We start from the raw sequence: 71823 nt of genomic DNA, 5'->3' as shown, positions 1-71823 counted from the left end.
GGATCTTCACTTAAGCCACTGACATACGATGAAATTCTTACTTACAGACCATATTTTGGTACAAAACACAAACACTGTCAATAATGCACGAACACAGGAATTTAGTTTTCACAGGCAATTTGTTTTTAATGGCCATCTTGGAGCATGAAAAAGCACTCCAGCCTTTCCCAATTTCACTTTTTCTATATGTTACAAACTAAAGTGCTCTCTGCTGGTTAACAGTGGGTAAAACAATGCTTAAACAATCAAAATAACATCCTATCCTTAATGCACGTACAAAGCAAACCTCCTCTTTTCAAGATTATTTTTTACTCTGTGTGCATCCCCCTGGACAACACATTGTTTTCTGAATTAAGTCCAAATAGGTAGAGTTCACATACAATTAACTGTGTGTCCTTCAAAATAAGTTCAGGCTTGGATCCATTACACTGGCTAGCTAAAAGAAAGCCTCTCATTTGTGGCATGCTTAGCTAACTGTATGCATAGAAAGCATTTTTGTATTAAATTAAAATTAAATTAAAATGTTATACTTCTTAAATTAAAATGTTATAAACAGTCATACTTCTTCAGGAATAAAAAAAGGGAAAAAGGCCTCTTCCCAGAGCAACTTGTTGGCTGTCAGATGCTGACACACTCAAACCATTCAATGGAGGAAGCTCCCACTGAACTTTGGTTATTCCAATGGGTACCTCCAAGTCCAGCCCACGAGATGGAAACTGTTTTTTAGGTTTTAGGACACATCACATCCTGTCCCTAACTCAGGTAGCACTGAAGATATTGAATTTTAAGTGCTCTACTTCAGAACTGCTTTAATTTTTCATGTTTTCTCTCTCATTTTAACAAAAAATGAGTAATCTCCCAAGCACTGGTATATTTAGAACATGCAGGAAAAATCTAGATAAGCAATAGAAGAATTTTATAGTCACAAGATGCTCAGAGAGGTAGGAAAAGCTCTCACACTCCTCTCCTCCCATATTGCTCAGCTAACCATAGCAACCCTGCTGAAAAGAAATGTAATGAATCTCTCTTCTACCACTTGAAATAATCATTCATCTGTCAACATTTAGACACTTTTATGAGGTCTTGTTTTTCATTTACTCCTTACCTCAAAAAATTTGTCAAGCTCTTATACTCCAGGTAAGGAGGCAAAAGAGGCAGCTAAGTACTAGATATAACAGTACTCAATAGAAATACAAAACAGATTTCTTAGGAAAGGCTTTTAGGATAGAAAAAAAAGCAAGAATAAATTACTTTTCCTTCTTCAAATCATGCCTTTCAACTTTATTCCTCTGCAGACCCACAATTTAACTTTGATAGTAAAACTACTATCAAGCGACTGCTGACATCAGTCCATCTCTAAAGTATACTATGGAAATTATTCAGATTAACCTTCTCCCATCCCCAGGCTTTTAGCATGCTCAGTGTAGCTCTGCATTTAAATGCCTAAGGCAACTGAAGTGGAAGGAGAAAAGCCAAACAAGACTGCCTAGATAAATAAAGATTTTCAAACACCCAAGAAAAGTCTCTTATGCACATTAAAGTGTGTCACAAGCAGAAAACCTAAACTTAAAAAAGCTATATATTTTTAAGAAACAACAGAAAACAAGGAAAATTGAAAATTGAAAATTTAGAAATTAGCTGAAAGAAAAAAGCAAACAAAACTAAGAGCAAACACCAGGGCAGAGCTCCTTAAAATATGCTAAGGAAGCATTGGCATTCAGAAAGAACATATGCTTAAAGACACTGCAGTAATGCAATGATCAAAGCAGCAGTTCAATAAATTACAAATTACAGCTATCTACTGCCTAGGTAGCCCTTGCTCACAGAAGCATTTTCATCTTTCCAGCACTCCCAACATCTACTTCTTTGTGGAGGTGCACATACTTTGGTGTATTTTGTATATGATTTGATAAGCTACAGCAAAGGAACAACATGTGGAAATCTAACCCGAAGCAACTGCACAGCTCCTTGGAAAAGTGAAGTTAATGCTACTGTGCTTTGAAATCTTTTGGTTACTGATGAGAACCCGCACACTGCTCGCTGGCACTTGCTGCTTAATCCCAGCAGTGTCTACAAGTGAACTTTCCCAACCTCCTCAATACATATCAGTTCTAGGCAGTTCTATTTTTAAATCAAAATAACTCGCATAAGAGGACAAGAGGATGGGCCAAGTTCTGTCTATCAGTACAGTTCTATTTATAAGTCAGAGTGACTTGCATGTGAGAAGCGAGGGGGACACAACTTGTTTTTGGGAACCTGTTTTGTAACCATGCAATGGGTTTTAAAAAGAACAGCTATGGCAGCTCCTTGCCTTACCAACACAACATCCGAATCCAAACAGCCAAGCAATTCCAAAGCCTGACTACAGGACTAAGAGCACGGAGAAAGCAGGCCAGCCAAAAAGCCAGCTTGCTCCTAATAAGTGTAGAAACCCACAAGCTTAAGTTAACAAAAACTTGTGGCATTCAGCATTAACTGCAGGATCACTTTGCAGATGGACTGCTTAGTACTTCCTCGAGCAATATCCTACACTGTAAGCAGCCAAAACTCAAGGTTAAACCATTACCTAGACAGGAATAGAATTTGTGCTGAGAGTATGGAAGGCAAATTAACTTTGCTCCTCTTTCTCTTACAAAATTAAAACCAAAAGTCAATGTACAATGTCTACTTTCCTTTCAAATATGAAAGGAAGTACTTTGAGAAAATATTAAAAGCTAAGGAAAACGTTTCGAGCTCAGTCTTGATTCCTTTTCACCATAATTTGAGCAAAATGGCAGTTTAAGAAAATTAGAATTTAAATATTGGCATTATTGACTTAATTACCTTACACTGGACATCTAACCCAGCCTATTTGGGAATCTGCTCGTGTTGGCAAAGGTGCACACGTGAAGGAGTCCATTATCCCATGCCAACATAAAAACAACCCAAACCCCACTTATCTTCGGGTGAAGATAATAAGAATAGTGTGGTGGTTACCACAGGGCAACCATGCCCAGTTGCTGGCACACTCCGCTATAGACTCAGCTACCAAGCTAAAGATTTTCTTGGCCTAAAATTCCACACTGTAGGTTAGAGTTGCCCCACTATCTCCTTCCTCCCTCTAAGTGGAAGTCCTGGAACAATATTCCAGAGTAGAAGCAGAAATCAACTAAAGAAGTAAGAGCCCTCTGACCAAACTCTCAATGAAGAGAGCTGCACTCTCCTGTGCTAGCAGGAAAGAAGTTACCTCAACTCCTTCAGGAGGACAGATACCTATATTAGATAAAAGATTTTTTTCTCACCTTAAAAAAGCTAACTGAGAATTTAATATAAACAATGGCAAAACAACTCAGGTTAACAAGTTAAAATTAACTTTTGTATTAAGTCCAGGGATGAACATGAGATGCTAACATGAATCAAAACCAAGCTGTCTTGTCTTCACAATTACTTTAACATATGTTAGCTAACTGAATTTAGGAGCCTCGAGGACAAACATATCCCTTGAGGACAGGACTGAAGGGAGTCTGGGAGTGAAGCCCAGAGTGGCTGGGAAGTTACTCTCAGGGAAAAAGCAAGCTAAGAGATTAAATTCCTTCCCTCACTCCCTTCAGGGGGTAAATTAGCTTGCCTTAAAACATCCTTCAGTAGCTGAAGTTTGCAGGAACTCCAGTCCATTAACAAGGGAATACCAAACCAAAAATTAGGTAAGGAATAAGGAATCACATCACAGAACTCCTACAAAATTTGTTAGCATGAACTTATTTCTCTGCTGACTGCATTTGGAAACACAGTTACACAAAGGGAACATACTTTATATCCAAGCCCTATAAATTCTTATTTACCAGCTGAGATACTTAATGAAAGATTCCGGTTTTTACTCCTGTAGTGTTTTGCAAAACCTTTTTTTTCCTCCCCGTTTTTTTAGAAGTGTTCTTCTAAGTGTAAGCCTAGAAAAACAGACCATTTTGCTGAGCTAAGATAGGAAGTTTCATACTAAGCACACATACTGCTGTCAGGAAAATCTTGCAGAGGAAGGATGGGAGTGAGAGCAGCCCATTTTGGACAAACCTCCACAGCACCACAGTGTGGGGCAGAGAAGCCCCACCCCACCAAGCAGTACTCCAGAATGGTATTTCAATGTCCCTTTCCTTCAGCACCTTGGCAGGATTTGGAAGCTGGCCTGCCAGCACAGGGTACTTCCCAGCATGCAGCATCTCCCCGTGTTTACATTTAGGATGAAGAGGACACCACCCAGGGCTGGTTTCCACAGGCTGCATGGCAGCTCCATGGCCCGGGGCAGGTGTGTGTCACCTCGCTCCGGTGCCACCAGGCCGGCTGGCCAGGGCTCCTGCCATCAAAGGGCTTCACCAGGGTGTTCAGCAGACAGCAGTGCCTCCCAACAGCTCATCTGTGGGCAGAGTCTCCCAAATCCAGCCTGACAGCAACCCCATTAAGACAAGTATGTAGGGCAATGGAAGGTGGACACAGAGCAGATCCACACGCAGGTGTAGGGCAGCCTCTGCTCCCCAGGCCAGCACTTACTGTGACAAGCACCGTGAATAGGACAGGAGCTTCACAAGCCAGGGAAGTGGTATAAGCCTTCATGGAAGATTATTCACAAATTCACTGAACTAGTAAGTGCTGAACAACCCAAATTTAGCTTTGATTCTAAGGCCCCAGGCTGCAAGATTTTTTTTAAGCAGACGCTCCTCTGAATTTCACTGATGAAATCACAGCAGCAAGAAAGGCTGTTCTTTTAAACGTGGGGGAAAAAGTTATGGTGGAGCAACTCCGCTTTGGGAGCACATTTGCAGCATAACAACACAGTAAGGTATCTAGCAGCTTTTTGCCTAACCAGCGGGAAAAATGTCCTTTCTGATATTTTGGTTAGGTGACAATTTTCTTCATTTCTTACCTTTTAATTTAAACCATAATATCACAAGTATCTCCTGTAAACACCAATTTAAAACTGCAAGAGAAGCACTAAGTCACAGCACTAAATGAAAACTGCTTAACATTAAATCCTGACGTTTCCACTGAAGGATAAAACAAAAATGACTTCTAGCTTCGTGACTATTATGGCCCAAGAGTTCCTTAAGTGTGCATCTGCCCAAGTGCCTTTTAAAGACAAGACCCCCAAATTTGATACCCCAGCCTACACTGTTAACAGTTACTGCAATATTTTCTATAAAAATCTGTTTAAATTTGCACATAGACCACTATACTACAATATAGTCCTGAGGTAAATAACCTTATATAAGCTAGCAAATTAGAATTTTTGCCCTCCAGAGATGAAACTTTCCTTGCATGTTTCAGTTACTTTGCATTCTGACAAAAACATTACCAAGAAAAAAATACTTGGGGGCAAGGGAGGAAAAGAGAGGCGTTGATTGCACTCCTGCCTCTCATACAGTACCTTTCTCCTGCTCCATGTTTTAGGAAGGAAAAGGTACCCAAAAATTAGGCTGTTTTCATGAAAAACAAATTACAGGTTTGGGGGTTTTGTTTGTTGTTGGGATTTTTTTTAACATCTCCAACAACAAAAGCAGTAGTTTTTTTGGCCCAGCTAAAAAACATACAAAAATAGGTGAAATGATAGCCATAATTATTTCACAGAGCACCAGATGATGGGGCCATATCCTATTTACATTCAAGGCTGTATGCTGGCCATGATTCGATTTCTCGTATTAGAAGATGCATGGATGGGAATAAACTCACAGATAATGGAGAGACAAGAGAGACTAAACTGGAGGGGGTGTGTAAGAGGTCAAACAGCAAAATGCATTAAATCTCATCACTCAGTAATATAAAGAGAGACACATTATTATATTTACTTTCTCCCTCACCCTGTGCCTATAATTTGTGGTGTCCCAGAGAATTTCAGCATCTCATAGCAACAAATGGTTTTTGCTTTGGTGCAATTTTTTCTTTTTAAATCTCATAGTAGGAGTTAAAGTAGTTTGAAGTTTCATCTCTTCCCAACATGAAAATAAGTAAGATTTTTCTTGATAAAAAACAACAATCAATTCGTCAGTCATTTCAGGCTGCCCTGGGTCAGTGCCTATCAATGAAAAATATATACTTTAAATTGAAATTATGAAGTTAATTTACACACAGCTCAAAAGAACAACTTCCATCTATCAAGATCTGTCAAATATTTGCTTCAACAGACCTGAATCAAAATTAAGAGTTCCTTCCTACAGTCTGTTAATCTATAACATTATAATAATGTATGGCTTTGTGCCTAACACACATTACAAAGATTTAAAACAAACACCATCAGTAAATTCAAATTTTCTATGTCTATAGAACTTCCAAGAATCTTTTCAAATCTGGAACTACACAAAAGATTCTCTGTTAAAATGTACAACTAAAAAAGACCCGGACAAGCACCACCTAAAACTGCTTTTCCTTTAAGGTCAGACTAAGGAATAAGGTCCACCAAAAAAATCAGTGAACGGGGTGGGGGGCAGGTGTACATGACTCTATCCTTGTCTGGTTTCTGCAATAGCAAATCAAATTGGTCATAAACAATACACATTTTCCATCTTAGAAAGAAAAATCATCTTCCCCAACTCTTAAGTGGTTTTGCCCATGATGGCAATTGGCAAGTGATCTCCCTGCCTTTACCTCTATCCACAAACTTTTCCCTCTTAGTTCCTATTATTCCTCCTATTGAGGGGGAGCGGTGAGAGAGGGGCTGGGTTGGCATCTGGGGAACACCAGCCAAGGACAATCACTGCTGTCTGGAGCCCCTGCACAGGATGCTGCAGTATTATGCTCTGTAGAATGGAGCATGAGGTAGGTCTGACATTCCGAAATCTTCACCAGGAGGATTAAATGGCTTTGTAAATCAGGAAATCCTAAGGAAACAGAACACATTTTTTATAAAAATTGTATTTGGATGGATCCAAAAAAATGAAAGGAAAAATGTCAGTGAAAAATGGCTATAACCAACATGTTCTCATCCCCAACATATTTTTCTATTCCTCTTATTAGCTGGAAGGCGAGTGGGAGAAAGAAGCCTCTACTTGAGCAGCTGAAATGTTAAGATGCACACTTTGTTGCTCCGGCATATCCATCTTACACATGCAAGAGCAATCCTCAGTGTGCACTTAAGGCCTGGAGTTTCACATCTGCAACTTTCACAGTGGCACTGCAGAACTGCCTAAGTGAATGAAAGCAGCAGGAAAAGGGGAAGAGCTTTGCCTGCCTGAGACCAGGAAAGCTGCAGCACAGAACACAACAGGCCTGCAATGATTCCCGCCGTGCTCGTGGCGCAGCTGTGACAGCAGCCACACAACTTGAAAGGGACGCCGAGTGTGGTAGTGCTGCCAGGCTGATGGAAATGAGAAGTTTGTGTGCTGCACTTTTAATGTACAACCTCGCCCTCTCCCAGAAGCACTCACTTTCATTACTCCAATAAATAGATAAAGAGCTGAAGAGCCATGCAAGAACAAACTGTGCAGCATGACGCTGCAGAAGGCAGTCCCTGCAGAAAAAGGGCCCTCCTCTCATGATCCACACAAAACAAATAACCCTTATTGCTGCTGAACAGCTCTTTGTAATAATTCAGGCTCATTTTCACTTCAGATTAATCTATACTGTTACAAACATGAAAAATATAGTAACCCTATAATGTAGTAACCCTATAGTAACCTAAAATCTATAAATGAGCACCACGGGATTCAAAGAACCTTGGAAATTATGCCAGAGAATTAAAATACAAATGAAAGCATGTTCCCTGAATCCAAAAGTCCAGTAGTTAGATCTCTCCAAGAGGCTGGGATGAGGAGGATGAGGTTTATTTAAAAAGCACCCTTCAAGATACTGTATTATTTAAGTGGCAGCAATCAAAACTCACAAATAATATTGATGCATGAAACCTCAGTGCTGGGACTCCAGACTCTCCACAGACTCTGAAAAGATTCCAACACTCCTTTTAGGAAATACCTGAAAGGATACAGTACCTTAGCCAAAATTTGAGATAAGAAAAGATCATTATACCAGACCTTACGATCCTACTGCCAACTTACTGTCCTATTAACGGATAATAACCTCCAGTTTCAACGGGTTTTCAGGGTTAAAGAAAACTTGGCTATTTCTGCTACAAACACCAGGTAACCAGACACTTAGTGGATATAGAAAAGTTTGCACCCCCCAAGGCATAAACATGTTAAAGGAAACCCCTTCCAGTCAGGAATTTAAACTTAAAAACTGTTTATTTTCTCAAATACCAATCCACTGCTACAATCTTATTCAACCAGCCTTCTTCCCTAGGGCTATAAAGTGTATATTACTTTCCTGAACAAAACATTACCACAAATACTCTTCAGTGCTCACCAATTATCTAATGGACATAAAGCTCCCTTGGGAATTTTCTGCACTCCCATGAGGAGTCCCAGCCATTGTGCTGGTCTAAGTATCTGCTGGAAGAACAGATGCTTTTTTCCAAGGCTTTTGCAGAAAAAAAAGGAGAAGTTAACATAAGGACAACATGCATCATCTAAGCCCTTCAATGTGCCAGAGGAAGTCAAGGGTCTGCTGAAGAAGTGTCTGACAGCAATAGCACAGCAGCCTCCGGCTCCCACTGAATTTAAAGAAACTTACTGGAGAGGTAAACAAGGAGCTGAAAAGCTCTTTCCTTCTCCTCAGATTGGGATCCTTATCTTGCTCCACCTCTCCAAGGGCTTTCCAGCATCTTATTTCTGTATGGAGAGCTGCTAAGCATCATTACCTGCACCTCCTCAGGCACACCAAACGAGATTCATACACAGAATATTCAGAAATATCAACTCCTCTGGCCTCCTAAGAGCATTTTACCATCAAATTTAGTGTCATTTTCCATGGCAAATAAAAGTCACAATGTTGTCTGGAGCACATGAGAGTATAATTTGCTGCTTTCTAGTCAAAACTGTTAAAAAACTGTAATTCACAGGTGGAAGTAATCCATATGATGGCAGAAGTGAAAACGCTGGCATTGGTTTCAACACCAGCAACATAGATTGAGTTTGAAAAACCAAAACAGTTAAACTATAAACCTTTAGGGCTGCCCAATCTTTCCTTATTAATTCAAGCTAGATTACTCACTTCCCACTACTATTACAAGTGGCCTCCTTCTCTTATGACTTTTAGGCTCACAAGTTGATATTTGCTCAACTTTCAGCTTCTTGTGTAACCTCCTCAAAACAAACACTGCTTTTCTAAAGCTTTCAATCTGAGAAATTAGCATGAAGTTTTTTTAAGCTCAAAACTGGTGAATTATTACAACCATGAAAGCATCTTAGAAAAAAGAAACCTCTTTACATTCATCAACAAACTGAAACTGCCATAGAGCATTAATGGAGGCCTACTGATAGAATTTTTACTATAACAACTATGAACTGAGTTCTCAATTTCATTTCCCTATTATTCTCATTTCTGTTCAGTGCTTTGAACTTCACTGTCATTAATCTGGAAGCTCTCAAGAGAAGCAGACCCTTGACAGTAAACCTGGTCTTAAAAAAAAGGAAAAAAAAGGAATGTAAAAAAATTCAGTTAAATGTTTGGTTTCAATATCTATTTCTGTTCTAAGCAGGAGGAACAACAGAAAGAAAAGACTGAAAGCACTGACATTGACCTTAAAACAATTTGCTTTAATATTACTTTTCACTTAGCTCACTAGTTAAGCCCTAACAATGCAGTCGATCATTACCAGAAGGAAAAATATTCCCACTTTCTGGATATTTTGCTGTGCCACATGAACCAGCATTCCTGTTTGAAGGACCTTTTCAACCCTCTGTTTTTTTCCTCAGGACAAAACCTTACACATTGTCCACATGGCATTTCCACATTGTTTATACAGCCACACTTGCAGGATTTCCTTGCTGCAAAGAAGGACCTCGAGTGCCTCCAACACCAAAACTAACATGTTCTGATAACAGGAGGCAATACCAGGAACAGCTTCCCATAAGTTGCATCAGTAAGGTTCATATTTCACCTATCTGCATGTGGCCTTGTGCTTCAGAGAAATTCCAGCTCCTATTTATATAATTTTGTTGCCAGAAAAGCAGTTTAACTTACACTGAAAGTCCAAATGACCATTAGCTAGAAATGTTATACTTAAGATGCCCATTTTCAAAATCTTTACAAAATCACTAAGTGATCTGACCAACCCCATCTGATTCTAAAACTCCAGGAGCGGTCATAAATGCTTCAGGGCTACATCATTATTATTAACATGAGTAGAGAAAAAAGTGAAGGTTTTTAGCATATGCAGTGTATGCAACACCTTTTAAGCCCTGAAACAGTTCAAATTTACATAACTATTTCATTTCAAGCTGCAAGAATTTGCTGGCAAAAAACTGTTTCAAGTTGTCAGTATTTTTAATTAATTCAAAATGGACAGCATTGATCACTTTTTATAACAGCTTATCAGATGATTGATTACTTCTAATCCGGCTGAATACAGAGGAATTTCTCTAGAAATACAGCCCCATCTTTCCCTTTGTCTGAGTACCCAATTACATTATATGCATAAAGGAGAGTTGCCTTTATGCACAGAGATTTTCCTAGTCCCATACAGGGATCCATTCTGTTTCTGACATTCCTGTTCCCAGCCAGCTCAGCCCCTTCTGCAGCTGGACCTTCTTGCCCTCCATGGCAGATCATTTCTTGGTCACAAACTACGACTGCAGAGCAGTTACTACTTGAATTTCCTTTTCACAGGCTCCAAAGCTTTGGGTTCATCCTCTATTAAACCCCTCTGGGACCATATCTTTTCAATTTCTCATACTCTGGATTAGCAGTAATCTTCCTCCTCACCTTTGTCTCAAGGGATAATAGGAAGGAATGAAATCCTTTCACGAGTCTGACCTGACTGAAAAAAAAAATCTCAGTAAAAGTTACAGTTTCTCTCTGTTTTGACAGAAGACTTCCCTGTCTCCCACTCCGAGGAAGCCAGGCAGTTCTGCTACTGGCAGGATGTGAGAATTTAGGGTAGTTTCTATTCATAAGAAGTACAAAGTCATCTGCATGTCTAAAGTGGACTGCCCCAAAGTGACTGGCACCCCTGAATCTTCAGGCAAACTTCACTAGTTCTCTTTCCTCCTTTTGGGTGATCTCTTGATGTTGCTAAGGACAAGGTTTGTTAGAGGGCAGGGCTTTCCCTGTCCCTGGGGGTTGTTTCTGTGAGCAGCCACTGCTTGGAGTGAGGTTTCACTTACTACCTCTCTTCCAACAGGTGCTGCCCAGATGGAGCAAAGTGATCACATAATGGAAGTTTGGAGGCCAGCCTAGCAGCTTTGCCACCTTCTGCTGGGGCATCACTCTGCCCTGTTACTTCAGAAGCCAGGAAAGTATGCTGGAATATAAACCTCCTGCCCAGCACTTTGCATATAAAATTGCTGCATTAGGAAATTAAAAAAACCTGTCTTGTAATTAGAGGAGAAAAATTCAAAATGGTGATCTGTTTGAGAGAAAGGCAGAAAGTGCTAACAACTGTTACTGGGTTGGGGTTTTATCCCTCCTGAAAAAAACCAAATCAATAAAGGAATACAGAAAGTAACAACTAGAAAACACTTATTTTCAAAAGGCCAAATAAGTTAAAAAAACCCCCAAGCCATAGGTCACTGATACTAGGAGAAACTAAATGGGTAGGATTCTGCTGATTGCTGATGTTATGGATGGCCACTACCACAACATTTCTGTGGTACTTAATTACCAAGGGGCTTTGCCATTTTTTTTCCTATTTACTACATGACTGTCTGATTGCATGGAGTAAGACAAACCAGATTTAACTAAAACTTGAAAGAACAGCCTGTCTTGCTGAGAACCATTAATGGGATTTATGTATTTATGAAAATGTTCTGAAAGGAATAGTGTACATTAAGTTCCCAGCTAAAGCAATATTCAACTGTCAGAAATAGCTGTGCGAGCTCACTGGTTTATACTCCTGAATATTGAAAAAAAATACCTTCCTTTCCCCCATGGTTAAGAGTTTTCACATTTGCACAGCAGAAAAAACTTAAATTGGAACTCACAATTATGATAATGCTTTTTAAACACACACAATTGTGGAACATTTCCCTGGTTTACCACCTAGCCAATTGCATCTAATTACTCTACCTGTCCCAATTCTCACACGTGATTTACATACAATTTTGTGAAATTTTTAAGTAAGTTGTCCTTTTTACATCACATGAGGCTCAGATATTTCAAACTAAATCCTTAACATTGCCTCTACCTACCAATCAGTACATCTTTTGTCTTCTGATTGCAGTGCTCCAAGTAGAACTTTGCACTTTATAAAATAAATGTTTATTTTACAACTGAAAATCTTGGTTGTAGCTTTTAAGTACAGGAATATGCAAATACCCTCTGTGTTAATAACAGCCTCCTCTGGGACTTCTAATAAGCATAAGCACAAAAAAGACAAAACCCATTCATTTGCTGTGCAGTTACATTATATTTTTATCTTCATAAAGGAGCTCAAAAGACCTCTGATGCACATCAAGGCTAAGCATGAACACAGCTAAAAAGGCAATATAAAGTGCACACTGCTAGGAGTGGTTTTACTACCAGCTGAAGAACCAATGCTGACACTGAATTTTTCTTCTTTCCACTGGCTGACAATAAAGCTTAATTAATTTTGGAGAAGGGACCATCTATTGCCCAGGCACAGATCCTAGCTATAAAACATTATTATATAGCAAAAGTGTAAAAGATAACTGCTATGTTCTTTAAGTCAGCATATTTTCCTGAAAATTCTTTTGGTGGAGTTGTTGGTTTTTTTTGGGTTTTTTTTTTTTTTTTTTTTTGTGCAGTAACTTCCTGCACAGAGACTCCAAAAGGCTCCTCAGTTATTCTTACATCAACTGCTACAGGCAAGGTTAAAAAAAAAAAAAAAAAAAAACCAACAAAAAAAAAAAAAAAAAACAACAAAAAAAAACTTTTGCACTTCCCAAATTCCAGGGTCTGGCAGTGTCTGGATCAGCAAACACCATATAAAGGTTAACAGTGCTCAATCATTCTACAGGACTCCTGCAAGGCCCATTTGTCCTCCATGGCTTTGCACATACCATGCTGTGCACCACTACCCCAGCATCACCTTATGCCACTGTCTTCCAACTCTCAGCCTCAGAGTTTGGGTTGGTTTTTTCCAGTCCTTACTTCTGGCTGTTTCTATTAACTCAATTTAGCTTTAAACAGAGAGGCCTACAGATGCCAACTCTAATTTCCAAGCCTCTATATCACAGCCTTGACCAGACAGATAACTGGCACAAAAGACTGAAGTGGTGAACTAGATTTCTAAAATGCTGCCATCTGATTCCCATCCCACACAAATATGTAATTTAAGTAATGAAAAAAAAAGGCTTTCGTCTCAAACATCAGCTCTTGAAATAAGTAAAATACTGGAATTTGCATTCAGTCCTGACAAGTTAAAGCTGTAACTGTAAGAAATAACCTTCTGAACAACAATAAGAAGAACATCCTTAATGTCAGGCAAAGAGAAAGGAATTACGTTTTCAAAGACTGTCAGTTTAAAAATACACAATGTAAGGAACGGAAATGGTTTTAGCTCTTTTCACAATTTTGTGAAATCTTCATATATTTTTAAGCTTCACCTTATTTATAAAATGTTTTATATTCCATCTTACTTTCATCACAAGAAAATTGAAACTAGTTTGTTAACATAAACTTCTGTCAGGGAAATTTAAACAAAAATTTATGTCCCTCAGCTATTAAGACATACAGTAACTCACATACTGGAGTAATTTCTACTCTAAGCCTTCAAGGGAACAAGAATAGGAACAGAATATTACAGCAGAACTCAGGACAAACACAGGCCTCGTGCATGGTGAGAGTGTGCGCACAAGACCTGGGAAGAAAAATGGCCATCATTGGTCAGCATAACTTGGAGATTCCCACCATGAGTAGTCACCAGTCAGTTGTCCCCACTGGGCAGTGCTATGAGAGGATAAGCAGAAAGCAAAAGAAGAAATGTCTGCTAAGCAGGAACATTTCTGGCTGTTTGCTGGAAAATCCCACTCTTCCTTCTTCCCCCCTCCCTCAGTACAGGCAATGCAAGGCTCAGTTTCAGGGTGGGTGTGAGCACAACACAACAGGGAAGCAGCAGCACAAGTTCACTACACAGCACTGTAGCAGGTGCAAGGCTAACAGCCAGATTCAGCTTCCTTAATTCAAAAGCTTTGTTGCACAGAATCCAACAATTATACAACCAACCTTGGCAAACAAACAAACAAACCAACAAAACAATCCAAATCCATCAAAAAAACAAAACAAGTTAAAAAAAGGCTTTCCTCTTTCTTCCCTTCTTTCTCATGGGAAGTGGACTACCAGAGCATTCAAAGGGGCTTCCAGTCCCCAAGAAGATTAAAACTAGAGCCATGCTTCTTCCATTACATGCATTAAGCTCAGCAGAAGGCATCTGAGATTGTCAGTTGGAACATGGAAAAGGGATTAAAGGAAAGTAGTGCCAGCTTCAGCCGTTTACTCCTCTACCCTCCAATTCCTCCCCAGTTCACACTGTAAAATTCTTGCCTTATTTACATTTATGACACTTTTAAAATTCTAACAGGGTTGCCAAGAGACTTTTGTACCAGTTCATGTCACAGTGTCAGTGTGAGAGCTGAGTGCAGCTGCTTGGAAGGTTTGGAAGTGATCAAGAATGTTTCTTTTCTACTGAGAAGGTGGCAGCTGCAGGACGAGTCTTCATCCTTCTCAGCTCAACCAGAGTAGCTTGGATGACCACATACAGCAAAATTCAGAGCACTTCTAAACCTTCACACTTGGAACACAAAACAAAAACATAGCATGGAAAACTGGGTCACAGACTTGTCCACTGAAGCTTGTTGCACTGCTTGATACTTTAAACGTGACACACAGTCCAGCAAATCTGAAACTTAAGTAGGAGACAGTTCTGCCAAATGCTTTTATTGAAGAAGAGAAATGCTTCAATACAACAAAAGGCATTTATTCTATTAAGCAATTTCCACACCTTAGGAGAACAAAGGCAGAACTGAAATACGCAGTCAGCATAAGCACCTGAGCAGATGATGCCACAGGCCTGTAAACACCCGACTCCCACAGCCCCAGTGCTCACATTTGCTTCTGTAGATGACAGTGACAACCAGCAGGAACAACTTCTGTCCACTTGCAGTACAAAACCAGAGAAATATACCTTGAAGTCAATCATTCTCTGTGCAGTAAATCATTCTAATCATTCTCTGTCTTGCTTTTAATTTGCCAAGGAACACAGCTAAGATGTTACCCAGGCAAAAGGGAAAAAAACTGCAAACAAACAGATGGGGGGAAAGAAAATGAGAGAAGTAGCTAACACATTCCTGTCCACAACTTCCTGGAATCAGGTTATTTTGTTCACCTTATTCTAACCTAAGAGAAAATGGTGAACACCAGGGCATTACTGGACTAAACCCAAGGGAATAAGGAGGAAGTTTCACATTTGAGAACTATAAACTTCTCACACATTTTTCAGGTGGTATTTTAGAGGGAAAGGGAATAATTATTCAAATGCCAACACTATACCCTACTGATACAGTCATAAGAGTATAACATACCTTTCTTTTTGAAGTTATGAATAGTTGCACACTCAACTGATGAGGACATGGCTGAACACTGAGATATAACGGCACAACTGCTATTTTCTAAGCATGCACATGGAACAAAACTGCTTTCAACCACAGTTTAGCACAGCCCAAATGACTGACAGAGGATCTTTGTTTAAGAATAAGCAAATTCTGTAGCAAGTGGTCTTTAGTCAGGATGGTCCTGTTCCATCAAAGCTGTGTAAACCAGCTCTCCTAAACAATAGTGTCTTCCATGTGGTTCATGTGAAGAGTTGCTGCTTACTTTTTTTATGTTAAGCAACATCTATGATGTGGAACACAACAGCAACAAAGATGAATTAGAAGAGGCTCCAAAACAGTGAGGACAAAAGACTGTAGATAAAGACATTCTCTACAAGTATCAAAAAGATCAGACAACCCCCAAAATTCTACTGTGTAGCATTCCCTGTGTTTTCCAGTGGTAAGATCAGCATTATAGCTGTACACTGAGGTTAAAAACAAAACAAACACTGTTTGTTTAAATATTGAAACCCATGGAATGAACAAAAGTGGGATTTTTGAGGTTTACCTTTGTAGGGTTTCCTGAAGGGTAGAATTTGTAGTATATCTAAAAACAGAGAAATTAGATTGAAGAGAATTAAAACTGGTAGAACAATCTCCATAGCAGTAGAAAACCACAATGCTTAAATGCAAAGATAACATTGGTAGGGTCTGCCATGAGCACTCTGCAACAAAGATCCCAGGAATGCACTCACTACACTTACAGAAAATAGAGTGTGGAGCATCAGCAGCCGAAGTATGCAGGCACAGATACACTGTGCAGCTGACTAACATCACAATGAGTGTTTCACATCCCACTGAATGATGATGTCTTGTTATGTCATCAGGATATTGCATAAACCAGGGCCCTACATGAAAAAAAGTTTTAAAAACTTGCATGTCCTGTAAATCTGTTCATACAGTTATGCTGAGGAGATCCGTGCAGTATCATAGGGCAAAAGTCCCTCAAAAAGGAAAAGAAAAAATAAAGGGTGTGAAATATGAGATGCTAGGCAGAAGGAAATGCCTGCACAGCACCAAAGAGAGCGTGACATCCCTGCAGCTCTGCCAAAACCTACAGAGAGGCAAAGAAACTACAAGATGAAGCCTACAGAGAAAAAAAAAAAAACCACAAGGAAAAAAACCCCACAACAGTAAAGAGACAAGACCCATGGTCTTCAGTACACTCTCCTTTCAAGCATCTCTGAGTTTTGCACTTAAGGTGCCACCCACAGTGCTTGACCAAATGCTTTTCCACAAGAAGAGCAGCCAGAGATATGACTGCATAAACAATTTCTTGGCAGGGGTTGGGAAAGAGGCCAAGCAGGGATCATGGAGTTAGGACACAAGTCCCCAGAATCATTCTTGGATCTCTGCAGAGTTAGGACTATCCAACTGCTCAGTTCTTCAGGTGAAAAAGCTGAAAGCTGAACTTGCCAATCTAATGAAGCACTGGCTTTTTATGGAAGTCCATCTGTTCCAACTCTCCAGCTCAAAATACAAGGAAACGTAAGAAACATAAAAGAACACCAAACGATTCCAGCAAAGAACATTATTCTATTTGCTCTCCTATATCTATTTGAAATACATAGAGATTATTTGATCAGACCAGCTGTTAAGATGAAAAGAGGGTTGGTTTTTTTTTTTAATTTCAGAAGTTATCTGCAGTTTGTAGTTGGGTTTTAGTTGTGTTGGGTTTTTTAAAATAGTATTTATGTATTCCCACAGTATAGCTGCTCACTTTGAGGTGTTTAATTTCCATATCCACTACAAAACACTTAGCCAAGCTTTAAATTGCAGACGAATCTCTGCTTTCATTGTGAATAAAGCTTGAAATGTGGCAAAATTTAGTTGGAATAAGTATGTTCTTTACTGTTACTGATAGGCCAGACTGAATATCAACTGAGCAAAAATACCAACTTTATTATAGAAACAGTCCCACTGAGAGAACACTGCCTAGAACTGCTCATTTTCCACTACTTTTCTACAAGTTACTTAAAACTCCTTTAAGAAACTAAGCTCAATGCTTGCTTTTTGTTTTTGTCACAAAAGGAATGCAGCAATTATTTTGAAATTGTGGGAATTCAGAATGTACTATCAGCACTATCTAGCTAAAGATCAGCTAATTCTCTGTACTCACATGAAAATACAAGCAGCTCAGGGTATTCCCCTTCCCAAATAAATGGTTTTTGTACAATAACCCCAGAAATGAAGAATAAAATATTTTTGCATTATGTCTTGAGTTCTTATCCCACAATTTAATTTGAATACAAAACACTTTACTAATAATCAGCAAAAAAAGAGAAGTCAAAATAGCATTGTTGAACAACTCATTACAATTTTCTCACTACAAAGACAAACCATAAACCCTTTCCGCAATTATTTGGCTCTAATTCTAAACAAACAATAGGTTCTGCCTCTATAAACACTGTTGTGGTTCTAATTTATAAGTTATGCAAAATATTACACAGATCACTCAACAATCCATCCTTAATGTACCTGAAGAGGTCTTTACAATCCCTAGTGAATAATTCATGTTTCCATTTTGCCATTCTCCTACAGCATAAAAGAAGCAGCTTTAATTCAGCTCTAACTTTGAGATCTGAACACCACCAAACACCAGTCAAAAAGCTTAAGGAGAAATTGCTTTACAATGCCAAACTACTTCCCAAATGGAAGAACTAAATAGTCCTAAATATATTTGAAATAAAACAGCATCTGAAGAGATTGGCCATATGCTGAACTGTCACTCTCCCATAGTGAGTGATGAATCAAGCTGGTTGTGTAGCTGGCTGCTTACTACAATACTGTTCATGTCACTCACATATGCTGCTCTGGCAGTTATTACAGTCTTTTGTAAACCAAGCAGCACTTTAGATTTGAGAACAAATTACAGACCAGCTAAAAGCACCAAACTCCTGGCTGATTGCCAAAAAAGTAGAAGGAAAAACTACAAAAGACTAGAAAGGTATAAAGAGAAATTGCAGTACCTTTGCAACCTGCATGATGAAAGGCATGAGAAAAATCCAGGCAGCTAGACACGAGTCCAGTACTCAGTGTTTGCTGGGATCTGTGCAATCTGTGCAGTTTTCTGTCATCTGGGATACTGTAAAGCCTATGGTAAAGAGAATGCACAGAGGGAGGAGAACATTCACCTGCAGCACCTGGGGAAGATACACCAGGAATTTAACCAGCTGGTGAGCACAGGCTTCTCACCAGTGTGAGCACTTGGAGCTTTTTTCCGTGCTTGGCACAGAGGTAAAGGAATCCAGTCCTTATGTTAGTGGCCTAAGAGTCAAAAGACTGCACAGTAAAATATGCAAAGTAATGAAATGCTTATAGTGGATATGTTTGAATCCCTGGACAAGCTTCTGGTTACTCAAGAGTTGCAGTTCAACAAAACCAAGCAAAATCAATCTCTGGAGCATCAGTATCTGAGGAACAAACCATTACAGTGTATCTGTGGCCAAAAGGACAAGAACTCAGCTCTTAGTGATCTAGTGGCCAAAAGGACTAAGAACTTAGCTCTTCACTGTGTTTGTTACATTCCAAAGGAATGTCATTCTCCATATTACCCAGAATTTGCATTAAGAAAAAAGTGTTATTTTGACAACTTTATAATTGAGGTTCCTAGCATTATCACATGGACATCTGTAAAATATCTTCTGATAAATCAGAAGTTGAGGGATTTGGGTTGCAGATTTGTGGTGAGGGGAGAAATGGAATACATCTGCACTTTCTGTAAACATAAAAGCACTTACAAGGTACAAGGAGTCCTCTGAATTACAACATTTTTTATAGACTGGACTCTTCTTGCTCTTGATTCATTTTCTCTTCATTTACTTTTAGGCTACATTGAAGTTTCTGTAAATGACAGAACTACAACACTCTGTTCTTCCTGCAGCTGCTTGTGTGCCTTGTCTAATAGACAAGCAGAGTTTGACAGAGCACAGATGCAGAGATCCTGGCCTCCGTGGAAGCACTGGGCAGCAGATGGTGCAGGTAAGGCACCACAGTACAAGTCCATGCCCATGGTTGCTCTGGTGAGTGGTGCTGTAACACCCAGGCCTAAATACAATGCTAAAGACAGAGATGCACACACAGCTGTGAAAGGTGCTTTGTGAAATACTGATTTTAGGTTGATACTCGTGAACAGGCACCTCTCTAAGCCTGACCTAACACCTTCACTGAGGTCTGTTATACTACTTTTTCAGGTAGTGGAGATAGTATTTTTGAGGAAAGAAACTTAATCAATTTCCATCTCTAAAGAGCTTGACTCCTGGTTAAGCATCCCAGACAAGGTCTACCCTGTTATTTGCTCCATCATCAGAAGGAATTTGAAATATCCAATGTTTCCCATTACATGGAACAGTCACTATGTGCCAGACACTACCAGTTACACTGAAATACCCACAGTCACACAAAAAGCTTTGTGAACCCAATAAAGAGAAGATCAATTTGATAACAGTAAGGCTTCACTTTTTTAAGACACAGACAAGAAAAATATCCAATTTCAACAGCAATTCCAATTAAACAAAATATTTAACTGTACCATTGGTAGAACTCTGTCTAAAACTTTTACTCTAGCTTAAAAAATCCAATCATTTGACTTACTGCTTTTACATTTCAACAGTAATAGAAGTGTAACATTGCTGGGAGAGGTTTTAAAGGTCTCCCGGGCCTTTTCTGTCATATACTCCCTCTCACACCCCTTAGTCTGTTCTGAAATCACATGGGGGCTCAGGTTAGCCCTATTACTCACTGACACACGTAGCCAGAGAAAACAGGCATAGATATATTAGCAATTCTTTCTGAAAATCCTGCACATTCTTCAGAAGATTACTACTTCCCCTCTAAGTTAGCAGCAACGCCTTAAGCTGAGGGATGAATTCTGAGGAGCTCTCTGTCACTCAGAACTGGTACATTTTAAATGTTGAAATGATGTACCTGGTCCTGTTTCAACACAGGCTTTTGTAGCATTTTAATGTCTTGCCAGTTAGTAGCTGGAATCCAGCAAAGGGGATACAAGTGCTATTACTGGTACCTAATGGATATTCTTCTTGAGCTCAATTGCTGATCTACATTTTGAATAAAGGGCTCAATTCCCAGAGGGAACAACCTCCTTTCATTATTGCCCCATGCGTAGACTAAAGGAGAATTCTCGGCAAGTGGCAAGTAGGGGCAGTGTTCATATTTCTGTTTCAAGGTTCCCACGCAGATTGCATTACACAATATTAAGTGAATGCAGGTCACATCCAATACCGTAAGATCTATAGCTGGACATTTTCATATTACAGTCCTTTCTTATTCCTATTTTAAAATGGCTTTTTATTCAGAGCATTCTTCTTGGAATAAAACCCAGATTTAAAGAGTATGTAGTAACAGTAGAAAACTCTCCTTTTTGAGCCGTCCCACCCAAGATGTGCCACTAGCTCCCAGCTGTGTGCTCACAGAGTTTGTGTCTGCCTTGGTCAGCTGCCCCACACAGTGCTGCACTGACACTGCTGTGAGTCACCACAGCATCTGCTACCAGACAGAAATCACATCCTTGCTCAGGTTTCAGGGTTCCCTCAGCAACAAAAGCCACCCTTGCATGATTATACTCTTTATTGATGTAGAGACACCCCCACAATTCAGCTTAGCCCTGCTTTAAAGCAGCACTCCTGCAAGATTACACTCGCTTCCAGTTTATCTCTGCATCCACACCTGCCATAAGAAAGGGTTAAACCCCCGGTGCTGGAAGGCACATCCTGCAGCTCCAGCCTGCAATCAGAGATGCCAAGCCTACCAAGGCTGCCCTTGGCACAGGCAGTCCTGAACACCAGCTTCAAAACATTGCTCCTCTGCCACATGTCTGCAGCTACTGCCACAACTGCAGAATGCAGAGTATTCTCACTCAGCCACCACTGCTAAGCATGCTGCTGCTGCTGGAGACACAGAGCACAGTTAGGAAAATGAGTCACCCGTTTTTGGAATTCTCTCTAGATAACTGCACATAGCTAATGACAGATCCCCTCAACACTTCCCTCTGTGCCCTTTCTGTTCCTCCATATATATGCAGTAGAACACTTCACAAAAGTCAGAGCCTGAAGTCCAAGTCTTTGAAATTCCTTTATGGATTTTTTAATTCCAGTGCAAGCCACACTTTTAATCTCACCCCAGTGAGGACTAAATGAGAACTTGGTTTGTTCAGGCCACACATTCAGGGAACGCAGTCTTCTGTCTGAGGAGTGCTCACCTGGGAAATCACCCAAACCATGTGAAGTGCCCCTAGAGACACCCATATACTTGCCAGGACTTAAGAGTTGTTGACACCTAATTCTAACTTGCATTTTAGTAAGGCTTTTAAAAAATATGATTAATATTTTAAGACTGTTGATGAAGTGGCATTATCATGTAGCAAAAAGGGATTTTCTCTTAAACAAAAATATTATGGAGACAAAGAGCAACTTCTTTCCTAGTACCATAATAATAAGTACATTAAATGCTTCTTCTTTAACATATAACATGACTACAACTTCTAGAATGTTGTATGATTTAACTTGTCTGGGTTGTTTGGCTTGGATTTAATTGCTCAGCCAAAAAAGAAAAATTTCTTTCAAGACTGAAGCTGCTGCCTTTCTTTGCATTAGTAATTCGTACAGAAGTGCTCTGTGCATTAGACAATCTACCTGTTTGCTCAGTTACAGACCTGCAAGCAGGCTCAGCCTCCAGTTGAACATTTCCTTGCAATCTACTGGCATGCAAATTAATAGCTAATCAGAAAGTCCCTAATAAGTATACCAGATATTTAGATTCAGACTTGCTATTTTTAAAAGCTATTGACTTATAGCATTTAGAATGGCGAAAATAAATCAAAGTCATCCTATGCCACACAATTTACTTCCAATATTTTTCAGAAAAGAATAATTAACTTCTACTAAAAATGCACCTGTCAGAGAGTATCAATACTAGGACAGAAAAAATAATGGCAAACGTGAAATTCCATGGGTATCATTGCATAAGGTTTATTTTACCAAATCCCTTCCCCCTCATCCATGCATAATTAATATTTATATTAAAAGAAACAGCTGACATAGCACGTTAACAGACTATGTCTAATGTCATGCAATTAACTCTCTACTCTCATCAACAGGAATATCTATTTAGATATCAGAGGAATAAAGCCCATGGTTCATTCACTGCTGAGGAGAAAGAGGATAAAAAAATGAAAATTAAGAAAAGCCAAACTAAAACCCAGAAAATGGCTTAGCAAGCCAACAAGCCACAGCTGAATGCCAAACCCTCCTGTCAAGGTGCCCTGCTCACACACAACTTTCAGCTGTGTCTGTGACTTACCTAGAGACTTCCAAGTCCAAATCACGGAAGTGACAACTCTGCCACTTCCCTCTCTTCAACAGTAACCTGGACAGACATGCTCTGGACTCTGCTGTCCCCAGGTGGGCCAGGAAGAGACTTACTGATCTCATCTATTATTCCACCAACACTCAGTACACTCACCGTTATATTAAAATTTGACTGATGAGGAAGTGCCACCATTAATCCACTTATCAGTAAGACAGTGGCCCATACTGGAAGTGGATAAACAGTGCATAGGAAGCATTCACACACTGTACCTGCAACAGGTTTTATTTGGCATTCACTTCACAGCTGATTGCTACCAACAAACAACAGGCATCCGCAGCGACAACTAAAGACATCATGAGAGACTATTCAAAAAGTGTAAGTTACGTAACTTAAACTTAACTTTTCATACGAATGCTGAAGGGTTCTATTCCTCCTGGCAGAGAACAGGATCATTCTGTAAGAGCTGCTCATGCTCTGAGCGAGCACTTCAAATCAAATGCATGCGAACCACCTACAGACTAACACTATTTCAAGACTGATTTTTGCTTTCGATATACTTTTTCAGTCGAGCAGAAGAAAACAAAACTCACAATTTGAAGTTAGCAGGCAATAGCTTGGGTTATTTTCAGTTATGCAATGCTTATGTCTCTATGTAAAAGATCACAGACAATAAATTTCCAACTAGCCAAGCATCAGCTCTGCTTGCAAGGTTAGGTTAAGGGCACAAGAATGAACGCTGAAACACAATTCATTCTTGTATCATGTCAGATATTTTGGACTCTCCTTTTCTTTTGCACATTAATTCCAGTGCTTCAGGGAAAGGCCTCCACAGGCACAGCCTGAGCATGCCTCTGGTGTTTCTGACAGAAAACAAAAACTTGCTGAAGCTCTCTTCAGGAAAGCTCTAAACTTGAGCAGTGTTTTCATCTTAAAAACTACAAACATCAAATTTGCAGGCTACAGACAAGTGTCTCTTGGGATTTGTGTTTCTATACCTATGAGGATGACTGAGCAGCTTTATACTCTCCTCCTGTATCCTCCCTCTTCTTAACCTAGCTGGGAATAAAGGATAGAAAGAAACGCACAAATGCCCCACGCCCCCAGTATCAGCAAGGTGCAGAGGTAGAGCAAAATTGTTACAGCAGGTGATGCCAGTTAAAAACTCCCACAACTCCAGTGCAATTCTGGCAATTTATTCCACAGTCTTAATTCCTTCAAAAGTATTCTTTCTAGATTTCCAGAAGTTATTCTTCATTTCTGTAAACTATTTTGCCAGCCACTGTGGGGAGAGGACAAGTGACAGACAGAAAAGAAAATATATAAAAATGAGCTTCCCATCACTTTTTACTGCTCAGTTCTAGATTTTTATATATATATATAATATATATAAAAAGATGCTTAAATGTCTGCTCATGTTAGCACAGCTCTTCATTGTGCAGATTAATCATACTCCATTTCCTGCCTTTTAATATAAATTAGTGTTTTAAAATCTTTTTCCATTTAATAAAACAACAACAAAAAATCTTAGCTGGAATAAAAAAGGACTCCACAAAGGATCAATGGCAATCAGGACAAAAGCACAGCCTGACCTGGTCATTGCAAATGCCCAAATTCATTGATTCAAAGGAGCCATGTGTTTTAACTGTTGCTATGCCCACATACAAATTACAGTGATTAAACAAAGCTAGCAGCTGCTTTTCACAAGAGATTCTCAAGCCACAGCAAACAAAACTTTAAGCTGAAGGTATTTTTTTAAATGGATTAGCACATTTATAAAACAAAAGTACATTCTTTTCTCCTCTCCCAGTGGTTCGTTTATTTTTAACCAAGCACTTAAAGCATTCTGCTCTTAATCAAGTTTGAGGGTACTGTGAGATAGCATTTTCAGGAGTACTCGTGTGATTCAGGCCATGCTGTCTGGCTCAGTTGGAAGCCAAACCCAATTTGAAGAAACACAGGAAATACAAAAAGCCTTAGCCTTCCTGGCTCTCAGCTTTTAGTGCGCTGAAAGACAGCAGTGCTTGAACACAAACTCAGCCATCTGATTATCAATTCACATTTAATTTCATGGTGTTCTCTAACAAGGGTATCAAAAAAAGTCCTTTTCAGTACAGACATTTGAGAAGTGAAGCAGCTTACAGAAGAAGCTCCAAGAAACATCTGAAATTCTAAATGTAGTTAGGAAAGAGGCCAAGGGATCTGTACAGACCCACTTTATCAGCTTAAAGGAAAAAAAAACCAACCAAAAACCAAAAAAAGCCTGATAAAGTGATTTTGAAGGTTTAAATCTTTAAAGAATTTGATTCAACTTAAGAACTTTGTTTAAGTCACCGTTTTTATCTGCTAACCACAACAGAGAAACCATCAGAACCATGACAGAAATAACAGCCTCTAGGGCTGCGGGGGCAAAGAACGAAATCCTCCTAGATGCATCAAGTCCTCCAAGATGTGTCCTCACTTTTCAGGATACTGCATTATCTGGTTTTGATATCTGATTTTTCAAATTGGACAGGTTTCTACATCCCATCCAACTGTGCATTTTTCTATGACTGAAAGCAGAAACTGGAGGGACATCTCCATAACTGTCCCACCTAAAGAGGCTCCACAGGCATATTCCCCTTCCAAACGTATAGCACTTCACATCTTTTAGAGCATTTAAGAGACCCACGGATTTTTCTCCAGCTCCTTGACTGTGTACATTACATAAACTAAAAAATGTACTAATAGAGAACAAAATTTGAGACAAGTAAACAGCCTGTCATTAGCAAGGAACTGACAGATGTTAATTTGTCTATCACTTCTCTAAACAACTCGAACATCAGAACAGATTCTCCATCAGTGGCTAGAGATCCAAAGCTAACCACCTGCAGAGTTGTTCCACAGCAGCAGTACCATCTTGCTCCCTAAACAAACCACAGCAATCTGTGTGCCAGAGGGTAGTTTGCTTTCCCTTCCCAATAAGAAAGAAAAAGAATGTTCAAAGAGCACAGTTCTCAGATGCACTGGGATGCACACAGGAATGTGGTTACTGCTCAAGGTCATTCAAGGCAGGAGCTGCAAGCTTAGATCCAGACACATGCAGGAACATGTGAAAATGTAAACAGTCTCAAACCACAATTTTGTTTTAACCTCTGTAGAGGTCAAGTTATCCCTCGGTGCTGCTTTTTGAAAACAATCCTCCTGCAGCCTGGCACTGTGCTGTGTTATACTGACCCAACAGCCATAGCCTAACATACCAAACACACCTGCAGTAAGAACCACCTCAGGAGAGGATGGCAACGTTATTTGAAACATTAATGCTACCCTGAGATCATCTTAGATTTACCCAAACAGATTTGCTAGCAGATCTGCTCAAGGTACCTAATGGTGGAGGTTGCCATGGGAACACGGTACAACTACACACTTTGCCATGACAACCAGGCCTCCCTGGAATACTAATGAGTGCCCATGGCAACGGGAAGCTAAAGACAAGATGTCTGGAGACCAAATATTTCATGTATCATTTATAACAAAAGCTATAAATATATTTGTACGCTTCCTACGTGAGATTCGACGGGTTTTGGTACCCTGCAAAACACCACATATGGGGCAATATTGCAAAGTGTAAGAATGATGTGGCTGCAGTATAAATGGAAAATCCTATTTCAAGGCAATGCTATGGCTGAAGTTCAGTTCCACAAACAACTACAGAAATATCTGTAGCCAACACGCCCCAAGTGTGCCTCGCCTTGCACATGAACGCAATTGCCAGCCCACGATGGAAGAGTTACCTGCACACAAGGCTTTGTCTGTGCTGTGTCCACCAGAAGGGTGCTCCCTACTCAGTGCAGAATCCTGTACCAAGCATGGACCTGTCTTCCATATGGCAGCTACTGCAATTCGTGTTGTGAAGGCAGCAGAAAGCATTGCCTTGGTATTTCAGAAAAGGCTCATGACAAGAGATCCTTGTCACTTTATAGGAATATTCCAGCAACTCAGTCCATGAGCAGTGTTTTACACTTACTTGTTTACAGAAAAACGATGCACTGCAGCAAGTTACACATCAGAACAAAATGGTATTAAAAGTGATAAAAATCATCAGTTAAGTGACATCTGGTGCCTTTTTTAAGTGCTCTCTCTACAGATGAATTTCAGAACACTTTCTAGATATTTTACACAGATTATCAAAGTCTAAGACATTTTCAGGCATCCTGCCAGCAACCTCCTATCATTTAAAAAAGAGGCGGCACCAGCTGGAAAGCCAGTGCAGCTTGTCCCAAAAGCACTCTATGTGATAAGCCACATCAAGAGACAGCAAAATTTTAGGTCCCAGGGATCACAAGTGCCAGGATTCAGCTCACACCAGCAGTGCAGAAACCAAAGGTAATAAATCCTATCTTAGATTTTTCCTCATGTCTTATTATTTGGTTTTATTAGGTTATACAAGTTTATTAGGTAGTAAGTCTCCTTGCATGAGCTCCACCTCAAAAATACAAAAATCAGGAAAGCATTAGTAAGCCTAAGATTTATCTCCTTCCCTCCCTCAACATCCATGATCTGGGATATGTATTTATTAACCATCTTCCAGGTGTAAATAGATCAACTTCTGCATTTCCTCAGTGAGAGCACGGAGATCAGCAATAAGGGATAAAGAACTGTTCTTTGTGTGAGGTATTTCACAATAGTCCCATGGCTGCAGAGCTGCTCAGGTGCCAGATTCTCACTGCTTTTGACTACAACAACTGATGCTATCCCAGTGGCAAAGCCCCCAACCCCCTGTCCCTTCAGCAGATCTCCTCAAGCCTAGAAGAGGCAGCCCCACACCAGACAGGAACTTCCTGGCCGAGATGAGATACATCAGCTACAGTCCCCCATCTTCTCACCTACTGGTAGAGGCCAGAAGGAACCTCAAGTACCCACACTTGGGAACCCCATGAGTGAGGGCACAAAACAAGATTTGCACCACTGACAGTTTTCTCACAGCTGTAACCCACAGTCATTCTCCAGTTTGCTGCAGGAATGTCAAACTGGGTAACCTGTGAAGATTTCTACCCATGGAAGTGGTGGAATCGTCATCCCAGGAGGTAGTTAAAAGATGTGTAGATGTGGCACTTCGGGACATGGTTCAGTGGTGGACATGATCTTAAGGATCTTTTCCAGGTTAAATTATTCTATGATTCTATGGCTACATCTGAGGCCAAAGTGCTACAGAACAGAAATATCTCAATAGCAGTTCAGCCTAGCACATGAGACTAACCTGGACTAATCACTGGCAAATCCCTCTTCTGCTTCCAAATGCTGCTGGCTTTAGCCACAATGTTCCAAGTACACATACACAAACAAAATGAAACCATCACATTCAGAGTTATCAGACTGGTGCAAGCGCTGGCCATGATCCCATTAAAAGTTTTCAATCAATTGCAATTCAGTGTTAATTGGCATGTTTGGAGAAACCTGAGAAAAAGGTGTGGGATGAAACAGCAACAAAAAATGCAGGCCATGGGCCTTGGCATTAAATTTAAGATCTAGTCACTTTACATAGTACCCAAGGACAAAAAAAACCCCCATATTATCAGGATAAATGAGCACTTTTGTTTCATAAACTTCAGTTGATACAGATTAAGTCACAAACAAAAAGAGAAAAAAGGCAAGCTGCTTTTTTAAGCAGTCTATCACAGAGCAGATGAACACGTTCAGCAAACATAGCCCATAGCGGACCTTCAAGCAACAAAGTTTCCCAAAGAGGAGCAGAACTTGCATTACTTTTCTTATAAAACACATCATTACTCTACAAAATTTGTCTTCTTGAATCTAACCTGTTTGCACAGGATTTATTCCAATTGTTAATGTTCAACTATTTCAATTCCTTTAAATACCACAGAGCCCAGTACACAGCCCAGCTTTTCTTCTGTCAGCACTGAGATCCAGTTTTAACAGGAGCTGACTACAAAGACAGGAAAAGCACATTTGCAATAAATTTCAAGATTACACAACAGCCTATCTAAGCATGCGTGGCAAAGACTACTCTTTTATTCTAACCCTATTTCTCCATTAATATTTTGGGTTGTGGTTTGTTGGTTTGGGTTTTTTTCCCCTCAAGCTGTTATTTTTCACTCTCTCTCTTGCACTCCTTTCTTTGGACTGTTTTGTATTATGTCAGGAGACATGACAGGTAGTTCCGCAGTATCTCCTACCAAGAAAAATAAAGAATTTAATTGATCTGTGGTCAGCAGGGGCAATTACTACTTAGAAAAAAAAAAATGCTGGGATAGGCACTGAGTGGTGAACACTGTGTCAATGGATAAGCTGTCCCAAGACAAATCAGTAATTTCAGCATGTCTGCGGCTGAAGGCCTGGTTGCATATCTGCACTTTATTTCCTCCCAACAGTAAATGCAGTGATATGCACACAGAAGAGCAGTGTTTCTTATGCGGAATGCACTTGCACACTGTGACTGCAGACATCTCTGCATCACTCTGAAAAATACAAGGACCCATCTTATACAGGAAGGACTGGCAGCACGGCCAATGATGGTAGCCAGGCAAGCAAGGCAATTTAAGAACAGCAACAAGATGCCATTTCCCAAATAAACCAAATTAATTCCTCCCTGCATAACTGACAATTAAAGAGGTTTCATCTCCTTGAAAATATGGGAAGTCCCGTAAGTCCTATCTAAGAAACACACATTATGATCCACCCCAGTCAGTTTGGGCTATTAGAGCCTTAAATCCTCTTAATCCTTCCCATGCTATTACTTACTTTGTGTTTCCTTGTGAAAAAAATCAACACCTTTCTGCATGGTTTTTCTGAAATCCCTCTTCTCACTTAATATACTTAGCTTGCAATAACCTCACTTCCCCCCTCGGCCCCCCACACTACAGATATTGAATAGCTGTGTTACTTCAGGGACCAGTCATAAATGTGAATGATGGCACTTGAACCTGCTAAACTGATTAAATGCTGAAAGGAAGGATCAATTACCAGAGAAAGGCAAGCTGGAGAGCCATACATAACACACTGCAGACAGAACAAAGAGCTCCTACTGCCCCGACTTAGCACAAACTGTAGAGCAAAAAAGAAAGGAAAAGCATTTAGAAATGCTTTCTTCGTTGCAGCTTAGTGTATCCACCTTCCTCCAGGACAGTCAGGCAAGAGAAACACATCCTCACCAACTGAACTTCTCAGAAGGAAGAGGCAGAGAAAGGTACTATATGTTTGGGCAGAGACAGATATGCTTTGTTCTCTGCAGTGTTTCACTCAGCACCTATCTATCCACCGGGACATTAAAATCTATTAGTGATGCATTTCAGATAAAAAACATTCACTTCCAAGCGTCCTTGTTTAAATGCATGCACAGGAAAGCACAGGAGATAACACAAAGCTACAACCTTTCTGAGCACAGAGCGACCCCGTTCAGCAAAGCACTTCGAGATTATACATGGGAACAGCCCTCAGAAGAAATGCTTTGAACCAGAACAGCAATCTCATTACTTTTTTGACAAGATGCTCTGTAAAACAACAGCCAGTATAAAAAGCATAACCTTTTTGAGCAGGACCAAAAAGCAAACACACACCCACAGAAAAAAAAACCAACACATAATCTGTCACGACCCAAAGGGAATTTCCTGACTGTGCAGCAGCCCGATGTGACTCAATAGCTTTTAGGAACAAAACCGTGCCCTCCCTGAACTGCTCGGTATAACACTTCAGATGGGCTCGTTTAAACAAGATTCGCATCTTAAACACCTAAGTGTCCGAAATGGAAAAACACAGTGGGGGTACGCGAGCCGGCACCTCCAGGCGCCGCCGGGGCTTTCGGCGCGCTCAGGAGCCGCCAGCGCGGGGCCCCGGTGCCACCTGGTGGCCACTGGCACGGCTGCTGCTGGCCCTGCTCCCGCGGGCAGGGGCTGCGCCCTCCCGTTGGCCCGGCCCGGGCAAGCGCCGTCCCCGAAGAGCTGGAAAGCCGCTGCAGACGCGGGGCAGAGGCAGGCAAAGGGCTCTGCCTGCTCACAGCGGGACCTACTTGCCAGACGCCTCTGGAGGCTTGCTCAGGAGTTCGGTAGTACAAAAGCTGTGCCCAAGTGTGGCAACGACAATGGCTTATTGCTCACTGCTGTGCCTACTGTTTTCACTTTTTCAGTGAATGAATTCTTCTTTCCCCTACGCTTTTCATTCACTTCCCAACTGTACCAGCCTCAGAGCCATTATGTAGCTATAAGCTCCAGCAATAAACCGAAGAGGTGTTATCTTTTATTCAACTGACTGATACAGGTGGGAGAAGAGAAAAGGAGAGTCATTTCACACAATAAAAACCTTGTGCAGTTTCCTCTCTTCCTGACAGATTATAAAAGCCAAAGGTTATGCAAGTTTATATGAGACCTCCTCTTTTTATATCTTGAAATTACTACTGCTAAAACACTTCCACTGGAATTACTAACACCACCCACCTACAACAGCTCCAGGACTCCGGCTTCTTTTGCTTTTCCTTAGTATATGTCACCCAGCTCCAGGATATTTGTTTGGAGGTGAGCATCTGGCATTGCCATCGTACAGAGAGAAGTCTGCTGTGCAACATCCCATAATGTGAGTGATATTTAATAAAATTACAACTGCCCACTGACACTGTAAGAGTGAAGTCATGTCATTTGTAACGCTTGGCCACGGACACCAGGGAGTGGGTGTGGGAAGTGTGCACTGGCAACTACAATTCAGAGCCTTGCAGGGAAGCACAGAGGGGGATCTTCTTTAAAATGACTAAGAATGGAATGAGTTTGTAGCACACGCTGCATATGCTTGATGAATGAGTTGTAAAATAGTCACAGGCAGAGGGAGAAACAGTGAAGTCAGGACTTGAAGGATAAACTTGAATTTGGTCACTCCAGTTTCTAGTTTTTTCTTCAGATCCACCAAATACTGACAAAGGTGATGAGTCATGCATGTTTTTTTGATCTCTCAAAAGCAGTAAGCTATTCACAGAAAGCTGAATGTCTTGCAGGAGAAAAATGCTAGAATGTTTGAAATAAAGCAGTAAGTCTAACTTAGTCAGACTTAATAGTCTAATAAGTCTTAACTATGCCCAGACTGTATCCCAGTATTTGTCTGGAAACAGATATACATCTCTGTAGCCACTCTGCTTGACCTGAATCAGTGAAACGTGGCAGAATAATACCATACAATGATTGCTGGGAAGAGTGATAGAATGGGTGATTGCTTCTAGCAAATATGCAGGAAATTAAAGTACCTTCCCCTTCCTCCACTCCCAAAAATGGTCTGAGTGCATGGAGCAAAACTTAGAGGAAGCACTTAGGCAGCAACAATGGTAACAGGACACTCTGATACTGACAGCTGGCATAGAAAGATACAGAGGTGAACGTGTTGTGAAGGAATAAAACAAGGAATAAGCTTGATTTTTGGCAAGTAAGGGGAAGTTACCAATGTAATTCACAAAAGAAAATTCAGATCTGTACAGAAAAAGAATTACCTTTATCCAGGCATTATTATAAAATAATTAAGGAGTGAAAAATCCTGAATGCAATCGTGATAAGCATGTCTTGCTGTCCCACATGGGCCCTGGCAATGCAGGGCAGCACAAAGCTTTAAGAGTAGCCCATAACTACACATTCTCCCTCACTGGTCTCTACCCTGAGAAGCCTTGTGCTCTTCAGAAAGCATCACAGACTAAAAGCTTCCCATGTGTGCTGAAATCCTGTAATTTTGGTTTGCATTAAGCCTTACGGCACATTTGCAGAAAGGTGAAAGAACATACGCACTGCAAGGCTGCTGCTGCTGCTGCCGAGAAGCACTGACTTAACACACAAAACAACTGCACCTACATGCGTTCATTTCTCTTTGTAGAAAATACAGCTCCACACATACTCCTGCTGGAGGGGAAAGCCACACATAAGGCACAAGAGCCATCACATCCAGCAGCTGTTTGATGTTCCCCAGTTCTGTTCCCTGGTTTTGACACGGATTCTGAGCCCACTAAGCCATTTAAAGCTCTTGGTCATCATCAGAGTTTTACAAGCCTGTCCACAGACCTTCCCAATTTTGAGAAAACGTGTCTTCCAACTGAAAAATGGCACAAAAGACTAAAGTCAACATGTTTTAGCTATGCCATTAAAAGACTACAAACAAAACTCTCTGATCACCTTTGTTGTTTCCACACCCACACCCCACCCCAATAAAGGCAATGGTAAATCACCATGGGCAAAAGAATTAAACAAGTGAATTTACTCATTTAGTCAGGTCACCTAGGGATGACAGACTGACTGCTTTCAATGAAGGTTAAAAATATAACACCCAGGGTCATTATGCAGTAAGCTTTGTTGCTGTGATCGTGCAGCACATACCAGACAGTGGGACAGAGCTGAATGCCTAAAAGCACAAGGACAGGTGATGAATATTATTACCTCAAGATCAATTCACATCCCTGCTATTGTAAAAGCATTCTTGCTGGTTGCCATTCTCCAAGACCCTTCTCATTTCTAAGTCATATGCTCTAAGACTATACTCTGCAACATAATTATTCTCTCAAATGTGTTTTTAAACCACAAACCCCATTCAGGCAGACCACCACAGGCTGGTGTGAGGACCCTTGATGTACTAATTTTGAAGCATTATGAAGTCTAAAACCAAAATTTCCTGCCCTGATGTCTCGTGGTTCACTAAATAAACATCATGTTAGTGCACATGGAGAACACTGTACTTGCTACTGGTGTTGCAATCAAGAGTTGGAAGCATGAAAATACGAGCTTAGCAACACAGCCACCATTTCCTACTATTGACATTTGTACTGCTGCTAGTAACAAGTATTAAGAGATCCCAAGTTTTTCATTAAGTAATTGAGTTGTATATTTTCTTTTTAGTGGGCAAGATCCTGGAGGATCTAATGAGAAATCTCCTGTGCTAGAAAAAATCTCTTGTGAAGTTTCCATGCATTTACTAACGTCCTTCTCTATAGGAGAAAAAAAAAAGTGTCAATCACCACATGAACAGATTTCCTGCAGAGAACTGTGATATAATCTGTGGTGCTGATGTACAAGCAAATGCTTATGAGTATTTGGAAAATAATTCCAAAATGCATGAGTTAAACACTACTTCTAGCAAAATGAAGTTCTCTGGGTAACAGTATCATTGATGCAATTCATGGCCCTTACAAGACAGGAATATGTTCTTGGGTGTATGAATTGACATATATTGCACATACCAGGATCACACTCAGTCATGACTGTTATGAAAAGTGAACTTATTTTAATTTCACAATTCTAAGGGTCTTCTGATACTAAAACAACAAACTTCTGTTCTGCAATAGCATTGCAAAACAACAAGTTAACCTCCAGGCTAATAATCAAGACACTGAAGGATCACTGACATTTGGAGGTTTGGGAAAATGCAAGAGATGCAGTTCCATGAAGCATTGCTGTCAGAAGTGGGAGCACCAGAGAAACCACCACCACCACCAGATATTCATGCAGTCAATTCTTTAATCAAATTCCTTAGCATGTTTGAACAACAAAAACCAATTCTATAAAACAGTTCTATTTGGGAACTAGACTAAGATCTAAATATATCCCTAAATCTACAGGTCAGGTTTCACACACATGATATAAGTACCAAGAGTAATTTATTTATTAATTTTCTGTTTATAAAAAGTAACATGCAAAGCAGAAAATGCAAATCTACAAATCTATCAATTCAGATCCTTCCAAAAAGTGGCACAGAAAAATCATCATTCCTTATTTTCATATCACACATGTTAACAACAAGAATACTTTTAGATGGTACAGGAAATGATATAAGAATACATGTTATGGAACAGGGAATACAATAACCTCAATGTCTGCATCATCCTTACATGCTCTTGTCTATGCAGAGCCACAGTTCTGCAGACCACAGTGTTTTGATCCAATACTATAGTTTTAATACATCACTTATTTTTAACTTACTGTAAAAAGGAAGTGTTTTTCTTCCTTGTTCTTTTCTGAATGCTTCACATGCCCTTCATATATCAACTTCAACACCATGTTTATTTTAAGAACAAATAATGCAAAACTACCCTTCTTCCCTATGCACTTGCCCAGGAAGCTCAGGTTCTGACTCAAGTGAAAGCAGACTCTCTACCACATCCACTGCTTCAGCACTAGTCTATTACTGAATTTTGGTTTAAGACTGAACTCAGAATTGGTAAATAAAAGTTAAAATCAAATGTACCCACCCTGTCTTTTTCCACTACATAGCTTTTTCCCAGTGGTTACAAAGATGACAAAGGTAATTCCAATGAAGATGGTACCTAGCAAGTCTCTGAGGCTACAGAGGACTGAATCTCAGGCTATGAGCAAAGTTAAGGAACTTTTTAAGATATTAGATAATTAGATGAGAATTTTAAGAACACTTAAAATGAGTATAGAAGTGTCCTCAATAGAAAGGCTACCAATACAATTTAAATTATCATTTCACCAACTAACTAAATTTTGGCATCACCTTGATCTACCAGGTAGATCTAGTATGGACTAGCCTTATGCAAATTGGTCATTTCAGTCAGTAAAAAGCAAACAGCTAGGAGACTGAATAAATAAGTGGAACTGAAACTGCCAGAGGCAGAAACTCTTACTGTAAATTGTTTGTAAGTTACAACAAGAATGCAAACCTAAAAGGCAAGAAGAAACTCTCATCCTTTCTACAACTGTGTCCAGAAAACAACAAATGCTTGCCTTTGTACGAAAATGTCTTTGGTTACAGAACATTCTTCCAGTTAATTTTTTATCTGTCCTTCTCCTTGACAAACAGACACATATAACAAAGTAACACAAAGAAAGAAAGAAAAAGAAAGAAAGAGAGAGCAGGAAGTAATAGGCAAGGAAATGCAACCACCAGAAAGCCCCAAGAGCTGACCCCCAGACACTTGTTCCAAGATAAGGAGTTCTGGAGACCACAGGCAGGACTGGCTCAGGCCCTACAGTGGCAGAGCTACAGGAAGACCATTCCAGAGGTAAGACCATGAGGATCCCATGAGCAGTTTTTTTAACTTTTTAGGAGTGCCTGCCTACAACACAACGCTATTTTTGTAAGGATGAGCAATGTATACCCATTGGGCACATGGTCCTAGTAACTATATAACCATAAAGGGAACAAAAAACCCTCTTTGGTTTCTTAAATGTGTTCCACATCTTTAAACAGTCTCCACGCTGGATCTCAACTTTATTTTTGGTAAACTTTAACAAAGGTTGGTGGCAAAGCTGCATGTGACACAATTAAGCAAGTAATTTTGTAAGCACTGGAACTTACCCTGCCTGCTCCCCACCCCAGCTTAGATTCTCTGCTGTGTAGCAATACCACAAAGCCCACACTACAGTGCACAAACTGGGAATGTGCATTTGTCTGCGCACCTATTTTCACAAAGCTTGTGGAAAACTAGCTTTGAACTATTTCTGCTCTGTCAAATTTAATCAAAAGCAGCCAAGAAGTTCAAAATGTCTCGAGTGTCAGTAGAGAGAGGCTGACAGAAAGGATTACTAGTGCAGGAAAACCCAGATGAAAAGTATGTTCTCTCACCAAAAACATTCTGTCAGCTCATTGCAGAGTTATGTATTTAATAGGTCATACAGTAACACACTTGGCAGATGGAAGTATATAAATTATTTGCCTGGGATCTTTGTCTTCTCAGCCAGCTATCCCCAGATGATTACACTCTGTTAGCAGAGCCACCATGGGCACTTTTAGGATCCAGACTTCTTCCCATACTTGGCTCTGCTCACAGCTTCTACCTTACTTCTTGCACCTGTCAGCTCCTACAAGAGATCTTACCAGCCAGCAGAGGCTGTGAAAATGAGAAATAGGACAGCAGGTCGCAGTAACTCAGGATTGTGTGCCCTTCCCTCTCCTACAACTCTCACAAGCTCCTCTGGCTTTGTCTGCTGCCTTCCCAAACCAGCTGATGACAGCAGCCAGATGAACTGGAGGGGCCTGTGGGAAACAGCAAATCAGCTGGACACAGGCGACAGGAATGGAAGCAGCCAGCAGGGAGGTTCACAGCTTCCCCGATCGACCTCCCCACACATGAGCTGTGTTGCCTGCACAGCTTCAGCCTCTGTGGGGAACTGGGCAAGTAAAGGTGCTTTGCATATCAGATCCCACACATTGATCTAATCTTGGAGCTAAATCAATTAAATGTAAGTGAAAATGAAATAATAGCTCTCCTTTGACTAAATGCAGAAGTTTAAATAGCTACAAATCACACCCTTCCTCCAAAACCTTCCCTGCTTTCCCAAAACATTCCAACAGCATAAACTGTTTATACTTCAGAGGCAAGTGCATACAATAGGCATAGAGCTTGTTTCCAACACAGTAGAGAAGTAATTACACTGAACTTTTTACCCCCCACCTGCAATTCCTCCCCAAAAGAAACAATTGCAAGGCTAAACAGTGATTTAGCTGAATGTTGACACTGTGGTTCAACAACCTCCATAGTGCTCACATGAAACAGTTCTTCTGCATGCTCAATAACCAACAAAACTCATAGCAGCAAAAAACAATAAAAGGAACTTGTAATTTCCTAATCCTGAAGCTGTTAGACCTCTGGAAGTATGTATGCTTTGGGGGGAAAAGGGGTAAGTTCTTTCCTTTCATTTTCCAATTGAGAGATTTTGATAACAAAAATAGAGAATTTTTCACACCTAAAATACCTAGCTGAGCCAAGCTTCCTTACAGTAACTGATTTACATACCTATTTTTTTATCAAGTGAACTCAACACAAGATTTGTGTTTTAGCTTCAGCTTTAAGGCTTTAATTCCATTTTCTCCATCTTGCACTGAGTCTTCCAGGAAGACTCTGACTCATGGTCACAACAGTGCTACTGATTTTTGGCTCTAACACAGGAGTACATCCCTGTTCTCAAGAATAATTCATCAGGTGCTACAGTTCAATAGAAAGTATTAATACTCCCAGGAACTGTCCTGAAATACAGTCAAAAGCAAGAAAAAACAGCACAATATTAGTAGAAATTGGGTAGAAATTCTTTTACTCTGCCTTTTTTGTCAGGGAGTAAACCAAGATGTTTCTACTGAAGGACACTGCAGTGGAAAGGTGGAAAGTCATCCAGGATTCATTAATTTCAGCGTAAAATTAAACACCCACTCCTGTTTCTGAATAGCCATTAAGGACACAAAGTAGTAAACTTGGATCACAAAATCAGGATAAAAAAAGCAACGGCTCTGAGGGGGCATTTATCCTGTAATTTTTTGTGGTTTTACCTAAAGACTGAGTCCTGCAAAATGCTTGTAGCTCTGCAGTTGATATTCCACATTTGACTTCTTATAGGCAAGAAATCGTGATCATTGAATTTATATATGAAAAGACAGCCCAACTCTCCAGAAGAAATTAGCCTACAAATAAAACCAAAAAGAAAAATACAGCTTACAGAATTTTCTCAGATCAGGAGGTCTTCAGTGTACAGGACTGTTCACACAGCTCCTGAAACAACTCATTCCATCCCCCACCCTCAGGGACCTCACAGTCCTGCAAGACACGATTTCAGACTACAGGTTATGAACGCTATCAGCTGAGCAGCACAGAATATGCTTCTCAAATCCCTGTCTGCATGGTACTCCTGCTTGCTCACTTTCTCAAAAACATAAGCCCCAAAATCGGGTCACTAAAAGGCATCAGATTATCCCAAATAAAATAATGGGGAGGTAGGAATTGTTGGCAAGTACAGAAATGCACATACATTATCTTTTTCTTCTGCAAAAGCTGATTCTTGTAAGTTTGACTTGACAAAAGCACACATAGCATTCATTTGCATCACTTGTGACTCTCAAAACACCCTTTTGTGCAGCTCCTGGAGGGAACTCTAAGCACTATTTGTAATTAGATTAAATGCAATGAAAACCAAACCAGATCTAATTTGGGAAGATGCACAGTCGAACATCTTAAGGCCAAACTTAAATTTAAGATAAAGCAGCTGTTGCCATCTTTGCAGTTTTTATGCCAAAATACTTCCCATTTCTGAATTAAGGAACTCTCAATTACAAAGAAATATTTCACTTTTCAGATTCTGTGGCCTCTGGAGCAAGCCAATTTCTAGTTTTCTTTTATTCTCAGGGTGGGAGAAAAACCCCTCCTACAGAAAAATAAAACAAACTAAAAAAGCCTTACAGCAGGTCAAAAAAAAAAAAGGCCTCATTTATCCTCTTACTTTGAGATATAAACTACAAATTGAGCGTAACCACCTATGTCAAAACTTAGGGATTACAGCCCCTTCTTCGGCAAGTTATTTGACTAAAATATTTTTAGCTTTTTTTTTTCATTTAAGTTGACATTCAACAGTGAATATGCTGAGTTGTTTTTATCTCTAATTCAAACAGTCACACTCTCCCATTCACTACAGAAACATGCAAGTCTTTCTTCAGGTTCTCCTTCCAGATTTCTTCCTCATCTATTTATTCATCAAGAAAATGCTTGATAGTTGCCAATACCAACATGATTGCTGTTCTTTTGCTTGGTAACACTGCAGAAATATTAAGATGATACAAGGAAACCTTTTATTTTGTTTCTCCTGTCCTGATGACATAGAATAAAGCCACTTTTTTGGAGCAAAGGACACAGTTTTGGATACACACCGGGGAGAAATAATGTACAAGATTACTGCACACTGAAAACAACTAAATTTCTATTTCCACCATTGCACAAAGATCCAAACTTACAAAAGAAACCCACTCAACACACACAAGAATAAATAAAAGCACTTCAACTACCCTACAGGAAGAGTGTGAAGGGCAAGAAGTCTTGGAAAAAAGCTTAAATTATTTAGGCATGCATACAGGAGAAGGTCAGTTTGTGAGAAGGGGTAAAACCTGCTTATCCAGGGATGTCCAGAACTATGGGGCAAAGAGAGAAAGGAGGGAATTCCCATCACAGGACACGATCCCATGTACTACCCTACATGTCCTGTATCAGAGACTCTCTCAGTAATAGCAGAATCTTTTTCCCTGCTTGTTCACTTCAGGCTACCTAAATTCAAACTGGCTGTTGAGACAGAGGGAGAAGGAAAGATGCAAGCGCCCATCCCCACCCCTAGCTCTGGGATTTTCCTACTTCTTTTGGGTTGCAGTTACGTGGCAGGTTCCTCAGTTACATCACACCCCTTGTGTCTGTCACTTATAGGGGAGTGAAACACCCCAGAATTGAGACCCATTTGCATTTGCTTCAGACACAGTTAAACATCAATGGGCATGGCAAGTCTGTTCTTGCCACGTGGAAGTTCTTTAAGGATTGCAATCGGCTTCCTAAACATGAACACAAAAACTGGAGCTATATCTGACACCTCCTGCTCTTTCAGTTTCTTTAGAGACTGAATTCTTTACAATACTCTGTGCAGATCCTTCTCACTCTAGCACATCCAGTGCATTGGGGTAGCAAAATTAAATACCTCTGACATCACAATTTGCAGGTAAAACCTCCCACCTTACTTTCCAAAGTCTCCTTATACCAGCAGCTCCTTGTGTTTTGCATTTCAAATAAATCTGAGTGTTAGTGAAAATGACAGAGAACAACATCTCTCTGAAAACAGCACCTCATTTTTTGATGGGGAGCCTCTAGGGTTCCTTTATAGGGAGGCACACCTAGAACACCTGGATGGGCACAGAGTGGGGAAGGATGAATGAGGAACGAATATGCTCAGGTCTGGTTGGAGGAAAAAAATCTGTGCTGTCTTGCTTTGCAATGACTTTGCTGTACCTTCCATGTGAAACCTTCTGAACATGAACTCTACAACAGTTTTGATGGCTTGGAAATTTCCAACACATTGCAGTCAGTGCTTATACATACAAATATGGCTTTTAGGAGCAAAATATTTACCACTCATTTAGAAAAAAGTGTGAAGCAAGACCTGTTTTCTGACTGTTTGACATTTTCCATCTATTACTAACTTATACTACTTTGACCTGGATTTTCATTAGCATAGGGAAATAGATTGTTTTTTCAGATGTGATACTTTCTCCCACCCTTATTAGTGCTTCAGTATAGCTGTTACACATACAGATCTGAAGCTAATCATCATATATATTTCTGGCTTATATACATGTGCTACACCTACAGTTCTTCAGGATCACACCAATGTTAAAAATGCAAGTTTTTGAGGGCTAAAAGAATATTCTTTTCCCTCCCCTAAAACCCCAACCTTTCCCAATCAAAAAAAAAGTCCATGTTCTAATTCTGAAGTGCACCACCTTGGCTGAAAACACATCCAAATATACTCAAGTATATATATCAAGATGCACTTTAAGTTTTCTAGGACAAGAAAAAATGTGGGAAAAAAAAAGAAAAAAATTGAAAGGTAAAAATACTCTGTCACATTTTCCTAGGTAATGGCATTTGAAACTGACTTACATTGCAAGATGCTTGCCTGGGGAAAAATCTTGGTATTCGCAGTACTGCACATGATTAAAAATTAAAAATTACTCAAAACATCTCATTTCAACACGAACATATCACAGTGAATGTATCTACAGCAGAAGACCATAAGTTAAATCTCATGGACATGTTGGCCACTACTTGAAATGACAGGCCTTCAGTTATAGAAATCAGCAGAATGCAGAGAGACACAGATTGTCCCTCAGAACTCTTGGGCTTTGAGAAGTGTTGCTGCCTCAATGACAGTGCAGGATAAGTCGATGTTAAGTCAATTTGAAACTGATCTCTTCCTAAATGCCATGCTTTAAGACAAGCCCTGATCACAGGTATTTACAGACACCACCTGAGCTCACTCAGCTCTCGGGCCAGGCAGCCTCAGAGCTCAGCACTGAGAGTAAGGCCTGCACCAACCCCAGTCATCATCGAAATCCTTCTGGGGAATAAAACAAAAATACATGACCTAAACGTAACAAACAAGCAGCCCAGACTGCCCTGCAACCATGACAGAGTAAACTCTGGAGGATGAGCCTGAGCTCTTTGTGACCATGAACACCATTTTCTGCAGGCTGGGGTAATTTGTGCCTTTAAACACCCTGAAGTCATTTGTTTAGAACATAACTGATGCTCATCGTGTCCTAAGAGAAGCAGAAAATCTGTCAAAATTAGCACAGTCCTGGACAGTTTATAATTCCTACCAAAACTATAAAGATCCTGAAAATACTGGGGAAACATAACATGCCAAAAGCATTTTTTTACATCTGATACTCACCAGTAAGCATTGGGGTGGAAGGAGATAAGCAGTGAGAAGGGGAAGAATACCTAGGATATTTGAAGTTTATACATTTAAAAGATTTTCAAACCAGAAACTGGGTAAAGGTTCCCAAACATTATAAATGCTCTGAATGTAAAGACTTATTTTCACTTGTTCTCTTAAATAAGCACAGGAGAAAAACTATTTGTATACAAATGCAAATCGAAGAACTTTCTGCTAGTCCTAAAATATGTCATGAAATACATGTTTCTTCCATTTCAAAACATTTTACTACAATTTAGGGAAGATTAACATTACAATGTTACTCTCTTTAGTTTCTTTTTTCTACTGAGCACGCAATTTTCTACTTGGCTAATCACTTAGACATGATTATGAAACAAAAATATACACATCACTGAGTCTCAACTGAAGAGCAGGGAGCTCATTTATTAGAAGTTAGCCATGTCAAAGAAATGGAAGCAGATAAACGGAGTTTTACTGCTGACTAGCATCAAAACAACATCAGTTTTCACACAGGGTTTTTTTTTCCCCCCAAGCTGTGGCAGAGGATAGGGAAATGAGAAAAATTATTGCAGCACCTTATTTATTTAACAATTGTTATTTAGATTAATTGTTGTTTATGGCAATTGTTATTTAAAAATAAACTACAATATTTCATCATGAATAGCAACCCATAAGTTTGAGTACAGATTTTAAAAAAACCTTATACCCCATTAAGATATACATTAAAAAATATAAAGCAATGCATTGCTACCTAATTTGTTTGCTCTTAATTGATTTAACTGGTAGTAAAATGAAACAAATCTCTGGATCCATTTTCAAATTAAACTCATTTTTTACAACTAGCAGTTGTAAAAGTGGCCTTTCCATCTTCAACAAAAGCATTTGCTCATGATTAGATACTCCAGTGAGTTTTGCTCACCTGGCCTCATCCACTTATTGCACTCAGAGATATGCCGTGCATTTCTTCACCTTAAATTCTATATGCTCCTGTCAGGTTGGGCTGCCTGTTTGCTAAATACCCAAAAATGCAGTGACAGACATTTGTGTTGCCAAGTTCCAGGAGAGAAATAATCACAGTTAAAAACAGACAAGAAGAAATAAATTTCAGATGAGTGATTGACAGCATTAGCACAAATCTCAAAGAGCAGAAAATGTTTTCTCACCACTGATTTTTAGGAAAAATTTTAGGATTTGGGGAAAATCCAATATCAATGCTAAGGATGACTCTCCCTGGTTTAGCAGTCAGAGCAAGACTTCAGAGCATTCAGCAGTTCCAGAAAGCAGAGAGCTCACTCACAGTGGGATTCAGGAGTTCCCTGTAACACCAATGGGGAAATTGATCAAGATCTCAAAAGGAAAATGAAACATTGGTTTCCCCTGGTGTTTGGGGTTTTTTGTTTGGGTTTTGTTTGGTTGGTTTTTGTTTTTTTTATTGGAAGGCAATTCAATGGGCTTGGGAAGGTAAGAATGCAGCTTATTCCAGTAGGACACAAGTATTACATTTCACTAGAAGCTGAGGGATTCTGAGTAAAACAAATTCTTGTATAGTCCTCCTGTGATGTTAATTATAGGCTTTTATGAACAGATATTTGACCACCACAAAATCAGTTTTCAAATGTGCTTTTACTCAAAGAGAGGAGAAGGACAAGCAAGTTTTACCACTGTCTACCTAATCACTATGAAGAAGAACAATAAATTGATGTTGAAAGAGAAAAGGTTACTGTAATGTCAGCCACAAAGAGACCAACTCTCACACCCAGAATCAGGGCTTCTATCCATGTCAGCAGGATTTTGAACCCCAGCTTTGTTTGGCATGGTTCATTAAATAAGAGGCTATTTTGCAATGACCAGTTTTCTGTTCCACATTCATTGCCACCACAGACAAACACATTTATACATACAAGGGGACAGCAACACCTGCATCACACACAGCAAGAGCGACCAATAAAGCTTGCATGCAGCCATGGAAGACAGCATTTGTAGTGGATGGACCTTAACAAAACCAGCAACTGAGCACCTGGCCCTGACAGAAGTGCTAGCAGAGGGTGCACTCAGAACTGCTGACTGTGATCACACAGCAGCAGTCACACATTTTCTGTTCATCCTTTATGACAGTCATAGTAACATCTATTACCATTTCTTAAATGCTCCACTATTGTTATTTTAATAGTATTTGCTACGTGAAAATCAATATAATGCATGGATACATTTCCAGGAAGGTCAAACTTGTTTGTACATAATACTTAAAAATACATAACTTATATCAGTGCTTTCCAAGGTTATTAAAGAGTTGTGCTGAGCAGTACTGTATATAATTTTAACTGACCAAAACCCTAGCAAGGGCTCTGAGCAACTACCACAGCTGGATGTGCTACACTTACATCAGCAACAACTGATACAAACAAGAACAAAGGAGTCTTACATAATAAATCACAATGTTTGAGTGGTTTATTTACTACTACTACTGAAGTGTTTTCCAGATACTGGTGTCCTTCATGCAGAAGGCTTAACATGATTATCATGCTGAACTGCCAAAATCCTCTGCAGTGCATGGAACTGGCACCAAAATAAGCAGATGACGAAATTACAGGTGTCCAAGATCATTACTTCTCCTTCCGTGGAGCAATCTGAATGACACCCATTTTTGTTGCCTAAATGTCACAGTCCAGTTAAACACACCATGTGGCTGACTAAATTAAATACTTTACCCTCTTTCGTTACAATACACTGTGTTTAACTGTAGGGAAAACAGGGCATAAAATAAACATTAAACATAAAATGCACCAGCTTTACAGAACTTGCTGTTACTTAGGAGTATCTTTTCACACACAACCCTCTTCAGTAAAGATTATCTACAGTGGGGACATAAAACTGTTTCTGTTTCTAAACCTTCTTTCTCCCCAATATTAAACCTTTGTAATAACCATATTTGGAATATACCCCCCCAACAGGGAATATATTTGAGCTCAGTGTGAGGTTAATGATCTTTGTGCATTCGCTTTTCAAGCTCTAGATCACTACTGAGTATTGTATTTTCCTTTGCTCCAGAGTTTGATCCAGGGAACATTGCTTGACAACACCATGTTCTTTAGGAAGATGGACACATTTAAGACAAGAGAAGGAGACTGCAAGAAAGACACATGCATTTCATTAGAGTTATGATGTCTGGAACAAATACAACACAAAATGAAAAGCCCTTAATCACTTCAGAGCCGTGTTGTTACCTACTTGTATCCCAGTAATGAGCCATTCTAAACTGCTTATAACAATCCAGTAGAATTCATTTCCAGAATAAAGTACACTTCGCTTGGAAAGAAGTTTAAATTCAGCCAAAAAATATGGTTGTTTCTATCCTGTAAAACCAAAATTCACCATTGTAGTATCAAAGCAAATACAGCACCATCATTAAAGCGGGAAGAAAGAGCCACAATCAATAGCATTCAAGGTGCCAACCAGGGAAAAGACAGCTTTTGAGGGCAGTAGCAGAACACTACCTAGAATTATGATTTCTTGGACAAAAGCTGCTTGTTTAGCTGGATCACAGACATCCTGATGGGCACATGAATGCAAATAAAATATGAAAATACTAGTATGCCAGCAATGCAATTACTAAATCAATCACAATTCATAATAATCATCCAAAATTGGGAGCTGGGTTATTGCCCAGATAAGAGACAGAAATATTTGGAAGAGCAGTTACAAGCAGCACAGAATTCCACTGTCCTCTCCCACATGAGCCCAAAGGACTGATACCCACTGAGAGCTGCTGATGGTGACGGAGAGGGGCAGGAGGAATGTTAACAATCTTCCCCTTTTGACCCACATCAGGCTGGGATCACAAAGCGGCTTTGCAGGGATGGAGCCCATGAGAAGGAATACAGGCCACCCACAGGAAGGAATGCTGAGCTGACACAGACTGATGTATCTGCATTCTTCCCTTTTTTTTTTCTTGGACCAGTTTGATTTATGATTCAATTAGAACAGCAGACTGTGTATCTTATCTTTATATTGAAACCATTGCTGTTATCCATGAGACTTGATAAAAACAGCCTCATTTGGGACTTACTGACCTTCTCATTGCTGGTCCCAGGCTTTTCCAACCACTAAACCAGGTGCACGTGAACATGCCACAATTTTTCATTCCCTTCCAGAAAGATGCTGTTTCCAGTGAATTTCCCTAGAATGCAGGATTAGCTCCTACAGGAGGATTGCTGGAAAAGCATATCACCCTTCAGACTTGTCCCATTGTTTCTGAATGTGTTTGTCTTGCTGCCTCTGACACCTGGGTTTCCAACACCACAGTGCTTATTTATGAAACATTACATCACAGAAATCAGAGGCAAGGCTTGGTCTATTTACATAACACCTTCTGCAGCAGTGAAGTCAGGTAGCAAAGCACCTGCCCTGCTCCCCCACCATTCCCTGCCACAACAGTCCTGCAGCCCCTCTCTCCCCAGCTACAGCAACAAAACACTTCTCAGAACTGTGCTGGGAGCTACACTGCCAAAATGACTAAAGGCTGTAAAGTTTAACCGGTATCAATAAAAGGATAATGCAAAAACCTCAAGAGCAAGAGTACCTTATTGAATTAAAATTTTCACAGACTGATAACAGAGGGTGGAGGAAAATAAACAGGGTTTTTAGCAGATTGCAAGCATCAACAGAGCTCAACAGGAGATTTGATGCACTAAGGGAGGGAGCAGAAAAAAAGAAAAAAAAAACTGAACAAAAAACATGGAAAGTTCTCTGCTGTGTAAGAGTATTTGGAAGTAAGGCACCTGAATGACACGTTGATGGCACAGCTTGAATTCCCAGCTGAGGATGCAAGCACCAAGTCTGAGACCAAGACAGCCTTGAGATCAGCCTTGTGAGCTACATATGCTCCCATTTATAAAAGCTGAGCCCCTGCACTGGTTGCTGCTGTTTCACATGGCAAATGTTTACGAGGTGGATGCCATTCAGGAAGCCCTGGCCTTTTCCTTATTCACTCCAACTAACTCGCAGTAGAGGCTCCTATCACAGAGTAAGGCTGCCTCATGCATTTGCAAAGTCATGACCTGTGAAATTATTTGCCCTCTCAGACAAATGCATATGTGCTCTCTCTGCAATATTCTTTGAACAGGAGACAGCAGAATCCCGATATAGAAAGGAATATGAAAGGAAATTGGTTCTGCCATCAGAGATTTAAAACACTGAATCACACTTCTAGATTGTCCACCTGCACAGTGGGGTCGTGTCTGTGGCACAAGAAGTCATTACTTTCACTGATTTAAAGCCCAGTGAAATTTGAACACAATCTCTTCGTAGCTATTATGCCTAAAATCTTCGACAGCTTCAAGAGAGCAAGCCTGGGTGTGTGTAATGTTCTCAGCTAAGTGTGAGAGGCTGTTAAGAACATCTTCCATCTTTGTCTTCTTTATTTACCACACTTTAAAGACAACTTGCTCCACAGTTCTGGGTGATACATGTACCAGTTTATGCACCTGGGATGTTGTACAACACACTCATATGAGTGGAGATATGGGGAAATAACACAATTGCTGTGCCTGAACTCTAATCTCTGCTGATCTTGACTTACAGAAATGGCCTGAGATACCCACCAAATTAAAACCCACCAAAATAAAACACAATACAATTTATCTGTTTGAATAAAATATTAAAATACTCATAGAGAGTCCCCCTCTTTTTATTTTTAGGGTTGTCAATAAACTGTTTGCCTTTACAGAACAGGAGGGTAAGTCACTGAATAATGAGGTCACTGGAGGGTAAGTAATGAATAATGTTTAAGTTTTAAGAAAGTTACCAACTTTATTCATTCCTCTAGTATTCCCTTGAGAGATTGTGATAAAGTCAGTACTACTCCTTGTCTGGCCAAGTTAATTAACCTGTCCCTTAATACCCATCACATGATAACTACTGTATGTTACTACTGCTACTTTTTAATATTACAGAATACTTACACCTATAATTAGATGCCCTTTTGCTTTCCCTGAATGCAGTATTGATTGTTAGAAGACCAGCTGACTTGCCCTTTCTGTTCAGTTCCCAGTGTTCCATTATACCACAAAGATAAAATTTAAAGAGCACACTGGCATCACTTGACCTTGCACACTCCACCCTCACCACACACACGAATCATTCTTTACCTCCTCACCCAACATCACACATCAACCCCAAAACCACCTCCATAAAAGGGTCAGTTCACCAGTAGAGAAAGAATCAGCATCTTGAGATTCCCCCACAACAGAAACAGAAAGCTCCCAAAGAAGAGGAAAGTTATAAAGATTCTAACTGCTCAAATTAACTCTCCTCAATAAGCAGCACCTGCACCTCCCAGGAGCCTGGCTTTTGTGCTTTTAAAATCACCTGTGGGTCCACACATAGATCAAATTATCTCAGTGAGCAAAGGCTAAAAAGCAATTATCATTTTCCAGCATTGTCAGTCCCGTTCTGCAGTGTGACCAGGAGTTCTTTGCACAGTTAAGTCCAGCAGCCTCGGGATAAATTTTCTGCGACCTAAAGCTGAACAGGTGTTCTGAGGAAACTGAATCTGCACAGAAACCACTCTGTTGGCCAAGGCAGCACTAAACTATTAAATGGACAGAAACAAGTCTGGAATTACAGGATGGAAAGGAGATCTTAAATAAAATCATCCCCATGCACACACAAACCACACCCTGCCCTCCCCCCCACCCCCAAAAAAGGAGGGCAAGAAACAGAAAAGCAGATAATCTTCTAAGAGTGAGACACATGCAACAAAATCTACAGATTAGTAAAATGGGTCAAAACCAAGTTAGAGCTGTTTGCATAACATGTCTATGAAAAGGGAGGTTTCCCACCACAGGCAGCTTCAGACTTCCACATTTTAAATTCAGAAGAAAAACAGAGACAGCTGCTTGAACATCTTCCTAGTGCTAAGGAATTCCTCACAAACTACGTCATCAGCACCCTCAATACAGGAAGAGGCAGAAAATATGACCCCACAGAAATAAAAGCAGAGGAACTTCTGCTGGTTATTAGGCCAGGGTGTGGTCATTCATAACCATGACGATTTCTGCTTTGTAATAGAGCAAACTAATTGTCATGGAAGCTAGAAATTCCATATTCCTTCTTTAAAAGGCAGACATGCTAAAAATACGGTACTAGTAACAACAGCATGCAAAGATCATAAAACTAGTTTACACCTGGTCTGTGCACATCATCTGAAAATTACCTTTATTAAAATTCCTTTAAAAGTGTTTTCCAAAACAGATGGAAAATATCACAGAGGTTTTAAAACCTAAAAACCCAGTCTCCATGAAGAAACCAGCTCTCCTACAACATTCATATGCCATCAACTCCTCTGTCATCGCAGAATGTTATTTCAGATTCTCCAATTAAAAGGAGCTGTCATCACAGCCTGTTTAAGGTAATAACAGGTGAGTGCAGAAGCTCAGCCAGGCCTTGCTTTAGCAGTACCACACAGGGCAAAAGGAAATACGCATGGCTACAGCTGTGCAGGACTCCTTTCATTAGCTCACAGCATTTTCCAAGTCATGATCAGATAGGATCAATAACACCTTCTGATAAAGTCCCGATGCATACCTCAGATATTATATGGAAAGTTTGAAGAATTTCTCCTCTGAAGGGCACCAACCTCAGCATGCCCTTGGAGGAGAACAACTTCCTGAATTTTAAAAAGTGATTGAAGTATGGTACCCTTTCCTCTCCAAAGAGTCACTGGGAACTGAAGCTTTAAGCTAAGAAATTCATTATAATCAAGTAGCTAAGAGTAGATTCATTTTTGTGGGATATCCCAGGGGAGTAGAGAAGAAATAGCAGGCACTACTCCAAGACTAAGCAGGGTGGGTTCTGCTCAAGAGGCTACTAAAACTGGGCAAGGCTCTAGGAGTGCACAGCCATCAAATGAACAGTGAGGCAATGACTGACACAAGCACAGCGAGGTTTCTCAGGATTTCACAATCACATTAATAAATACTTTATTGAAGCAATTTTCTTTGCTGTCCTCTTCATCCTCCTCAGAGTTACAGAGCCTGTAGCTGCATCACCATGGCAAGGGCAGCAGAAACACACAGTGTGAGCAACTATTATTTTTCTATGTATTTTATGTGCACGCTGATGTCATTCAACAGCTGAGAGAGCAAAAGTGACGAGAACCAACCAGCGGACAGCACATGTAACCCATCAAAAGAGTAGCAAAGTTCTGGCATTTAGTGACTACTGAATATGACAGTAACAGTTACTACTACTTTTCCCCCTCCTCCCTAGATTACAAAAAAAAAAAAAAGGGAACATTTCCTTTCCCATTTTTGCCCAATTTCCAAAATTTTTTAGGGAAGAAAGGAAAGGAATCTAAACTAGTTTTATCAAATTGAAGAAAAAATATGTTTTAAACTATTTTGAAGGATTTGTTTTGGAAAATTCAAGCTTCAAAACTCCCCTTCTTAGGTATGTCAGCATCATAAATAGCTATTTAACGCTACACATGTCAGAACTCAAGCCTAAAACCCACAGAAATATAAAATATTACCCTCATGCCTCTGATTCTACATCACTCCATGCCTCTGGAGAAAGCTAATAAGTGCCACCAGCTGTTTAAAAAAAAAAAAAAAAAAGAAAAGAAGAAAGTCTTCTTAGGCCAAGTCCTTGCCAAACTCCCTTAAAGAGCTAATGAAACTTTGCCTGATTAAAGATTGCAAAACCACGCTTTTCTCAGAATTAATGCAACATGCCAGGTCTTATTTTCTCATCCCAAGAGCCATGCCAAGCAGGAGCACAAGTACCATTGTCAACAGCTTATCACAAAACTTAAGGTATATGGGAAATATTCACACACTCCAGACAACAGAGAGTGGCAAAAATAACTTTTAATAGGTAATCACCCACTGGATTACTATGTCAATAGTTTCTACATGATGTCAAGAGCACTGAATTTTGAGAAACAGAATATATAAGAACAGAAGTCCAAGAGCATGGAGTGGTGGGGGAAAAAAAAAAAAAAACAACAACAAAAATTAAGCTGCTAAAAATGTAGGCTAAAACCAGAGTAAACAGCAGGGGAGGGAATTTGCCTGTATAGAACAATTGTCTAGAACTGAGGCTCAGGTGGTCTGGTCTGTATGCTACACAGGCAGGGGCTTGGGAGGGTTGGTTAGAGTTTTAGTTAACTGCAAAACTGCCATTTTCCCCAAAGTTTTCAATGATTGAAGAGCATTTGCATGTATTATTGTTTTTCGGGACAGCTATGATTGGACTTGCAGTCTTACAGATCACACTTAAAAGCTTATTCCGGGAAATAAACCTTCCATTTTAGGAGTAAATTATTATTTTTGTTATTTGATAACATGTCATATTTGAACAGCACTTAAGTTTCTTCCTCCCCCTGCACACCAACTTGACCACTGTCTCCTCTCTTCCCACAAACACCCCAGTTTTAAGCTAAAAGTGGCAAAAAGTATAAAAGTTTGTCATTTCTGAAGTTCAAAGATCTCTTACAATCCCCAAATTTTCAGTACCTTAAATACACCGACTAGAAACACTTTGGAACAAAACACAGCACTGTAGGTGACCTACAAGCATAATTAACTTCTAGGCATTGACTCTAATAGTACTCACGGTGTTGAGGCCAAGAGCTGTCAAAACAAAAAGAAGTAAAACAAGAATGTACATTCTAGTCTTCCTGTCACGTTTTAAAAACACAGGCTTCTGAGCAAAACATTTTGGAAAACACTGAAGTGAAATAAATACCAAAGGGCCATCCAAACAATCGGCAGCAAAGTACTGGAGGACTATAAACAACCTTGAATAACAAATTATTTTCTTATGCCATTAGTAATTTTGGCTCTGCAAATCCTGGAAACTGTCTTAGGAAAAACTGTAACTAGATTTTTTTTTTTTTTAAGGAAAATATTTAGTCACACAGTAATTCACATGATTTTTGCAAATCAGTGCATTATAACAGATAGAGCTCATTATCTCCAAAAAGAAAAACGTGACCAATAAATTAGGATCTGGAAAAGATGGGAGAGGTGACAGGTTTTTCAGTAATGGAAATCCCCAACCTCATCTTCTGGCAGGTATCAACAGAGCACCAGCATATGACAGTACAGTATCATTCAGAACAGAAATCAAGCAATGAGCATTAGCCAATTCCCACAGAAATCAGAGAGAGATTTATGGCGGCAGAAACAATTTTGTAAGGAACTCATCAACCAACACTGTGTCGAAGCTTGTCCCCATTTCCAACACTGAGCATTAATAGTGTCTCAAAGTCTGAGCATCTTACACACCCACCATACAAAAAGACACCCAAAATTTAGAGCCTGATCTAACAGTCTTCCCAAAGCAATGGGAAATCTGCTGCCCTTGGTGGACCGAAGGATCAGAGGGCCAAGCTGAGTCTGCCCACTGGTCCTGAGGTTACTCCAAGCCCAAGATGTAACATACACAATTTGGAGACTGAGAACAGTCACTTTCTTTAAGAATGCAACACTTCCAAGCCAGCCTAGGTTACAAACCTTTCAGAGAGTAAGTTTTTAAGCCGCCCACTTTGTGAACACACAAGGTCACATTTTCTCCCTTTATCCTTGAGACAACTGTTGAAAAAGAGGCAAAAAGGCCTGGAGCTCTGACACCACAGTAAGAAGCACTGTCTTCTTCTTCTGGGAGCTTTCCTTCAAAACAAAAGACTCACAAAAAGAAGAGGGGCTGGGCAGGGGGAACAGCATCTTGCCCAGCCAGAATTTAGAGGGCCTGACTGCCAGAGCAGTGACTTATTTCTAGTTGGTCAGTCCTCCTGGGGTGGTAATTTACATTCCATTTCAAAGCACGAACACCACACAGATTTGAGGGAGAAACATGAGAAACCATAACAATCTACAGTAAAAGAGATAATATTCAATTTTCTGTGTCCAGTTAAGTGCTTCAAGTAGTAGCAAAAGCAGTGTTAAAAGCAGGAAAGTCTAATGATTCAAAAGATACCAACTTTAGGGGGAAAAAAAAAAAAGAAAGAATAAAGCTTATTCAGCCTTGATTAATTATAGCTTTAATCTCGAAAGTTTTCAGTTTTAGTTTCAGGAGCTCTGGGCATATAGCCCAAAAAAAAAAAAAGGGGGGGGGGGGTGGGGGGGTGGGAAGGGGGTGGTGGTGAGAGATAATTCAGTTATCATACTTTCCCTATCCCTTTTCACTAAACTTACTTCTACTGGGAGAAGTGTCATTTTGCCAGTCAGGCATTGTGTAAGAAGCCAAAATATGCTCTTTCTTTGCCCTGAGAACACTAGCCTTCACAGTTAAAATGGATTATGCCATTTGTGTTCATCAGGAAGAATGTGGGACCAGTCCACACACCCACAACACGAGGCAGCATTTGTGAGAGCAATAAACAGAGTGATCACATCGAATACCTGCGGGAGACCGACTACAGCAGCAAAGCTCCTTCACCTGACCCTGTGGCCTGGGTCTAACCCCTGCGGAGGAGAGAGGGCCAGGGAGAAAAACAATTCCTGTGGCCGCTTGTGCCACGGTGAAATGAAGCCTTCAACAGCCCCTTCGCTTTACCTGCCCTGCAGCAACGCTGAAGGTGGCTTGATGCGGATGCCCCTGAGCAGCCCCCAGGTGCCCGGGTGTGAGGCAGCCCTCACCATCCCCTACAGCGACCCACACACAGCTGGGTGCGGGGCCAGCTAGGGATAGGGGAGCCTCCAGCCCTTATCTGGGCAGGTTTCAGCCTCTACCCCACAAGTCTATCGCTGCCACATGACAGAGGCGTGAAACACGAGCAAGGCAGACACGCAAAGGACACGCAACACACCTGCGCCCCGAAGCGCCGCATTCCCCGCGGAGCGGGGGCACTAACGCGGGGTGCCGTGTTGTTCTGGGAGACGTTCTGGCCACCCCTTGCCCCGGCAGAGGCAGAGCAGCGCGGCGCTCCCGGCTCCAGCCTCGCACCTGGGCACAGCCCGCTCCCCTCCCGCCGGACCCGCCGCTCGCAGCCGCCGGGCGCTCACCCCGCGCTGCCCCGCAGAGGGAGGAGGAGGCGGAGGGAGGGAAGAGGAGGAAAAGCAGAAAGAGCCGCGGGTGCCGCACGCCCGCCCTCACCCCGCCCGAGGGCTGTGCGCTCACCTGGTCCCTGCCGCCCCGTGCCGCGGGACGCGAGGGGAAGGAGCAGGAGGAGGAGGAGGCCATGTTGCAGCGCTCCTCACCTCGCCCGGCCGCCCCGGGCTCACCCCAGCGCCGGGCCGTCCTGCCCGCGCTGCCGCCCCCGCAGGTGGGGCCGGGCCCGCCGCGCTCTCCTCCCGCGGCGGGCAGGGCACGGGGGCCGGGCGCGCTGGCTCCGGGACCGCCGCCCCGTCCCGTCCCGCCCCGTGCCTGGGGCCGGCCGCGCCGGAGGTGCCACGGGGCGGGGGCAGCGCCCCGAGGTCCGCCCCGCTGGAAAAGCGGGAGAGTGGCCGCTGCCGGGGGCTCCGGAGGGCCGGGGAGCCGCCTCAGCCGCCCGCACCTGCACCACGGCTCACCTGGAGACGGCGGGCCCCGCTCTGCCCGCCGAGCGCCCTCAGGATGCGGGGGGGAAAGCTCAGCTGAACTTTGTTTAACAAAACTCCAAAGCCAACCAGATCCTCGCACCGAGCGCTGATGAACTCCGTACCGCAGCTCTCGCTGGTTTTCCGTCAGGAGTGCCACAGGTGTAGTGTATTCACTGCAATGCAAATGCGAACCCGCTCGCACCTGAGCGCCGGCGGGAGAATGGCCATCGGGAGCTGCGCCTATGGATAAGGATTAGCTGATACTCCCTCAAAACGCGCTTGAGCCTGACTGGGTTAGTCCTGGCTTCCCCCCCCCCCCCCCATCCCCCCCCTCCCCAGCCCAAGCTGAGGGCTGTACAAACCTCACAGGTGAGATGCCGCGGTGATCAAACCAGCGCTTAGTTCTGCTTGTACTTTTTCTTAGTTTAAAAAAATGTCTTAATCAATCTCATTAAAATGTGCTTTATCACAGCAAAAAATTGTGAAAGTATTGTAAAAGCAATTAAGATTAATTTAGTTTTGACTTAAATTACTTTATCTTATCATTACTTCTCACAAGGCTGTCCTGGTGCATCAACCCATTTTCCTGTTTTAATTAGAACTTGATTTACCCATTAGTAGTGGTGAAACACAACAAATGGTATTAAGCACTAATTTACCAAGAAATATTGGTGATAACACTATCATCCAGTTGGTTTTCCTACCGTGGGCCTTCGTACTGTAGGTGCAATTTACGAAACACGCACCCAGCTGTATAAACTGACTATAGGTGTTTATACATCTCTGGATATTGTGTAACTAATTGCTTGTCACTCCCTCTCTCATGTGTAAACTTTTTTCTTTATATACAGAGCCAAATAAAAATATTTAACCAAAGACCTTGGCTGTGTCTCACATGGAGAAGGTAATTCCCCAGAATGTTTTTATCCCTCTTATTTTGGATGTGACTCATTTCCTCAACCCACTCAGAGAACTGGGAGCCAGAGGAGACGGTGGGGGGGGAAAAGGATCACAAGCTCCCTGTTGGCTACAAGGAGGCATGAAGCAAGGCTGGTCACATTCACTGATGGGCAGTGGCAATTAGCAGTTCTGTGGCTGGGTCACACACTGGTTTTATATAGCTCATGTACCACACCATCACTGCATACCATCTTCCATCGCTCTTTGGGAAGGACAATTAGAGAGACTTAAATAGGATTTGCAGATTGAAAAAGAAAATAACACCTTAAGGAAAAAAAATTGTTTTACTTGAAATGAAAAGTGTTTTTTAAGTCTACTTTTACAATTGCTAGGAGGAGGAATATTTAAACAAAGGCAAGTGTGATGTGTACATGTAAATCCAGATTGTATTTCCACAGGCTTAGAAACCTCACTTGTCTCATCTACACTCCCACCTGGAAGAGTATAGCTTTTCTTTTGGCAGCTGGAATGATACCTGGAGGGAAGGAAAAGTTAACTTCTCTTACTCAGGAGAGGTTTCAGGTCAGGCTTCCCGACAGAGGTTTGGAATTTAAATGTGCTGTTGCAGTGCATTTGATCTGATTGAGCAAAGTAGCGGGTGGTTGTTGTAAGATGAAAAAGGATAAACAGGTAAAACCTGAGGTAAATTGGAAAAAAGAAGTATTATGTGTTGAAATGAAACAGCCATTCAAGGAAAGAGATTTCTAATGTAACTGTCTCCAAGTGAGGAATGTTGCTGATTGAGTTACACTGCTGCCACAGACAGGGCCTGACATTTGTGCAGAGCCTCGGGGAATGGGGTTTGTGGTTGCCTTGTTCCCTGGAGGGATGTGCTGCTATCCAGGCCACCACACCTACCTCAAAACCAGCCCCTTCCAGCCACCAGGCACTGCTTGCCTGCATCCAGGCTGAGGGAGCTCCAAATGTGAGCCTGACTGCACCTCTCCTGCTCTCATGCACGCAAACATAAGTTAAAAAGCAGTTTATTGGGTTCTGCCATTTTAATTTTTGAATTATAAGCTAAGTGAAATGCAAAAGCTAAAATCAGGAACCAGCCAGGTGACCTGGGGTCAAGAGGGAAAGCTTTGCCCAACTGAAGTTAATGGGAGTTTTGCCAAAGACCTTGGTGGAGCCTGGCTTTTTGCCCAGATGCTCCAAAGAAACAAAAGGCACCTTTTTTTCCCTCTGCCCCCAGGTTTGATACATATATGCTGTTCACCTTTCTCATTGAATTACAATTATTAAAATAAAATCCAGGTTGGACGTTCATAAGTATTTCTCTAGAGGTATATATGAAACCAGCTGTGTGTCCCACGATGAAGGAAGATCCACAGTGACAGCAAAGCATTCCCTGCTGTGGGAAGGAGTTTGGCAAAGTCAGAGCTGGGGGAAGATTTCAGTCCAGCAGTCACACATTTCAGCCCCTGGAAGCCACCCCAATAAGCTCAGCAGGGACTCTGTGCACCCCTCTGCTCCCTCCCACAAGGTCCCCACACACCACACTCTCCCCTCAGTCCTCTTTGTGTGCTGAGATGTTCATTTCCATGATTTTCAGCTAAGTTTTCCTCCAGGAAGGTACAAACCCATGAATAACCTGTGACAGCTCCTTCTATCTACAATATCTCCTTGTTTGAAATTCGAAGGAATTTGAAATGAAGGAATGGTTTATGATATTTCATTATTGCAATCATATCAATATTCGGGATTTTCAGGTAAAGTGATTTCGTGCTTGTTACAAAAAAAACAACCCTTAAATAATTTGGACTTAAATTCAAATACTTTAAGGGCATTTAAAATATTTATATTAATGCTTTAAGGAGACATTGACAATTTAATTCTTTTTTCTAAGCAGCTTCCATCCTTTTATTTTCAAACAGTTCTCAGGAGCTTTTTGTCTTCTGGCATCCTATCAAAATGCTGACGGCCAAATGAGAGCAGCAGAGAAGTTATCCATGTTTCATGATAGTAGGAACTGTCCTGCATAATGAGATTTATCAGGTTAAATGTATCACCTGAAATATGCATTAGAGATATTATCCCTCTAATACTATCTTGCATTCCTAAGTGCTAGTACATCTCTCTTACTGTACTTTTGCATTTGTCATGTTAACAAAATTATCTTTGAGTTCTAATAAATGTTAAAATAAGTCAATCAATGTTTCTATTTATCTGCTTTCGAGCACAGTGAACACAACTTATTTGAAATACCCTCATTAGTATTCACAAACCAGTTGACCTTTGTTAGTCCCATCATTATGTAAAAGACAGAATACACTTCTTTTCTTCCTTACAGTGATGTTATTGCTGAGGAGAATATGATTGATATGTGGAAGACAAGCTGATATTGACTCTTGCAGCTGCCCTCTGCTCAGCAGAGAAGAAGTTGTTCAGAGCATTACACTGGGTTCTCAGCCATGAATACAACTGTAATGCCATAATCCGAGCTCAGCATTGTTGCTCTGATCCCGTGTGCCTTGCACAAACAGCGCTGCAGTTCAGGCAAGTGGAAGTCTGAGATGCCAAAGAGGTTTTAATATATGTGCCCCTTGATCATTTATATAAACAAAATGTAATTAACATTGTGTTGTCAAGGTAGACTTAGATTCCTTTGCTGTTTGCCTTGGAGGTTTCCCTCGGTTCTGCACTTGGATGATCCATGTTTTGCTGTAAAGGGGAGCAGCAGTCCTAGGGATTCCCACATGTGTCCATCTGTGACTCAGCTGTCAGCACGCTCACTGCTGCTGTTCCTTCAAGCAGAACAGTAAACCCCTTCAAACACAGAAGTCACTGCAAATGTAGTTGTATCGCTTGTCTCAAGCAGCATCATTAGCTCCTGCCATGTCCAAAGCAATGATCAACCGAGATAAGCACTATCCAGTCAGAAAGGAGACGTGATTTATATCCTAAGGACACGCAGACAACAGCAAGAGGGAGGAAAACGCAAGGTAAACAGCACTGTCAGACTGATGTTTGACAAATTAATGCCATGTCGAGTCTATACTTCCATGCACTCGGCCTCCTAAGCAAGGCAGCTGGAGCTCTAAGAGAGGGCCACAGGCTGAGGGCAAGGCGGCCTCCGCTACTCCTGGAGGACACCACTGCACACAACAGCACTCTGCATTGCTCTGAGGTGTTGGCACGGCCACCAGTCCACCCAACACGGAGACCACAGCAAAATAATGTCCCTGAGCTGCTCACCTGATGAAGCCAGCACAGCCTGGGCACTGAGGCAGAGCCACAGGAGCTGATACAAAGGCAGGGGCAGTGACGCTGGGCTTCGAGTGCAACAGCGATCAGACGGATCTCAAAGCCATCTGCCTCCCATACCTTTTCTAAACGTATCAGAAAAGGCCAAACTTGTCACCTGAGGTGCTGACCAAGGGGATGACCAACCACCTCAAGCCAATCACAGCGCTGTGTGCTGCTGGCTCATGGAGAAGTCTCCTCACATGTGAAACAAGTGGGGGTCCTTTGCAAGAGAGAGCTGTTCTTCAACCAGCTTTCCTTCTGGTGCCTCGTGGTCTTCCCCACTGAAAGCCCATGACACAGTGGGATGTATGGAAAAAGATGTATTCGCAAAGAGTTTGAAAATTCAGCAAGCACTCTGAGAATGAATGGTTAGTGTCCAGCACGAAGGACAGTCAGAGCACAGCTAAGAAATACTTGTGTGTATATAAACTAAAGCTAGAAAAAAAATCTCACTTTCAAGGTTATTCATATCAGTGTATTCAGTACTTTCAGACACAGTATATTTTATATATAATCCCTATATATTTTAATATAGCTTATATTAATTTATAGTGCTGAATATTTATGATACTTCAAGACACCAACCTCTGTAAATTAACTAGGGTTAGCATATGTCTAGGACTTCCAAGACATGTTTTCTTTTTCTCTGAAGGAAAAGATGGAATTTGGCCACCTTCCTAAGGTTCTCGGACAAGGACTAGTCCAGCAGTAGTAGCTCCAGCCCCTGCTGGCTATAGTAAGCAATTCCCCCAAAGCCGCAGAACACATTGATAGTGCTGCTGCTGGTGCAGAGCCAGGCCTGAGGGATGTGTCCCACACTCTACCTGAGCTGTGCAGCTGATCCATGTGCACTGCTGTGCCCAGACTGTTCTGGCTGCTTTGGACTTGTTACACAGAGCACAGAAATTCTCTGCCACGGTGCAGGGCAGAGCACATCAGGCTCTCTTCCTATGAATAACCGCAGATGTGAGGCCGTGTTCACACACGGAATTACCCGGATATACAGAAGCCTCGTTCTAGGCAGGTTAATTCCCAGCAAGTGGTGGGAATACAGGATTCAAAGTAAACAGAGACCCGCAAGCATGCGCACCACCTGCTGCAAAAATTCCCCAGGAGGGAGGGGAAGGTGCGGGGGCTTTACCCTGAAACGCACTCGGGGGGAGGAGCGGGACGAGCTGCCTCTCGCCTTTGCCATGGGGTAGGGATGAGAAGGAGGAAGTGTACCATAAACAGTCCTGCCTCCTGGAATCACCCTCCCAAAGAAATGCTTTAAGGGAGAAGCTGCACGTTTTTGTTTGCAGCAGCCTGCCCTGCTTACATTTAAGACAAGCAGCAAAGCCGTCCTTCAAGAATGTTGTAAACCAGTGCAATGAAGTAATTAAGAAAAGCAGTAACATCAGCGGTGTGGAGTGGTGCCTGTGGCACACCCCTGCAGGAACTGTAGGTTTCCACAGGAGCTGCCGGTCCAGGAGTGTCGGTGCGGATGGGAAACAGGTGCCAGAGTGGGTCAGCAGCATCACAGAATGCACAGTGGAACTGTCCTGCAGGGGAAAGACTTGTAAAACTAGGAACACGTGACCTTCACTAATCTATTTAGCCTTTCGGTAACAAAATTTGTTTGGAGTAGTATTTTCCCCGGCTTTTTGCTAATTCATGTGTACTGTAGTACCACTTTCCTGGGTACCGGTGGAGAGAGGTCTCAGCTGGCAGAGCACTCGCTGAGCAGGGCCCACAGGTGCCCCTCTTAATTATGTCCCCAACCCTTCTTTCAGAAGCTAGAATAGTACAGGGACTAATCTTTCTTAATCTGGGAGTAGGGATACAGAACTTTAATTTTCCTACAGACACATGTCCCAGTTTCTGGGGAATTAAGTTACCCAATGACGTTTTATTAATGCATATGCTTTAAAAGCAGCTCCCAAGGCCACAGCAGCATTTCCCAGATCAGCACCCGTGCAGCCTGAAATAATGAATTTATGCTCTAGCCGGCCATGGCATCCAAATCTAACAGACTTGACTAAAAGGAGCAGCTGCAGCCAAAGCCTAGCCTGGTCCAAACACAATTATACTTCCCAAACCATGCCAACAGCCCAAAGTGTTATTCCAGCGGTACCCAGTGTCCAGTGAAGAGATTTAAAGTTGTTCAAGAAACTGGAGCATCTCTCTGAGGAGGAAAGGCTGAGGAAGCTGGGGCTGTTCAGCCTGGAGCAGAGACAGCTGAGAGGGAACATCACCTCTGTCTGCTCAGAGCAGGGACCAGGCGCTGCTCCTTGGGACCAGCAATGGCACAAGAGGAATGGGAAGGAACTGATGCCCAGGAGATCCACCAGAGCACGAGGAGGAACTTCACTGTGCGGTGACCGCGCACTGGGACAGGTCTTATTCGCTGGGGATATTCCAGAACCGTCTGGACGGGAACCCGTGCCATGTGCTCTGGGACGGCCCTGCATGAGCGGGGAGGAGGGACCAGGTGACCCACGGGTGTCCCTTGCAGCCTGCCCCATGCCGTGATTCTGGGGCAGTGACCAGTCCGCCCAGCGGTGCCGTCCCAGCGGGTCCGGGTCCCGTGTCACCGGCTTCGGGAGCCCGGAACCACCCCCCCGCGCCGCCACACTGCCTCCCCTCGCGCCGTCCGCGAACCAAGGGGACGGCCGGCGCATCCTCAGCTTGCCGCGCCCGGCCGCGCAGCATTTCGGTATGTTGCCCCCTCGCGGAGCCGAAAGCCGCCCTTCGGGCCTCGCGTTGGCGCGGAGCGCGCTGATTGGCCGCTTTGAACGGGCCCGGCGCGGCGCCATTGGCGGAGCGCGGCGGGCGGACGGTTCGAATGCGCGGCGGCCCCGCCCCCGCCCGTGCGGCGCTGCGGACGTGCCTGTGCGGCGGCGGCGGCTCCGCAGGTGAGCGGCGCGCGGAGGGGCCGTTGGTGCGCGCGGCCGCGTGAGGGGCAGGGGGGAGCTGGGGGAGAGGGGTGCGCGCTCCCGAGCCCGGGTAGGGTCCCGCTCCCCAGCCGGGGGCACAGCGCGGCCGCCCGGCCCCTCCCGGTCTGCGGCGGGGGGCGGGGGAGCGCCCCGGAGAGCCGGGAAGGGAGCGGGGGAGCGCTCCGGACCCGCGGGAGCGGGACAGGGGTTGGGCCGCACCGAGCGGGGCCTGCGCGGCGAGCGGGCGCTGCCCGCCCCGGCCGGAGCTGGCAGCCTCTGGGAGCCGTAGGTAACGCGGATCCGCTCGGTGTCCGGAACCCCCCGAGGCTGGTGCCGCCCCAGAGGAGCGGGGGAGCTGTGGAGTGCCAGCCCCGGCTGCTGCCTCCGCGGGCTGTGCGGGGCACTCGCCCGTGACACCCTGGGCCGGTGTTCCCTGGCATGGCTAGCACCCAGTCCCCGGATTCTTACATAGTGGGATTCCTATCTGTTTCTAGCTCATTGAGTGAGTAGCTAGGTAAAAATGATGAGTAGGCTACACTTTTTTCAGTTCCCTGGAGAAGCTTCCTTCAAAGATCTTTTTTTCCTTGGAATCACTCGCACTTTGGGGTGTAGTTTTTCTAGCTGGAATTCTGAATAAATATATACTGTGTTTTTGTTGAGGAGAACAGTTAAGTATTTCACATTATGTCTTAATTATGTGAGGCGCAACCACTTCTAAAGGCCTGGCATGGGTTCAGTGACTTGTCTATGTTCAGGACAGCAACTGTTCACCCTCACTTTCTGTTTCTTTTTTCCTATCCGTTTCAGGGATAGCCACAGCAATGGATGATTACACTAAAATAGAGAAGATTGGGGAAGGTAAGTATGGGGAACAGTGAGCTTTTAAATGCTCCAGAGTTTGAGCTATGAGGTGTCCCAGAAGCTCTATGCACTCTGCCTGTTACAGGAACCACTGAGACCCAACCAAGTGGCTAAATAAGCCTGTGGCTTACTGTGGTAGTTATCTATATCTGTAAAAGCTTTCAGCCTGTCCTTTTTTTGAAAGTGACATGGTCTTTTTAAACAACTGACCAGTGTTGAAAAGTGTCTGCCTTCATTTTGATGGCTAATGGTGTAACATTCCTCCAAAAGGGAGAAAAAATATGTTCTGTGTCTTGAAGCCAGTTTACAGTTTAGGAAAGTCCACTATTCCTGTGTGTATGGACTCACCAGTTGCCCCTGAATTTGTGCAATGTGTGGTTTTGCATGGAGCTGCTGGTAGGGAGTAGTATTTTCTGGATTGATCTGCTCTGATTCCATATGGGCAGTGCAGGTGTCAAGGGAAAGCACAGATTGGAAGCCTCTGTGGAGAAGTGAATTTTAACAATTACTTTCCATTGAGGCACTAAGAAGATGGCTTTGATGCAGATGTTAGTCACAGCCTCCCTTTGACTGGAAATCCAGCCTGTGTTAACTGTAGGAGTCAGTGTTTTTTATAACACACTACAGAAAGCTCTAGCCTTATGTGGACTTGAAAGTTTGAAGTACATTGCTCTGAGATTGCACTCTGAGGCAATAGCAAAAGGTGTGCTTAGATCTTGCAACAAAACTTCGTAACCAAAGCCTTGTGCATGAATCTTTCTGAAATAAACTAGTTTGGCCTCATGTGAGGGATTAATGCTTCAAGAAGGGTAAAAAGAGAAGGCTTACCCAGCTGGGTTCAAGTGTTCTACTTCTGTGAACACTGATGATTAAAATGGATTGATGTGAGATTTAATATTGGTTCCAGTTTCAGTTTCTGCTGAGACCCACAGCACTAGCCTCTCTCCTGCACTGAGGATTGTGCCAGAGGTATTTCTACAACTCATACCCATGGATAGCTGGATCTCAGACTGCAGAAGGAGCACTACTTCCATTTGCAGCTAAACCTTTAATGTTTTAATATGATGTGTCAATGGCAAAATCACAACCATGTATAATGATCTTGGCTGAAAGTTAATCAGCTTGAAACTCAAACAGTATCTGATTTTATAACTACATCTTTCAAATATTCACCTGTCACACTTGGGCTTCTAAGCATCCTAACAAATGTTACACTTCATGGGTGGCATGCTTTAAACAAACAGAACTATTGCTCAGTTAAACTCCACAGTTAAGTAGTAGCTTGTAATCAAACAAAATACTCCATTTGCAAAGACTTTTCCTATGTTAGCAGCTCGTGTTTGCAATGACTTATTTGTACCTGAAGCTGGTACTTCCTATATTTGTTTCACTGTTTTTTTGTTCAGGTACCTATGGTGTTGTGTATAAAGGTCGTCACAAAACCACAGGCCAAGTGGTTGCAATGAAGAAAATACGTCTAGAAAGTGAGGAGGAAGGTGTTCCAAGTACTGCTATCCGAGAAATTTCTTTATTAAAAGAGCTGAATCATCCCAATATAGTCTGGTATGCATATACTGGTATTTAGCTAAACTCTTGGAAGGGCACTAGGTCCCATCAATCATAAATTATTTTTCCACTCATCTAGTGAGGCGAGAACCTTTCTGTTTAATATAGTGTCTGCTTTGCAGCAGATAGTTCAGTTCTATATTTATTGCAGTTTTCTAGTTAAACCTTCCTCATGTTGCCTCTTTCCATTCTAGGAATTGAACAAATTTTTAATAATTTAGAAATTTCTGTAAATTATTTTCAGAGGGGTTTTTGTGAGAATGGAAGCAGCATACCCCATGAAAACTGGCTGAAGCTGTTACTTCAGGCAGTCTTGGCGGTTTATTTGCCCCCTTGGAATAGACCATTTGACTTAAGTGTTCTGATGTTCTTCCCTGCTGTTCTGTAGCAGGAATTTAGATGTGTTTTGATGCTGTCAGAGATGGCACACCTGAGCTAGGAGTGAAACTTCCATCAGTGATGACCTCTAAAAATGATTGCAGCTATTGTCTTCCCCACAACATGCTTGCTCTTTAATGCAGTAAAATGCTTGATCTTTAATGTGCCTTAAAACTGGCCAAGTCCAGCCAGGTAGTGTCTCAATGTAGTTATTTATGCTTGGGTTTAGGAACCCCTACACTCTAATAAGGGTGAAGATGATACTTTAAAATGTGTGCAAATCCTGCTGTGTCTATTAGATTCCTATTAATATTCTCTTAAACCCTCCTAGTAATTCAGGCTCTGCTATAACAAGCCAGCTTCAAAGACAAGCTAGGCACCAACACCCACAGGTGGGGGTTTTTTTAAGGGCAACAGTGTTTTTTTCCTCGGACTCCTGTGTTGGATATGGGGGAACATAAATTTAAGAGGAAGCATATCGGCTTTTATCTCAGTCTGACGCTATTTCAGATACACTTGATTTTCCAGATGACAGTTTAACTCACTAAGTCTGTTGTTTGAAGACTTTTAAGACTTCCATAATAGGAACCTGGAAATGTCAGCTTGTATCCCTGTTGAGAGAGGAAATGTGAGTCTGTGCATTTTGCAGTGGAATTAATGGTATACTCAATTTTTAGTCTTCAGGATGTTCTCATGCAGGATTCAAGACTGTACCTCGTGTTTGAATTCCTTTCCATGGATCTCAAGAAATATTTGGATAGCATTCCATCTGGCCAGTATTTGGAACGTTCACGTGTTAAGGTAATGAGGACAATTCCTTAATTTCAGAGGGAATTTAATCTAAAGATGACCTACTAAGCCATAAGCAGCTCTTACTTTCAGTGTAATTAACTCCTTGAGGAGAAATAAAAGGTTAAATAAGCAGCTGTAGATAATAAGATGAATGTGAGTTTTGCTTTCAAATGCAACTTGAAAAATCTTTTAATTACTGAGGTTGAACTGCCTTAAATTAGTCTTGAGAATTAATTTGTGTGGCTTTTTGATTGATATTAACTCAGTATCTGCAATGTTTTGGATCTCCATTTCCTTCTACTGTGGGGAGAGCTAATATAAGGGAACACCTTTGTGTTGCAGGACCCTAACGTACTAACTCCTTCCCTTCTTTCCTCCTATCTCATCCTTTCTAGAGTTATCTGTACCAAATTTTGCAAGGTATTGTCTTCTGCCACTCAAGAAGAGTTCTACACAGAGACTTGAAACCTCAGAATCTCCTGATAGATGACAAGGGGGTGATTAAACTGGCAGACTTTGGACTGGCCCGGGCCTTTGGAATTCCAGTGCGGGTCTACACTCATGAAGTGAGTTGGGACGTGCTTCTGGTGGTTTGGATAGTGCTTATGTGCTTCCTGCTGAGAACTGGTTATCAAACAGCTGAAAAGAATCGTGGAGTTTTTTCAAGTCATAAGTTAATAAAACTATGAAAAAGTTAGGGTTTGCTTTCCAAAACAGTTTTCCACCTCTTTGAGTGTTTGCTCAAGGTGGTTTTACTCTAAGGTTCCAAAGCATTTTATGAATCCCACTCACAGTGAGTCAGATGGACTCAGACTTGTTGCTCACTATCTCATAAAGGCGTTTTTGCTTTGCAAAGCACTCAAGTTTGAGGGGGCTTGTGGCTGGGTGCCAAAGGATCCTTGCTCTTAAAGAAGTCATGCAGGCAGCTGCTTTTCTTGAAGTAGAAGCTACTGCAATGTAGTTGGTTTGTCTACAAATGAGGTTTGAAACTAGTATTACACTTTTAGTAAATTAAAACGTCTACTACTGGCTATTTTTACCAAAAAATGCAATGCTGCTTAATAATGAATGAGCAATTGTTCTTGCAGTCAATTAAAGGACCTGATTCCACAAACTTAACCTTTCCTTGTTCCACAGGTAGTGACACTGTGGTACAGGTCTCCAGAGGTGCTGCTGGGATCTGCTCGTTACTCTACTCCTGTAGATATCTGGAGCATAGGGACCATATTTGCTGAGTTGGCAACTAAAAAGCCACTTTTCCATGGGGATTCAGAGATTGACCAGATCTTCAGAATCTTCAGGTATGGTGGGCTGAACCTTTCCTTGCTGCTTGTGTGGCACCACACAACAGCTGTGTGTAATTAGAAGTGTAATAGTACATAACATATTTCTGACTAAACTGCTTAATATTTTGCTTGCCCAGAGCTTTAGGGACCCCCAACAATGAGGTATGGCCTGAGGTGGAATCCCTGCAAGACTATAAAAATACATTCCCAAAATGGAAACCTGTCAGCCTTGAAACACATGTCAAAAACTTGGATAAAGATGGACTTGATCTGCTGGCTGTAAGTAGTCTGTCTTAAACTACTGATTAAGAAACTGAGTGGGTTGTTTCAAATACTCCGGAATACACAAAGCCATACTAATCAGATATGGCTAGAAGGAAAATATGGAGCTGCTCAAGCTATCAGCAGTGGTATGTCTCTTCATTCTTGTAGAACCAACACCTTGAGTGACATTCACTCCTTTCACAAGTAATACCAGACTATTCTTCATGTGAAGCAACTATGCCTCAGCTTTTTTATAAAAATAAACCAGGCACAGCTTTAAAGTGAGGACGTGTCTTTACAAAGAGGTCTCAGTGAGAGCTTTTGCCCATCAAGTAGCTGTCACCTTCCTGCTGCCAGCACCAATTGTGATGTGGCTGTATGACTGCTGAGCCAGTTGGAAATGTTTGTTATGGTAGCATGTGGATTAATCTAGGTGCATTCATCTTGGTTAAACTTTCATGATGGTCTTAACTGAGTAAACAAGGATGGAAACAGCTGAATGTATTGATTAGCTGAGACAAGAAACTTAGTTCAAGTTTGTCTGTAGTGTCTGCCTCAATTGCCTTTAAATTTTGAGTTAAAGGTTTTTGGCTGTGGTGTATTAACTCTTAATTGGTATCTCTTGTGTCTAGTGTGAGTTTCCTTTAGTTCTGTGGCCAGGCAGTTAAATTACTACAGCAGGCTTTTAACTGGGAAGCTCTTCATCAGGCTTTTCCATTTAGTGCTCTTCTGGTCCATGTGCTGCCACTGTGGGCTAATTTAAGTCACATCTTGGGTGTGCTCTTTGATGTCCTGAGGTATAAGAATTGTACCTTGGTTGTCCTTTGGCTGTTCTAAAGCTGCATTTGTACAGTGCAGCCCTACATTTGGGGGTGTGGGGTGAGTGCTCTGTGTGTCTCAAGACAAGGTGACACTTCAGAAGCACTTGTAAGCAGTACCTGTGGCTCAGGGCTGTAAGTAGTCACTGAGTAGTTCACTATTCATATTGGTAATATGGCAGAATACTCTGAATGAAGCAGTGTTTCCCAAAAAGCTCATATGATCACAATTTCTCACAGTTTTTCTTGTGGAACAGAGCCCCAGTTCACACTGACAGCCTGAACATTTGTTAAGCATGTAGTTGTCCTGGATAGCTCTGAACCTTGCAGCACAGTTGTCTTACAGAAATAAGACCACTGACAGCATCTTTATTGAATCAGTTTGAAACAGAATTGTTATGGAGTGTGTTTACAAACTAAAATCAATGGAATGGGCAGGAGAATCTTGTTGATACAGTTGTATGAAAAGGACCTGCCAAGGGCTCATCTGTGCTTAGGTGGGGTGTCACTGTGTGAAGCCAGTGGTTGGGGCTGCTGCTAATAAAGGCAAAAAAAAAGTACTAGTTCTTCATGGTGTTAACTCAGTTCTAGTCTCAAAGCATGTTAAATTCTTTAAAGTCTTGTACAGTTTTGCCTTAATCCATGTTGCCATTTTAGTTTCCTGTTAGTGCCTGGTGACAGTGTTATTCCTGACTGGAATCCCTTTATGTTTCTTATAGCACTTTTAAGGCTTTAAAACCAGTAATATAACTTTAAAGGCAACAAGACCGAATAGTTCATTCTAGAGCACAAGCTCAGATATGTCAGTGAAAATGTTAATTTTTTTCTATAGACTATTGCAGATGGAATTAGTATGTAAAGGAGCTGTCTTTGAAAATGTCTTAACTCAAAAAAATGTGTAATTCAAATTGTATGAGTGAGGCTGTAAATTTAAGATCTTCATAACCTAAATGGCCAGCATTTCAAAGCACTTAATGGCTGTCATCAAAAATGTTGCATTATCAAGACAGTAGATGCCAGAAAAAACTGATGTTCCAGACTCCTCAGAAAAGCTTCCTTTACTTACTCTGTCAGTTGCAGTGCTGTAGTCTTAGTGTCACAACATTCCTTTTTCAGAGAAATTTCCCTCTTTAGGTCAATTTTGAGAGGACCTTTGATATCAGAATTAACTATAGGACACTGTTCTGGATATAGGTAATGGGAACCTGCCACAAGGTAAAATTGGACATGCAAGGTTAAATCCAGAGGCAGCACTGCATTTGGCAGAAGTTCAGAAATGCAGATTCAGTGGTTTAAATCCACTTGAAAGACTCCCTGTAGAATGAAGTGTAAAGACAGTTAAATGTCAAGACTGAATACTGGGCAGAGTAATACTGGTTAAGTTTTGTTCTGGAAGACAGATTTGTTGTGCAGACAGGGAAGAGGCAGCTGGTGGAATCCTGATTCCTGAATTTGAAATGGTCTGTCCTTTAGTAAGGAGAAATAAAAAGACTTTGCTAGTTTTAGGTCTAGTAGCAAATTTCTGAATACTTAATTCCTTTTTTGACCCCTTGTATGATATAAGCTGTAGATATTTTTTTTTAATGGCTAAAAATGACCAAATTTCCTCCTGTTCTATAAAGGTCTGGGCTATTTTAATGGCTATGGCATTCACTCTTTTTGCTTATCACCTTTATTGAGGTATTCAATTGAAGTATTTTATTGCAAAGAGACTCAAGTTTTAACTCAGTTTTCTTCAGTCCTACCTGCTTGTAGTCTACTTTCCAATTTGGATTTTGAAACTGACTGATCGTTCTCTTATTTTAATTGTAAAGTGCTTCACCAACCTGAGCAGAAGCAATTTAACATCATTTTTCTCAATGTCAATAACAAAACAAGTGTAAGACCACTTGCCCTTGTAAACATTTAGGGCTCTAACAGCCTAAACCTTATTAATTTCCCTCAGAAGCTGAGACAATTGTTGCTGCTTGGTTCCTGGTTCTGGATTTAGTTCAGTGGATGAGGTACCCAGATACAGGCAAGGGCTTGGTTACAGAACAGGAGGGTAAATGGGATTTTTCACTTTCTGACTTGTAGGGAAATAATCTCTCCAGCTAGGAGAGCACAGAACAAAGGAGGGAAATATCTTTATGGTACTTCTATTATTATGGTTAAATATCTACCTATTTAACATTATTTTAGTTCACATGTCATGAGGAAGTAAATGTTTCTTTTTTTTCTTCCAGAAAATGTTAATCTATGATCCTGCAAAAAGAATTTCTGGCAAAATGGCCTTGAACCATCCATATTTTGATGACTTGGACAAATCCACTCTTCCTGCTAATCTGATTAAGAAATAGGCCTTTGGACTAAATAATCTGGAGGGAAATAATTGTGATTATTATTTTACTCTTAAGTCTGTAATTTGTATGTCTGTCTTTTTGCTCTCAAGACTGGCTGTATTCAGTTTGGTTTTGGTTTAAGTGTTATCTAAATGTAAATATTAACCTGTTAGTGCTGAGTTCAAATACAATGCAAATATTGCTGCAATTAATGCAGTCAACTTTCTATAAATAAAGCTTTAACCCCTGTAGAGGACTGAACTTATTTCCAGGCCATGGCTGTTCTGCAGGACTCATGTTTTCTTTGGAATGCACTGGTAAGGTACCACCAGTACCAATGGCTAAAAAAAAGCTGCTAACCCAAACTTCTAAATGTTTGTTCCTGCTACGACAGGAAATTCTCAAGTTTGAGATGTTTCAGTGCAATGTTAGTTACAATTTTACTTGAGCCTGGCAACTGATGTGCCAAAGAACAACAACTGTGAGATCTGCTGATGTATTGCAACTTACAAAAGTGTAGATGGCCAAACTGATTTTAGGGTTTGAGTTTTTGAAGGCAGCTACAAATCAGGATTTGAGAAAGGTCCTTTGTTCTGTGTTTTTGTTATCTTGGGGGCCCAAGACTTTACCTAGATGTTGGAATTGTAATCATAAACTGAGATGCCACACAGGCTTTCCCCTTTAAAGCTCCCTGTCATTTAACTGAAGAGTTGAGTGTTGTCAAAAGTTCCAATAGAGTTCGAAGGTGTGTACTGATAACTGATTGTATGTTAGTTTCCAATTGCTACCTCCATTCTTGGCTTTCAGACACGCCAGTAGGGATGGGCTGTACATCTGGTCCAAGTTTTATTGGCTCTAGGCACTGTGGTGCTCCTCTGCCTGCTGGTTAGGGACCAAGGATTGCAGCACAGTGGGGAATAGTATTGAAAGTATTTAGATTTCTAAATTGGGTGTGTGAAAGCATTAATATGAACTCTCAACACTGGGGGTTTGTAGGAGTCCTGTCCTACAACTGCTGAATCTTGGCATTAAAAGCAGTGGAGATGACATCTATCCAGTTCATCAGATGCTTATTGTGTCCATCAGTAGCTGAAAGTTTGTGTTAGACCTAGCTTTTGTTAACAAGCAGCATGGTGAGAGGTGCAAAGTGTTTAATCTCCAGAAATACTGGAGACTTGGCTTAATGGAATTGTGGTAGCAGAGCACTGAGGAGGAGAGGTTTTTTGAAATCATACAGGTAAGTTGCTTAATTGAAGGTGGGGGGGAAAAAAAGATGGTGATGGCTGATTCCTTTCTGTTAACACCAGTGAAAGGATGCAGTTTCAAGACAAAGCAGGGACCTAATTTGTCTCCATTTGAATGTAGTAACTTGATATGGGCTGTACAGGCCCAGAGCTTTGCAATTGCTGCTGCTGCTGCTAATTGGTCACCTTGGTGTAGGACAAGAGGGGAACCTGCCAGTAACTGCATTAAAAGTCAGAAGCTAGTGCACAGACAAGGTTCTGTGCGTGGAACAGACTTCAGCTGGGCAAATGAAATACTTTGTTGCTTGTAGTACTGGTAAAGCTTTATTTTTGTTTTGTAAGTAACTGGTGTCTGTCTCAGTTTCATGTGATATGGGGAATGCTTTAGCCTATCTTAACTAAACTACTACAATTTCCAAAGAGGGCTTTTCAAACAATAACTTACTCCAAGTCTGCAATCTTGTTTAGCCAGGCACTGTTACAGCTGCTGCTGTGACATCACTGCAGCTCTGAATGAGTTATTATAG

At 41.4% G+C, this 71823-nt stretch overlaps 2 protein-coding genes and 3 long non-coding RNA genes across 6 annotated transcripts; 2 read left to right on the top strand and 3 right to left on the bottom strand.

The window, feature by feature from the left end:
- Nucleotides 1–14878: 14878 nt before the first annotated feature.
- On the bottom strand, nt 14879–18709 carry LOC138112282 (uncharacterized). The gene is made up of 5 exons (XR_011151635.1): nt 18596–18709; nt 16331–16474; nt 16135–16173; nt 15558–15870; nt 14879–15270 (listed from the first exon to the last, which is right to left on the bottom strand). It is a non-coding gene; the product is annotated as an uncharacterized lncRNA (long non-coding RNA).
- Nucleotides 18710–43772: 25063 nt separating this feature from the next.
- Nucleotides 43773–54431, bottom strand: LOC138112283 (uncharacterized). The gene is made up of 3 exons (XR_011151636.1): nt 54242–54431; nt 45347–45471; nt 43773–45243 (listed from the first exon to the last, which is right to left on the bottom strand). It is a non-coding gene; the product is annotated as an uncharacterized lncRNA (long non-coding RNA).
- A 546-nt stretch (nt 54432–54977) lies between these two features.
- Nucleotides 54978–57758, top strand: LOC138112284 (uncharacterized). 2 transcript variants are annotated; one of them, XR_011151637.1, is made up of 3 exons: nt 54978–55011; nt 55494–55546; nt 57480–57758. It is a non-coding gene; the product is annotated as an uncharacterized lncRNA (long non-coding RNA). The 2 variants fall into 2 exon arrangements; XR_011151638.1 differs by lacking the exons at nt 54978–55011; nt 55494–55546 and adding an exon at nt 56633–57314.
- A 1705-nt stretch (nt 57759–59463) lies between these two features.
- On the bottom strand, nt 59464–61572 carry LOC138112802 (uncharacterized). The gene is made up of 2 exons (XM_069020390.1): nt 61086–61572; nt 59464–60392 (listed from the first exon to the last, which is right to left on the bottom strand). The coding sequence occupies exons 1-2, from the start codon at nt 61509–61511 to the stop codon at nt 59877–59879; spliced, it is 942 nt and encodes a 313-aa protein (XP_068876491.1). The 5' UTR covers nt 61512–61572; the 3' UTR covers nt 59464–59876.
- A 104-nt stretch (nt 61573–61676) lies between these two features.
- CDK1 (cyclin dependent kinase 1) lies at nt 61677–70317 on the top strand. Its single transcript, XM_069019099.1, has 8 exons — nt 61677–61745; nt 62574–62624; nt 64034–64190; nt 65249–65372; nt 65759–65929; nt 66501–66664; nt 66787–66928; nt 69957–70317. Exons 2-8 carry the CDS (start codon nt 62588–62590, stop codon nt 70068–70070), a joined length of 909 nt encoding a protein of 302 aa, XP_068875200.1. The 5' UTR covers nt 61677–61745; nt 62574–62587; the 3' UTR covers nt 70071–70317.
- Nucleotides 70318–71823: the final 1506 nt, after the last annotated feature.

Source organism: Aphelocoma coerulescens, chromosome 6 (assembly GCF_041296385.1).
Source record: "Aphelocoma coerulescens isolate FSJ_1873_10779 chromosome 6, UR_Acoe_1.0, whole genome shotgun sequence".
Taxonomy (NCBI): Eukaryota; Metazoa; Chordata; class Aves; order Passeriformes; family Corvidae; genus Aphelocoma; species Aphelocoma coerulescens.
The sequence above is the reverse complement of the archived record's forward strand: the minus strand, read 5'-3'. Positions and strand labels throughout refer to the sequence as shown.

Coding starts and splice junctions, on each gene's coding strand:
- LOC138112802 (XM_069020390.1), bottom strand. CDS start 61,511: ATGCGCCGGCCGTCCCCTTGGTTCGCGGACGGCGCGAGGGGAGGCAGT. Junction 60,393..61,085: donor CCTGCTCTGAGCAGACAGAG/GTGATGTTCCCT, acceptor TTTCCCCTGCAG/GACAGTTCCACTGTGCATTC.
- CDK1 (XM_069019099.1), top strand. CDS start 62,588: ATGGATGATTACACTAAAATAGAGAAGATTGGGGAAG. Junction 64,191..65,248: donor AATCATCCCAATATAGTCTG/GTATGCATATAC, acceptor CTCAATTTTTAG/TCTTCAGGATGTTCTCATGC. Junction 66,665..66,786: donor CAGATCTTCAGAATCTTCAG/GTATGGTGGGCT, acceptor TTGCTTGCCCAG/AGCTTTAGGGACCCCCAACA.